The 72,089-nt window shown below is 37.6% G+C and overlaps 3 protein-coding genes across 6 annotated transcripts; all 3 read left to right on the top strand.

Annotated features, from left to right (window-relative positions):
• Positions 1–26,027: 26,027 nt before the first annotated feature.
• On the top strand, positions 26,028–37,322 carry LOC114263308 (phosphatidylinositol/phosphatidylcholine transfer protein SFH12). Of its 4 annotated transcripts, none has more exons than XM_082867149.1 (16): positions 26,034–26,318; positions 27,108–27,259; positions 27,646–27,725; positions 28,085–28,340; positions 28,844–28,943; positions 29,052–29,318; positions 29,491–29,568; positions 29,683–29,784; positions 29,869–29,918; positions 30,091–30,190; positions 30,273–30,368; positions 30,552–30,644; positions 31,244–31,361; positions 35,402–35,802; positions 36,928–36,999; positions 37,107–37,322. In XM_082867149.1, the coding sequence occupies exons 3-16, from the start codon at positions 27,713–27,715 to the stop codon at positions 37,116–37,118; spliced, it is 1,758 nt and encodes a 585-aa protein (XP_082723275.1). In that variant the 5' UTR covers positions 26,034–26,318; positions 27,108–27,259; positions 27,646–27,712; the 3' UTR covers positions 37,119–37,322. The 4 variants fall into 4 exon arrangements, with proteins under 4 accessions (XP_028059609.2, XP_028059608.2, XP_082723275.1 ...); XM_082867148.1 differs by having other exon boundaries at positions 37,095–37,322; XM_028203808.2 differs by lacking the exon at positions 27,646–27,725 and having other exon boundaries at positions 26,028–26,318.
• Positions 37,323–46,388: 9,066 nt separating this feature from the next.
• Positions 46,389–50,176, top strand: LOC114263307 (mitogen-activated protein kinase 7). Its single transcript, XM_028203804.2, has 3 exons — positions 46,389–46,870; positions 47,047–47,471; positions 49,181–50,176. The coding sequence occupies exons 2-3, from the start codon at positions 47,049–47,051 to the stop codon at positions 49,862–49,864; spliced, it is 1,107 nt and encodes a 368-aa protein (XP_028059605.1). The 5' UTR covers positions 46,389–46,870; positions 47,047–47,048; the 3' UTR covers positions 49,865–50,176.
• Positions 50,177–55,736: 5,560 nt separating this feature from the next.
• LOC114263306 (bZIP transcription factor 44) lies at positions 55,737–56,899 on the top strand. The gene has a single exon (XM_028203803.2). The coding sequence runs from the start codon at positions 56,188–56,190 to the stop codon at positions 56,665–56,667; it is 480 nt and encodes a 159-aa protein (XP_028059604.2). The 5' UTR covers positions 55,737–56,187; the 3' UTR covers positions 56,668–56,899.
• The last annotated feature ends 15,190 nt before the right edge of the window (positions 56,900–72,089 follow it).

Genomic DNA, 72,089 nt, shown 5'->3' with positions numbered 1-72,089 from the left:
AGTATAGCATAACATCTTCATCAAATTAGACTTAGACACTGACCACTGGATCTAATTGTCATAAAAATCTACTAAACATGAATTCTTGAGGTGTCACAAAACAGAGAGAAATATAGAACAATCTCAAATTCCATAAAAGTAAAACCAAATTATGATGATATTCACTAACCTTATGTAGCAAAGCTTCTCTCTGATATCCCTAACAGTCTCAAAGTCAGCAATCTTACTCACCATACCTTCACACAAGACTCTTGTTCTCCAACCAAAACAAAAGCAATTACTGTGAAGAACATTAATGGCAAAACCAAAAAAAAAATACAATATATTTGTATAAACAAAACAAAAATCTAGATAAAACACTATAAAGTGAACATAAATAAAAGCAAAGTGGAAGTCAAAATCTTTACCTATTTTGTCCCAAACTACAGGATCAATAAAGGGGCCGAACTCGATAGTTCAACCCATCCCCTCTTATCACTAGTCCAATATCCAGATCTGACAATGTGTGATCAATAAGAGTTTTTAAACTTGGAAATAAAAAAATAAAACTAATTTCTTTAGATCTAGATCAAGCTTAACAAAAGGAGGTACAACAGATTTCATTAACTAAGCTTTTGCTAAATCAAGTGCAGGAAGAAGTGTTAGCCCACATTTTATTTATCTTAACAATGAAATCTAGAGCACAAGACTAGCATGCACATAAGAACACAGTTTATTAATTGATGACATGTTCTTCAGAGTCAAGAATTAACACATGAACTTCACGTATGCCTCTGCACATTTCCATCATCCTACAAAACATAAAAATGCTTGGTATCTTCTAGAACAACAAGATTCCACAAAACCACAAAGCTTAAATATCTTAACAATCAAAGATGAACTGCCTTAGCTGTCACATTTTACATAGTAATTCAATAAAATCTTGTTTACATAATATGAACTCTAGAAAAGTGATTGTTATAAATGCTTCTTTTTATTATTATTATTTATATATGATCATGTAGAAATTAGATTAACAATACTATAATGGCATATGACACCTGGACCCCATATAACTGTTCCAACAATTTATTTCAGCCACTAACATGTGAGAAAATAATACTTACTTTTCTCTTATAAATAAGGAAGTCTCACTAATATGCTATTAGTTCTTTACTTCTTACTTTGTTGGCAAACATTTTTAGAAGACGTGCATTTGATTACAGTCTAAACTAGAAGCAAAAGTTGTGAAGCAAATTGATCATTATTTTATCAGTAATCAATAATGAGATTTCTAGATAGCTCAATTGCCTACACTACATCTATATCAGTCTTCATCACTACTGTCAACTGATTAAACCAAACTAGAATTCATAACCCAGCAGAGCTCCATAGAACAAAAAAAATATACAACACAAATCTGACTAATTGTAAGCTATATAGAGTTGACCAATTCAGATGAATTGAGACTAGCATTTTTTTATATTAAAAAAATATATAGAATGGCAATTACATAGAAGAGAGAATACACATAGGACATAAACTCTTCAACTGCCTTCTCTCTAAGGCTTCCCCCAATTCTCGATCCTTCTCTGCACAAACGAAAATCAACAACCAAATCAACATTGTACTTTAATAATGAAAATGCTGAAAATGAACCAGATTTTTAGAAGAAAATTTGTCTATCACTACAACTAGATTTATCAGGTTTTTTTTTTTTTCCTAAAAACTCCTTCAAAACACTGATTGTAAACCCAAACACAACACTAAAAATATAGAAAATAAATTATTATTTTTAAATATTCTGGGAATAATTACCAATAAATGTAAAAGCGATGATGATCGAGGCTTCAATCAATGCATCGCCAAAGCCCTAATACGGGAATCAGGTGGTGCTCACCTTAGTAGACGGTGGTGCTCGCTCCCCTCGCCAGTGCAGATGGTGGAGGTGGTGGAGCTTCGAAATCGAGAGAGAGAGAGAGAACTTCGAAATCAAAATCGAAATCGCCAATCGCTCAGAGATTGGATCTGAGATGAATCCCCAACCGCTCTGAGATTGGATTTGAGATAAATCACCAATCGCTCTGAGATTGGATCAAACGGGGCTGAAGAAGGTTGATTCGATCGGTTGAGAGAGATTAGGGTTTAGAGAGGGTTGTGAGAGTGAGAGTGAGAGTGAGACTGAGACTGAGATCGAGATCCAGATCGATCCAGAGAGTGAGTGAGAGAGTGAGCGAGTGTTTTGGTTTTGGGTCCTTGGACTCAAAATAAGACATTTGAAGAGAGAGAGCGCGTGGGAGAGTTGGACATTTATGCGTGGGAGAGTTGGACATTTACGCGTGGGAGAGTTGGACATTTAGAGGCGCTTTTAAATGCCCTCTCTTATGAAAACGTTTTATTTTTTAAAAAAAACGTAACGTTTATCAAACGTGGTTAAATATTGAAAAAAATGACATTTAAAAAAACGTCGTTAAATCTCATTTTTCTTGTAGTGTAAGTTTACAACGGTAAGTTAGAATACTTTAGTTATAATGGTACTCTCAGTAAAGGAGATGGCGTCACTTCCTATGAGTCCAATGACTTGACTTTAGAGTGCTCATGAAACATGATATAGACACAAGGTCAATTCACGTGTCGACTTTTTGAATTATCTAAGGAAAAGAAAATTTGTATGCGAGACATATCCAATTAATCATATAAGATCGCTAGTTCAAAGACAAGTTTACTATGTCATCTTGATTAATTTTGATGTGTTTTCACTAAATGAATTATTCAAATCAAAAGATATTTTCATTTATGCATAAATTTTTTTAATCTATCTAAATTGTTGTTTTCATATATTTTGAAAATGGTGAGAGGTAAAGGTAGCACAAGATAATACACAAAAATAAATTAAATGTGTGTTTTGTGGTCACAGTCACCTAAAGTACTGTCATGAGATCTATCTAAATTGTTATTTTCATATATTTGGAAAATGATGAGAGATAGAGGTAGCACAAGATAATACAGAAAAATAAAAATGTGTGTTTTGTGGTCACAGTCACCTAAAGTACTGTCGTTTGTCACGTTTTTTTGGAGGTATAGGACTGTGGGGATATATTTTCTAAGTATCAACACGTGGCTAAAGTGACACCGATATGTCAGCTGAGGTGCCACGTGTTCTGGACATGACGTCGAGGTTACCTCCGAAGATATCGGAAACCGAGATAAGCGGATAAAGCACAAGAGTCCTAGAAAAAGAGGAAGACTACAGTTGGGAAAGGATAAAACTCCTAGGGAGTTTATCCCAATCCTACTAGGAGTCCAAGATTGATGGTAATCCTAAGTCCATTAGAGCTAGGCTCCAGTTGGGACAAGGATTGAGTTAGCTATAAAAGAGAGGCACCCCTGTGGGTCTAAGGTACGCAATTTATATTCTGAACAGTGAGATTAGCACTATTGATTATCTTTGAGAGATATATTGACTTGATTGTCGGAGTGCCCCCGGGTGGACGAACCACCGCCAGAATCTTTTCTTTCTGTTACAGGTTAGCTAGGTGTCATCTATTCTGCCAGTGTTCTCCAGCTGAATACTGAGTTGGGCAGTGTGATTGGAAAATCACTCACACAATTTTGTTTTTATTATTTTTTTAATAATTATTTCTAAATAAAGAACAAATCATGAACACTGAAATAAACATTTTCCTAATTCTTCTTTTTAAAGGGTCCTCTACTATTATTTTAATGTTATAATCTTATTATGATTTGTATTAAGTTTGGAAAGAAAAAGCTCAAGATTTTTTAGTTAAAATAGTCATAAAAAAACAAAATAAATTAAACAGTCAATAAGATAAAATGTCACATCCAAATCATAATCATTATATCTTTTTTTTTCACAAAAGTCAAAAAAATTATAAAAAATCTATCCTAAATTGGTTCCACAAATTACCGAAGGGAAGTGTGAAGACTTGGGAAGGCTTGGCCGAGATGTTTTTGGCCAGGTTTGTGACAAACAAGTTTCAGCCATTAAGGGTGGATGCATTGATGGCTCTGAAAATCAGCAGGGATGAAGGCCCTAGGACCTATGCAAAAAGATACTATGAGGTGTTCAATCGAATACCCGAATGTAATCAAGAGGTGGCGGTCGTATCTTTCAAGAACGGCCTGAAAGACAACTGTCCACTACGAAAGTCTTTGGCAAAGACATTGCCAAAAAGTATGGAAGAGCTCATGGCAAGAATCGAGAAGTATACCAGAGTCGAAGAAGACACGTCGAGGGCTAAGGAGATAAAACAAGAGAAAGGAAACGGCCCGCCGAAGCGAGGCCGAGGTAACAATGGATCGAGCAAACAAGAAGCAGAACTGAGGGCCACACAGGCAGTAACAACTGTGTTCCGAATCCCAATTCACAAAGTCCTGGATCAAATTCGGAACCAGCCCTATTTCAGAACGCCAGAGAGTACTCCAGGAGAGTTCATGGGAAGAAACATTGGCAAACATTGTGCCTACCACAATGAAGATGGGCATACAACTCAGGGTTGTAGAGCCCTGAAAACACATTTGGAAGACCTAGTGAGACAAGGACACCTGAGAGACCTTGTCGATGAGACCAGGACAAGGGAAGAACGGGCAAGGTTGCCTCAAGCACCAGCAGCCCCACCTCCCCCAGCACAGCAGCTGCAGGCAGGAGGACATCGGGTAATCAACGTAATCCACTCGAAGGTCAACGAAAACGAAATCCGAGGAGAGACCCAGAAGGTAAAACACCTACAACATGTCTACCAAGTCGGGAAAAAAAGACATCGGGCAGAAGAGTGCCAGGGACCAATGATAACCTTTACTAAAGCCGACCTAGAGATGGTCCAACATCCGCATAATGATGCCTTGGTAGTATCCCTCCAGGTTGGGGAGTGCCAAGTGAAACGCATCCTGATTGACCAAGGCAACTCTTGTGACATCATGTACGTTCGATGTTATAAGGAGCTTGGCCTTCACCCAGATGATATGGAACAATCCAATGGCCCAATGGTTGGGTTCAATGGAACGCCAACATGGCCACTGGGAACAGTAAGCTTGGAGGTGCAGGCTGGCACCAGGAAGATTAAGATAGAATTCACCATCATCAACATACCCTCCCCTTACAACATCATCTTGGGAAGGCTATGGCTGCATACGATGGGGGCAGTTCCCTCAACATTGCACCAACTATTGCGATTCCCAACAGAGCATGGGATAGAAGAAGTCAAAGGCGATTAGCTGCAGGCGAAGAATTGCTCCATGACAGCAATGAAATCTACCTGCAGCATACGAGAGCCAGAAAAGGTAGAAATTAAAGATGAGGACGTAGAAGTCCTAGAAGACGTCGGCAAGGAGCTAGTCGAAAAAAGCGAAGAGGCACTGAAGAAAATCCTCGTCCAAGATGGGGATGAAGAACGCTTCTTTCTTCTCGGTTCAAGATTAGCCGAAGAAGAGGAAAAAGAGTTTGAAGCTTTTCTGAGAGCAAATATTGAGGTGTTTGCTTGGACACCTTACGAAATGCCTGACATTAACCCCGAGGTCACTTGCCACAAACTAAATGTTGACAGGTCGGCCAAACCTGTAATTCAGCGAGCCAGAAGATCGACGTTAATGCACGTCGAAGCAGTCAAAGAAGAAGTAGTCAAAGAAGAAGTAGACAGATTTCTGGAAGCCAGGGCCATTAGAGAAGTTCACTACCCGACATGCCTATCCAATACAGTGGTGGTAAAGAAAAAGAACGGTAAATGGAGGGTCTGCGTAGACTTTACTAGCCTCAACAAAGCTTGTCCCAAAGACAGTTTTCCTCTACCCAAGATTGACCAGCTAGTAGATGCCACTTCAGGGCATGGAAGAATGAGCTTCTTAGATGCCTACAGGGGGTACCACCAGATAGCCATGTACCCCCCAGACGAAGAGAAGACCGCGTTCATCACCCCAAAAGGCCTGTTCTGTTATAGAGTAATGCCTTTCGGGTTGAAAAATGCAGGAGCAACTTACCAAAGGTTGGTAACCAAAATGTTCAAACACCTGATTGGCCGAACAGTTAAAGTCTACATCGACGACATGGTCGTTAAGACCAAGGAGCCTGAGGGTCATCTCACCGATCTAAAGCAGTCTTTAAAATCCTTAAAACATATTGGCTCCGACTCAATGCATCGAAGTGTGCATTTAGAGTTGGATCTGGTAAGTTTTTAGGATATTTGGTGACCAAAAGGGGTATTGAGGCCAGCCCAGATCATATCAAGGCCATCCTAGAGTTGAAGAGCCCGACGTCGGCAAAACAGGTGTAGATGCTAACTGAAAGGTCCACAGCCCTGAACAAGTTTATAAGCAGAAGCTCAGACAAGTGCAAACCTTTCTTCAACTTAGTGAAGAAAACCACCAACTTTCTTTGGACAGAGGAGTGCGAAGAAGCATTAGCCGATCTGAAGAAGTACTTGACCACAGCTCCAGTTCTTTCAAATCCAGTACTCGGGAAGGAGTTGTTCCTATATTTAGCCGTTTTAGAACATGCGATAAGTGCAGTACTAATCCGAGAAGAAAAAGGGGAGCAAAGGGCTGTTTACTATGTAAGCAAAACCCTAGCCGACGCAGAAACGAGGTATCTACCTGTAGAGAAATTGGCACTGGCTTTAGTAATGGCTTCAAAGAAGTTGAACCATTACTTCCAGGCCCACAAAATTGTGGTATTGACAGAACATCCATTGAAGTCCCTATTGCAGCAGGGAGACTTAACAGGAAGAATAGCCAGATGGGCAGTCGCCCTAGGCCAGTATGATCTGGAGTACAGGCCTAGAACAGCAATCAAAGGCCAAGTTCTGCTCGACTTCGTGGCCGAGTTCACGCTAAATTCCATCGTACATCGGGCTCCGTTGAGCCAAGATGAACGATGTCCAAACAAGCAAGGAGAAGCCCAGGCAAAGGCGAAAGAACAAAAAAAAGAAGAAAAACTCAGACCCTACAGCATTTACATCGGCGACTCCTTTCGACTGTTCGTTGGTGGGAGTTCAAACCGACAGGGAGCGGGGGCAGGAGTAGTATTGATATCCCTAGATGGGCAGGTACTAGAATAATTAATTCGTTTGGGGTTCAAGGCCTCAAATAATTAAGCAGAGTATGAAGCACTCATTACAGGACTGAAACTGGCAGCAGCGGTGCAAGCAGATGAGGTAATAGTTTTTTGTGATTCACAACTGATAGTTAACCAGAAAACGGGCGAGTTTGCAGCCCGAGATGAACGAATGTCGGCCTACGCAAAGGGGGTCATCAGGCTGTCAGCCTTATTTCAGAACTGCTGACTACTTCAGGTAAGTCGAGATGATAACAGCTACGCCGATGCGTTGGCCAACCGAGCTAGAGCAGTACAACCTAAAAAAGCAAGAACAATAATGATTGACTACCTGTCGGGCCCGAGCATTGAACCAGTAACCACAGAGCGTGAAGCAATGTGTGTAGACTTGGTACCAAGCTGGATGGATGCAATTATTACATTCCTAAAAGAAGGAAAGCTGCCAGATGACCGCAAGGAGGCACACAAGGTTAGATTGAAATCAACAAGATTCAGTCTAACAGCAGAAGGACATCTCTAAAGAAGATCCTTCACTAGACCCCTTTTAAGGTGCGTACACCCTTTACAAGTTGAAGATTTTTTATATGAAATATATGAAGGAATCTGTGGAAGCCACGCTGGGGCAGATCACTCGCTCATAGGGCCATCACCCAAGGGTATTGGTGGCTTTACATGCAGAAAGATGCAGAAGCCTATGTAAAGAAGTGTGAACAATGCCAAAGGTTTGCACCTCTGATACACCAGTCAGTGGCAGACCTAAACCCTGTATCTAGTCCTTGGCCATTTGCCCAATAGGGCATGGATCTCGTCGGGCAACTGCCCCAAGCAACTGGACAAAGGAAGTACTTGCTGGTAGTAATAGATTACTTCACTAAATGGATAGAAGCTGAACCTCTTGCCAAGATCCGAGATGTGGACATAAAGAACTTCATTTGGAAGAACACTATCACCAGGTTTGGGATTCCAAGAGCAATTGTTGCAGACAATGGAACTCAATTTGACAGTAAGCTAATCAAGAACTTTTGTGCAAAGTTCAAGATCAAGAACTAGTTTTCAACCCCAAGCTTTCCACAAAGCAATGGACAAGCAGAAGCCTCCAACAAAGTAATTCTGGATGGGATAAAGAAGAGACTGCAGGCAACAAAAGGAAAGTGGGTAGACGAATTACCCAATGTACTCTGGGCATATCGGACTACATCGAGAAGATCAACAGGGGAATCTCCCTTTGCCATGGCTTATGGCACAGAAGCAGTCATTCCGCTGGAGGTCGGCATCCCTGGGATCAGAACCCAGGGGGTAGAAAACAGAACTAATGATGTACTCTTAGCCTGAGATCTAGATCTTCTAGAAGAACGAAGGGAGAAAGTTGCAATTCAGCTCGCAGCATACCAGCAACAGCTTGCCAGAGCTTATAACAAAAAGGTTAACCCAAGGGAATTTCAGATTGGTGACCTCGTCTAAAGAAAAGTCGTCGGCAACAAGAAGGATCCCAAAGAGGGCAAGCTTAGCCCAAATTGGGAAGGACCCTACAGAATCATCTCGGTGCTGGGCAATTGGGCATATCGGCTTGAAGATAATGAGGGCAAAGAGTTGCCAAGGCCTTGGAACACTTGCAATTTGAAATTTTTCTATCATGAGAATTTCATTGTTCCTTTGTCATTTTTCAAAGTAAATAAATAAAGATTCAGCTAGTTCTCTTTTCAAAGATACTTGACATTGTCTCTAGAATACATGCATAATGAGAACCCAAGTGGAACTCAGGTTCACATTAGCGGGCAGAGAGAAGAAGAATATGTTTAACACTTGTTGAAATTTATGGCTAATTTACAAGTTAAAGTTAAACCAAAATCATTGTTTAACACTTGTTAAAATTTGTGGACAATTTACAAGTTGAAGTTAAACCGAAAACATTGTTTAACACTTGTTGAAATTTGTGGACAATTTACAAGATGAAGTTAAACCGAAAACATTGTTTAACACTTGTTGAAATTTGTAGACAATTTACAAGTTGAGGTTAAATCGAAAACATTTTTTAACACTTGTTGAAATTTGTGGACAATTTACAAGTTGAAGTTAAGCCGAGGTCATTGTTTAACACTTGTTGAAATTTGTGGACAATTACAAGTTGAAGTTAAAACGAGATCATTGTTTAAACACTTGTTGAAAATTGTGGACAAATTAGAAGATTGAAGACTAAGATTAAACACTTGTTTAAAATTTTATATTTACAAGGTGAAACCAAGATTATGCCGAGAAAGGTAGTTAGGTACTTGCCGAGATAAATCATCAGTTTGTACAACCGAGGTGTATCACCTCAAGAAGGTTGCACAAGGATTGAAGTGTATATTGAAGACATGCAAAAATTTCTAAGTATAGAATCGTGCGAAAGCAGTAAAGAGCAGACAAAGATACAAGCACTCAGAGAAGGAAAGTTGTATTAATATTCAGAAAAGCCACGTCGGCCAAAAGCTTACAATTGTTCCTAAAAAAAAAAGCAAAAGTACAAAAGACAGAAGAAAAAGACATCAAAATTAAGATTCCTCAGCATCGGCAATAAGCTGGGTTGGGACCTCGGAAGACTGTTGAGAAGCCACTTCGGCCGCCTTCTCCGCCACAAGCTCAGCATCAATCTCTTGCAAGGTTTCATCAATGCTCTTGTCGGCGAGGGGGATGTCGGCTGAAACCCTCTCAGGAACAACATCTTTGAGGACCTCATCACCCTCCCCATCTTGAGTCAAGTCTAGGACTTGCTCATTCAGAAAAGGGGACTTGGCCCCATCAGCCTCCTTGGATTTCCAGACCAAGGTCTCCTCCTCTTCAGATTCAAAATCATCATCGGATTGAGCTGGTGGAGGAGGTGGGGGGAATGGAAGAGGAATAACGTCGGCACTTCTCAAAGGCGAATCCTCAGGGACATTAAACTTTTTTAGAAGGGACATCCAACCAAGGGTGAAACCTTTGTTGCATGCCTCCTTCACTTGCTTTTCGTAGGCCTCTGTGACATCAGCCATGCCTTGGGCATATGTCTTCTCATCGGCATCCTTGATTTCGGCTTCTTTCATGGCCAAGGCCTCTTGAAGCTCTTTTTGGGCCTGATCCATCTTTTCCTCGGCCTCTCTTTTTTGGGCCTCAGAAACCTTCCTGATGGCCTCGGCAGATTCAGCCTTTTCTTCGACATCGGTTTGGGCCTTGATGGTAGCTTCATCCTAGTCCTCCAACTTCTTCATTTTCGATTGAAGGCTTTTGTTGGCTTTTTGAAGAGAAGAGAACTCCCTCTTTATCTCGGCCAACTTCTCTCGAATTTCAAAAGATTGAACAAAGAAAGAATGGGCATGCTGGATGGCCTTGACGAACACAAGACAAAAGTTATTGCAAAATCTTCTAAAGTACAGAAAAAGAAAAAATTGCCAGGTAAGGACACTTACTTGGACAGAACGTTGAAGCATCAGAGCGTAATTTTCATACTCGCTCAACCCGGCGTTTCGATCAAGATCGCCGGGGGAGAAGCAGAGCAGTACTGAGGGCAACGCCGACGTTGATATCCTTAGCACTGTCGTTGGCCATAACAAGCTTATCTTCCAAAGTGATTTCAGGGGCCCAGGGGGCGTCAGGCTTTTTAGACCCCGAGGTTGTTGCAGAAGATGACCTCGGCCTTTTGGATTTGGTGGATTTGGATGGAAGGGTTTCAGCGGACCTCTTCGCGGGGGTAAAGGCAGTCTTCTCACTCGGAGCCAGTTTGGAAATTGGTGGGATATCCTCAAAATCGGTCTGAGTCACCTTTGCATTGGGCTGAGCCTTTTTGATTTGTTTTGGCTTTGGAGGAGGTAGAGTTCGTGTTGGCTGAGCGTCAACATCAGTTGGAATGTTAGCTAGGAGATCTTTTGCAACTGGTTTTGGGCGACCCATCTCGGCAGTTAAAACTATTTGGCGTCGACGGCGGCGTTAGGATATTGGAATCAAGTATGGAGCCGAGGTTGACAGTTGCTCAGCTGGATCAGAGGTTGACCCTTGGTCTGTCCGAGATGTGGATACGGTTTGTAGAGTTGTGGCAGATGGTGGAGAAAGGCTTTTCTTCTTCCTCCTAGGGACGTCTTGTAGAGCTGACTTGTATGTTGGAATAAAATTGAGAAGCAGAGGCGCCGTCCGTTTATGGATTGGCAAGTCCAAGAGTTTCTTCAAATCCTTGCTAAGAATGAAGGATTGGCGAAAGTTTTTTGGTGGTTTAGGAACAGCTGCAAGAAAAACAAACATTAAGAAATAGATAAAGTATGAAAGACTGTAAAAAACAAATAGGTATGAATGCAGGGCTCTTAGCATTGCCCTCTACAAAGACTGATCGAAGGAGAGGGAAAAGATGGAGGTCTTTATCTAGAGTGAACTCCCAGTTCCCCGAAGTAATGAAATAATCGTCCCCAGCTCCCTTGTTGGAGTTAGGGAGGTCGGCAACAATTTTGTATTCAGTGGATCTCGGCTTGAGGTAGTAAACATAGCCAGTGTCTTTTTAAGGCCACACATGGTGTAGCGCTATTGGATGTCAGCTAATGTGATCCTAGCGTTTTCTTATTTGGCTAAGGCTATGATACCATTGATGGTTCGATAGGAATTGATGGAAAGTTGCATTGGGTTCAACTTGTAATAATGAAGTATTTCACGGAAAAGGATGTTGAGTGGGAGCCGAAGTCCACACTCAATGAAGGCTACCACAGGGAAAGGCATGGAGTCATCAGTAGGCATGATGGAGTCATCATCCCCAGCCAACCTCAGATGGACGTCGGCTGGGATTTCAAACTCTTGTCTAAAGAATTCTAGTTTGGATGGGGTGTTTACCGTATGTTTCCACATACCCATGATGTCGGCTTAAATGGAGATATCGGATTTCAAGAAGAAGTATTTTTGGGAAGGTTTAAAGGACCTCGGCCAAAAACTTAAAAGTACACTTTGGTAAGGGTTTGTATGGATCCAAAGGGAGTTCGTTTCAGTTTTTTCCTAAATTGTAAGTTCTACAGACAAATCCCAAACCTAAGTCTATGGAAACAAAGTTGAAGGAACGAATCTGGAAAAGACACAAAAAACAAAAACAAGAACGAGTTTCAGAATCAAGAACAGAGATGGTCTATCAAGAGCATAAAGAATACAAGAAATATAGGGCCAAGAACAGTGGCAAAAGTACAGGGAAGTGGTGAAACAGTGCGTGTGTTCAAGATATGGGCAAGGGCAAAATTGTGGAAAAAACACATTCAGATGTATGATTCACAAATTAAAAGTTTGAACAAATGCAGTAATGGCAACAAGTAATTGAAAGCATCAAAGAATTGAAAATGAAAGGAACAGTAAACTCACTGAAGAAAAAAAGCCAGTGTAAGGATCGCCGAAGTCAAACAATGGTTACAGAAGTAACAGAACGGCGGAAGCTTCACCAGAAGGAGGAATGAAGGCAGTTGCAGAGCTTGAGGTCTGGAACAATGGCGTATTCAAGTGCTAAAGAGAGAAAAAGCAAAGGAATCGAATGCAAAAGTGAAGAAATGAAAGAAGAGGGAAAAGTTTTTGTTAAAACTTGAAAAGGCGGCGAAATCAATTAATGCACCTAGAGCAGCGAATGCGTCAGACTGAGCACGCAGACAAGACGGTTTTCTGGCGCATCACAAGCACGATCTAATAAGGATAAAATGCGTGAATGAAACGGTTGAAAAGAGATGTCTGACAGCTCATACGCATAAAGGAGTTTATTGGAATTCTTGATCTTTAAAAAGACATGTCGGCCTACGATGATGATCTTGGATTAAACAGATGTACTAGCATGAGGTACTGATATAGGTTCCATCACCTCATAATGCCGAGGTAATAGAGCCTAGGGGGCAGTTGTGGGGATATATTTTCTAAGTATCAACATGTGGCTAAGGTGACGCCGACATGTCAGCCGAGGTGCCACGTGTTATGGACATGACGCCGAGGTTATCTCGGTGAGGCCGAGGTTATCTCGGTGAGGCCGAGGTTACCTCTGAAGATATCGGAATCTGAGATAAGTGGATAAAGCACAAGAGTCCTAGAAAAGAGGAAGACTACAGTTGGGAAAGGATAAGACTCTTAAGGAGTTTATCCCAATCCTACTAGGAGTCCAAGATTGATAGTGATCCTAAGTCCATTAGAGCTAGGCTCCTGTTGGGACAAGGATTGAGTTAGCTATAAAAGAGAGGCACCCCCATGGGTCTAAGGTACGCAATTTATATTCTGAACAGTGAGATTAGCACTATTGATTATCTTTGAGAGATATACTGACTTGATCGTCGGAGCGCCTCCGGGAGGACGAATCACCGCCGGAATCTTCTCTTTCTGTTACAGGTTAGCCAGGTGTCATCTATTCTGCCAGTATTCTCCAGCTGAATACTGAGTTGGGCAGTGTGATCGGAAAATCACAGACACAATTTTGTTTTTATTATTTTTTTAATAATTATTTCTAAATAAAGAATAAATCATGAACATTGAAATAAGCATTTTCCTAATTCTTCTTTTTAAAGGGTCCTCTATTATTATTTAATGTTATAATCTTATTGTGATTTGTATTAAGTTTGGGAAGAAAAAGTTTAAGATTTTTTAGTTAAAATAGTCATAAAAAACAAAATAAATTAAACAGTCAATAAGATAAAATGTCACATCCAAATCATAATCATTACATTTTTTTCTCACAAAAGTCAAAAAAATTATAAAAAATCTATCCCAAATTGGTTCCACAAATTACCAAAGGGAAGTATGAAGACTTGGGAAGGCCTGGCCGAGATGTTTGTGGCCAGGTTCGTGACAAACAAGCTGGAGCCATTAAGGATGGACGCATTGATGGCTCTGAAGATCAGCAGGGATAAAGGGGATAAAGACCCTAGGGCCTATGCAAAAATATACTATGAGGTATTCAATCGAATACCCGAATGTAATCAAGAGGTGGCGGTCGTATCTTTCAAGAACGGCCCAAAAAACAACTGTCCACTACGAAAGTCTTTGGCAAAGACATTGCCAAAAAGTATGGAAGAGCTCATGGCAAGAATCGAGAAGTATACCAGAGCCGAAGAAGACACGTCGGGGGCTAAGGAGATAAAACAAGAGAAAGGAAACGGCCCGCCGAAGCGAGGCTGAGGTAACAATGGATCGAGCAAACAAGAAGCAGAACTGAGGGCCACACAGGCAGTAACAACTATGTTTCGAATCCCAATTCACAAAGTCCTAGATCAAATTCGGAACCAGCCCTATTTCAGAACGCCAGAGGGTACTCCAGGAGAGTTCATGGGAAGAAACATTGGCAGGCATTGTGCCTACTACAATGAAAATGGGCATACAACTCAGGGTTGTAGAGCCCTGAAAACACATTTGGAAGACCTGGTGAGACAAGGACATCTGAGAGACCTTGTCGATGAGACCAGGATAGGGGAAGAACGGGCAAGGTTGCCTCAGGCACTAGCAGCCCCACCTCCCCCAGCACAGCAGCCGCAGGTAGGAGGACCTCGGGTAATCAACGTAATCCACTTGAAGGTCAACGAAAACGAAATCCGAGGAGAGACCCAGAAGGTAAAACACCTACAACATGTCTACCAAGTCGGGGAGAAAAGACATCGGGCAGAAGAGTGCCAGGGACCAATGATAACCTTTACTGAAGCCGACCTAGAGATGGTCCAGCATCCGCATAATGATGCCTTAATAGTATCCCTCCAGGTTGGGGAGTGCCAAGTGAAACGCATCCTGATTGACCAAGGCAGCTCTTGTGACATCATGTATGTCCGATGTTACAAGGAGCTTCGCCTTCACCCAGATGATATGAACAATCCAATGGCCCAATGGTTGGGTTCAATGGAACTCCAACATGGCCACTGGGAACAGTAAGCTTGGAGGTGCAGGCTGGCACCAGGAAGATCAAGACAGAATTCACCATCGTCGACACACCCTCCCCTTACAACATCATCTTGGGAAGGCCATGGCTGCATACGATGGGGGAAATTCCCTCAACATTGCACCAATTATTGCGATTCCCAACAGAGCATGGGATAAAGGAAGTCAAAGGTGATCAGCTGCAGGTGAAGAATTGCACCATGGCAGCAATGAAATCTACCTGCAGCATACGAGAGCCAGAAAAGGTAGAAATTGAAGATGAGGACATAGAAGTCCTAGAAGACGTCGGCAAGGAGCCAACCAAAAAAAGCGAAGAGGCACTGAAGAAAATCCTTGTCCAGGATAGAGATGAAGAACGCTTCTTTCTTCTTGGCTCGGGCTTAGCCGAAGAAGAGGAAAAAAAGTTGAAAGCTTTTCTGAGAGCAAATATTGAGGTGTTTGCTTGGACACCTTACGAAATGCCTAACATTAACCCCGAGGTCACTTGCCACAAACTAAATGTTGACAGGTCGGCCAAACCTGTAATTCAGCGAGCCAGAAGACCGACGTTAATGCACGTCGAAGCAGTCGAGGAAGAAGTAGACAGACTTCTGGAAGCCAGGGCCATTAGAGAAGTTCACTACCCGACATGGCTATCCAATACAGTGGTGGTAAAGAAAATGAATGGTAAATGGAGGGTCTGCGTAGACTTTACCAGCCTCAACAAAGCCTGTCACAAAGATAGCTTTCCTCTATCCAAGATTGACCAGCTAGTAGATGCCACTTTAGGGCATGGAAGAATGAGCTTCTTAGATGCCTACAAGAGATACCACCAGATAGCCATGTACCCCCTAGACGAAGAAAAGACCGCGTTCATCACCCCAAAAGGCTTGTACTGTTACAGAGTAATGCCTTTCGGGTTGAAAAACGCAAGAGCAACTTACCAAAGGTTGGTAACCAAAATGTTCAAACACCTAATTGGCCGAACAGTTGAAGTCTACATTGACGACATGGTCATTAAGACCAAGGAGCTTGAGGGTTATCTTGCCGATCTAAAAGCAGTCTTTGAAATCCTTAAAACATATCGGCTCTGTCTCAATGCATCGAAGTGTGCATTTGGAGTTGAATTTGGTAAGTTTTTAGGATACCTGGTGACTAGAAGGGGCATTGAGGCCAGCCCAGATCAAATCAAGGCCATCCTAGAGTTGAAGAGCCCGACGTCGGCAAAACAGGTGCAGATGCTAACTGGAAGGGCCGCAGCCCTAAAAAGGTTTATAAGCAGAAGCTCAGACAAGTGCAACCCTTTCTTCAACTTAGTGAAGAAAGCCACGAACTTTCTTTGGATAGAGGAGTGTGAAGAACCATTAGCTGATCTGAAGAAGTACTTGACCACAGCTCCAGTTCTTTCAAATCCAGAACCCGGGGAGGAGCTGTTCCTGTACTTAGCTGTTTCAGAACATGCGATAAGTGCAGTACTAATTCGAGAAGAAAAAAGGGAGCAAAGGGCTGTTTACTATGTATGCAAAACCCTAGCTGACGCAGAAACAAGGTATCTGCCCTTAGAGAAATTGGCACTGGCTTTAGTAATGGGTTCAAAGAAGTTGAACCATTATTTCCAGGCCCATAAAATTATGGTATTGACAGAACATCCATTGAAGTCCCTATTGCAGCAGGAAGAATAGCCAGATAGGCAGTCGCCCTAGGCCAGTATGATCTGGAGTATAGGCCTAGAACAGCAATCGAAGGCCAAGTTCTGCCCGACTTCGTGGCCGAGTTCACACCAAATTCCATCGTACATAGGGCTCTGTTGAGCCAAGATGAACGATGTCCAGACAAGCAAGGAGAAACCCATGCAAAGGCGAAAGAACAAAAAAAAAAGAAAAACTCAGACCCTGCAGCATTTACATCGACAACTCCTTTCGACTGTTCGTTGATAGGAGTTTAAACTGATAAGGAGCGGGGACATGAGTAGTATTGATATCCCCAGATAGGCAGGTACTAGAATAATCAATTCGTTTGGGGTTCAAGGCCTCAAATAATGAAGCAGAGTATGAAGCACTCATTGTAGGACTGAAGCTGGCAGCAGCAGTGCAAGCAGATGAGGTAATAGTTTTTTGTGATTCACAACTGATAGTTAACCAGACAACGGGCGAGTTTGCAGCCCGAGATGAACGAATGTCGGCCTACGCAATGGAGGTCATCAGGCTGTCAACCTTGTTTCAGAACTGCCGACTACTTCAGGTAAGCCGAGATGATAACAGCCACGTCGATGCGTTGGCCAACCTAGCGAGTGCAGTACAACCTGGAAAAGCAAGAACAATAATGATTGACTACCTGTCGGGCCCGAGCATTGAACCAGTAACCACAGAGCGTGAAGTGATATGTGTAGACTTGGGACCAAGCTGGATGGATGCAATTATTACATTCCTAAAAGAAAGAAAGCTTCCAGATAACCGCAAGGAGGCACACAAGGTTAGATTGAAATTGGCAAGATTCAGTCTGACAGCAGAAGGACATCTCTACAGAAGATCCTTCACTGGACCCCTTTTAAGGTGCGTACACCCTTTACAAGTTGAAGATTTTTTATATGAAATACATGAAGGAATTTGTGGAAGCCACGCTGGGGCAGATCACTCGCTCATATGGCCATCACCCAAAGGTATTGGTGGCCTTACATGCAGAAAGATGCAGAAGCCTATGTAAAGAAGTGTGAACAATGCCAAAGGTTTGCACCTCTGATACACCAGCCAGCAGCAGACCTGAACCCTGTATCCAGTCCTTGGCCATTTGCCCAATAGGGCATGGATCTCGTCGAGCAACTGCCCCAAGCAACTGGACAAAGGAAGTACTTGCTGGTAGCAATAGATTACTTCACTAAATGGATAGAAGCTGAACCTCTTGCCAAGATCCGAGATGTGGACGTAAAGAACTTCATTTGGAATAACACTATCACCAGGTTTGGGATTCCAAGAGCAATTGTTGCAGACAATGGAACTCAATTTGACAGTAAGCTAATCAAGAACTTTTGTGCAAAGTTCAAGATCAAGAACTAGTTTTCAACCCCAAGCTTTCCACAAAGCAATGGACAAGCAGAAGCCTCCAACAAAGTAATTCTGGATGGGATAAAGAAGAGACTGCAAGCAACAAAAGGAAAGTGGGTAGACGAATTACCCAATGTACTCTGGGCATATCGGACTACATCGAGAAGATCAACAGGGGAATCCCCCTTTGCCATGGCTTATGGCACAGAAGCAGTCATTCCGCTGGAGGTCAGCATCCCTGGGATCAGAACCCAGGGGGTAGAAAACAGAACTAATGATGTACTCTTAGCCCGAGATCTAGATCTTCTAGAAGAACGAAGGGAGAAAGTTACAATTCAACTCGCAGCATACCAGCAACAGCTTGCCAGAGCTTATAACAAAAAGGTTAACCCAAGGGAATTTCAGATTGGTGACCTCGTCTAAAGAAAAGTCGTCGGCAACAAGAAAGATCCCAAAGAGGGCAAGCTTAGCCCAAATTGGGAAGGAGCCTACAGAATCATCTCGGTGCTGGGCAATTGGGCATATCGGCTTGAAGATAATGAGGGCAAAGAGTTGCCAAGGCCTTGGAACACTTGCAATTTGAAATTTTTCTATCATGAGAATTTCATTGTTCCTTTGTCATTTTTCAAAGTAAATAAATAAAGATTCAGCTAGTTCTCTTTTCAAAGATACTTGACATTGTCTCTAGAATACATGCATAATGAGAACCCAAGTGGAACTCAGGTTCACATTAGCGGGCAGAGAGAAGAAGAATATGTTTAAAACTTGTTGAAATTTGTAGACAATTTACAAGTTAAAGTTAAACCAAAATCATTGTTTAACACTTGTTGAAATTTGTGGACAATTTACAAGTTGAAATTAAACCGAAAACATTGTTTAACACTTGTTGAAATTTGTGGACAATTTACAAGATGAAGTTAAACCGAAATCATTGTTTCACACTTGTTGAAATTTGTAGACAATTTTACAAGTTGAGGTTAAACCAAAAACATTGTTTAACACTTGTTGAAATTTGTGGACAATTTACAAGTTGAAGTTAAGCCGAGGTCATTGTTTAACACTTGTTGAAATTTGTGGACAATTTACAAGTTGAAGTTAAACCGAGATCATTGTTTAAACACTTGTTGAAAATTGTGGACAAATTAGAAGATTGAAGACTAAGATTAAACACTTGTTGAAAATTTTATATTTACAAGGTGAAACCAAGATTATGCCGAGAAAGGTAGTTAGATACTTGCCGAGATAAATCATCAGTTTGTACAACCGAGGTGTATCACCCTGAGAAGGTTGCACAAGGATTGAAGTGTATATTGAAGACATGCAAAAATTTATAAGTATAGAATCGTACAAAAGCAGTAAACAGAAGACAAAGATACAAGCACTCAGAGAAGGAAAGTTGTATTAATATTCAGAAAAGGCACGTCGGCCAAAAGCTTACAATTGTTCCCAAAAAAAGAAAAGCAAAAGTACAAAAGACAAAAGAAAAAGACATCAAAATTAAGATTCCTCAGCATCGGCAATAAACTGGGTTGGGACCACGGAAGACTGTTGAGAAGCCACCTCGGCCGCCTTCTCCGCCACAAGCTTAGCATCAATCTCTTGCACGGTTTCATCAATGCTCTTGTCAGTGAGGGGGACGTCGGCTGAAACCCTCTCAGGAGCAGCATCTTTGAGGACCTCATTACCCTCCTCATCTTGAGTCAAGTCTAGGACTTGCTCATTCACAAAAGGGGACTTGGCCCCATCAGCCTCCTTGGATTTCCTGACCAAGGTCTCCTCCTCTTCAGATTCAAAATCATCATCAGATTGAGCTGGTGGAGGAGGTGGGGGGAATGGAAGATGAATGGCATCGGCGCTTCTCAAAGGCGAATCCTCAGGGACATTAAGCTTTTTTACAAGGGACATCCAACCAAAGGTGAAACCCTTGTTGCATGCCTCCTTCACTTGCTTTTCGTAGGCCTCTGTGACATCGGCCATGCCCTGGGCATATGCCTTCTCATCGGCATCCTTGATTTCGGCTTCTTTCGTGGCCAAGGCCTCTTGAAGCTCTTTTTGGGCCTGATCCATCTTTTCATCGGCCTCTCTTTTTTGGGCCTCAGAAACTTTCCTGATGGCCTCGGCAGATTCAGCCTTTTCTTCAGCATCGGTTTGGGCCTTGATGGCAGCTTCGGCCTGGTCCTCTAACTTCTTCATTTTCGATTGAAGGCTTTTGTTGGCTTTTTGAAGAGAAGAGAACTCCCTCTTTATCTCGACCAACTTTTCTCGATTTTTAAAAGATTGAACAGAGAAAGAATGGGCATGCTGGATGGCTTGGACGAACACAAGACAAAAGTTATTGCAAAATCTTCTAAAGTACAGGAAAGGGAAAAATTGCCAGGTAAGGACACTCACTTGAATAGAACGTTGAAGCATCAGAGCATAATTTTCATACTCGCTCAACCCGGCATTTCGGTCAAGATCGCTGGAAAGAAGTAGAGCAGTACTGAGGGCAATGCCGACGTTGATATCCTTAGCGCTATCGTTGGCCATAACAGGCTTATCTTCCAAAGTGATTTCAAAGGCCCAGGGGGCGTCAAGCTTTTTAGACCCCGAGGTTGTTGCAGAAGATGACCTCGGCCTTTTGGATTTGGTGGATTCGAATGGAAGGGTTTCAACGGACCTCTTTGCGGGGGTAGAGGCAGTCTTCTCACTCGGAGCCAGTTTGGAAATTGGCAGGATATCCTCAGAATCAGTCTGAGTCACCTTTGTCTTGGGCTGAGCCTTTATGATTTGTTTTGGCTTTGGAAGAGGCAGAGTTTGTGTTGGCTGAGCGTCAACATCAGTTGGAATGTTAGCCAGGAGATCTTTTGCAACTGGTTTTGGGCGACCCATGTTGGCAGTAGAAACTATTCGGCGTCGACGGCGGCATTGGGATATTGGAATCAAGTATGGAGCCGAGGTTGACGGTTGCTCAGCTGGATCATAGGTTGACTCTTGGTCTGTCCGAGATATGGATGCGGTTTGTGGAGTTGTGGCAGATGGTAGAGAAAGGCTTTTCTTCTTCCTCCTAGGGACGTTGGGCAGAGCTGACTTGTATGTTGGAATAAAATTGAGAAGCAGAGGCGCCGTTCGTTTATGGATTGGCAAGTCCAAGAGTTTCTTCAAATCCTTGCTAGGAATGAAGGATTGGCGAAAGTTTTTTGGTGGTTTAGGAACAGCTGCAAGAAAAACAAACATTAAGAAATAGATAAAGTATGAAAGACTTTAAAAAACAAATAGGTATGAATACAGGGCTCTTAGTATTGCCCTCTACAAAGACTAATCGAGGGAGAGGGAAAAGATGGAGGTCTTCATCTGGGGTGAACTCCCAGTTCCCCAAAGTAATGAAATAATCGTCCCCAGCTCTCTTGTTGGAGTCAGGGAGGTCGGCAACGATTTTGTATTCAGTGGACCTCGGCTTGAGGTAGTAAACATAGCCAGTGTCTTTTTAAGGCCACATATGGTGTAGCAATATTGGATGTCGGCTAATGTGATCCTAGCATTTTCTTGTTTGGCTAAGGCTATGATACCATTGATGGTTCGATAGGAATTGATGGAAAGTTGCATTGGGTTCAACTTGTAATAATGAAGTATTTCACGAAAAATGATGCTGAGTGGGAGCTGAAGTCCACACTCAATGAAGGCTACCACAGGGAAAGGCATGGAGTCATCAGTAGGCATGATGGAGTCATCATCCCCAGCCAAACTCAGATGGACATCGGTTGTGATTTCAAACTCTTGTCTAAAGAATTCTAGTTTGGATGGGGTGTTTACCATATGTTTCCACATACCCATGATGTCGGCTTAAATGGAGATATCGGATTTCAGGAAGAAGTATTTTTGGGAAGGTTTAAAGGACCTCAGCCAAAAACCTAAAAGTACACTTTGGTAAGGGTTTGTATGGATCTAGAGGGAGTTCGTTTCAGTTTTTTCCTAAATTGTAGGTTCTACAGACAAATCCCAAACCTAAGTCTATGGAAACAAAGTTGAAGGCACGAATCTGAAAAAGACACAAAAAACAGAAATAAGAACGAGTTTCAGAATCAAGAACAGAGATGGTCTATCAAGAGCATAAAGAATACAAGAAGTATAGGCCAAGAACAGTGGCAAAAGTACAGGGAAGTGGTGAAACAGTGCGTGTGTTCAAGATATGGGCAAGGGCAAAATCATGGAAAAAACACATTCAGATGTATGATTCACAAATTAAAAGTTTGAACAAATGCAGTAATGACAACAAGTAATTGAAAGCATCAAAGAATTGAAAACGAAAGGAACAGTAAACTCACCGAAGAAAAGAAGCCGGTGTAAGGATCGCCAAAGTCAGACAATGGCTACAGAAGTAACAGAACGGCGGAAACTTCACTAGAAGGAGGAATGAAGGCAGTTGCAGAGCTTGAGGTCTGGAACAATGGCGTATTCAAGTGTTAGAGAGAGAAAAAACAAAGGAATCGAATGCAAAAGTGAAGAAATGAAAGAAGAGGGAAAAGTTTTTGTTAAAACTTGAAAAGGCGGCGAAATCAAATTAATGCACCTAGAGCACGCAGACAAGACGATTTTCTAGCGCGTCACAAGCACGATCCAATAAGGATAAAACGCGTGAATGAAACAGTTGAAAAGAGATGTTTGACAGCTCATACGCATAAAGGAGTTCATTGGAATTCTTGATCTTTAAAAAGACATGTCGACCTACGATGATGATCTCGGATTAAACAGATGTACTAGCATGAGGTACTGATATAAGTTCTATCACCTCAGAATACCGAGGTAATAGAGCCTAGGGGACAGTTGTGGGGATATATTTTCTAAGTATCAACACGTGGCTAAGGTGACGCCGACATGTCAGCCGAGGTGCCACGCGTTATGGACATGACGCCAAGGTTATCTCGGCGAGGCCGAAGTTACCTCCGAAGATATCGGAATCCGAGATAAGCGGATAAAGCACAAGAGTCCTAGAAAATGATGAAGACTACAGTTGGGAAATGATAAGACTCTTAGGGAGTTTATCCCAATCCTACTAGGAGTCCAAGATTGATGGTAATCCTAAGTCCATTAGAGCTAGACTCCTGTTGGGACAAGGATTGAGTTAGCTATAAAAGAGAGGCACTCCCGTGGGTCTAAAGTACGCAATTTATATTCTGAATAGTGTGATTAGCACTATTGATTATCTTTGAGAGATATACTGACTTGATCGTCGGAGTGCCTCGGGTGGACGAACCACCGCCGGAATCTTCTCTTTCTGTTACAGGTTAGCCAGGTGTCATCTATTCTGCCAGTGTTCTCCAGCTGAATACTGAGTTCGGCAGTGTGATCGGAAAATCACACACACAATTTTATTTTTATTATTTTTTAATAATTATTTCTAAATAAAGAATAAGTCATGAACATTGAAATAAACATTTTCCTAATTCTTCTTTTTAAAGGGTCCTCTACTATTATTTTAATGTTATAATCTTATTGTGATTTGTATTAAGTTTGGGAAGAAAAAGTTCAAGATTTTTTAGTTAAAATAGTCATAGAAAAACAAAATATATTAAATAGTCAATAAGATAAAATGTCACATTCAAATCATAATTATTACATTTTTTTCTCTCACAAAAATCAAAAAAATTATAAAAAATCTATCACAAATGAACCTTTTTAGCCTTAAGCCAAAAAAGTTAAAAAGTCAAAAAACCAACTCACATCCCAAGTGAATCCTTAAGTTTAAAATTGAAGCAATAACGTGACAACAAATTTTTATAAAATTAGATTTTCTAAAAACATCATGGGCCTTTTAAACTATAAATTTGAACCGATAAACTTCTACAAAAATAAAAAAATAAAATCATAGCAGAGGATCATAATTCATCGGCCAAGTTCAATCGCCTCCATTATCTAGCCACACAGATAAAGATATGGCAATTTTATTATTATTCTTTTTTATAAGAATGAACGAGACTTAATATACGATAAGTTATCTAATAAAATATATTGGAGTACAAGATAGATTTCAAAAATGATATCCATCAAGAGGATACAAATCTCCACATAGGGAGAAAAATAAACTTCCACACAGAGATAAGAAAACTTCTATAAGATGAGAAAACCGTTGTACAGAGAAGTATTATTATAAAAAATTAAAAATCAAAATAATCACCACCAAACAAACGAACAAATACCAATCACCTTCATAATCCGTTCATTATCGCAATTGATAACTTTGATACCTCAACTTATTTAAGTTATATTTATATAATAAATTGCATATAAAAGTTATGCCAAATAATTCAATACATAATAAAATAAAAATATATATAAATAACTCAAATAAATTACAATAAATAATCTCACGTTGAGTTTGGTAGGCACATGAATTGAATGGACAAGACATTAACTCAATTCTTCTAGAAATTATAAATTAATGGCTTAAAATGCCAAACCAAAACAAAACGTTAAAACAAACTGATAACCAAATCGGGAGTTTGGTTCTCGTTTGACATTTAGTTCAGAAAATAATATTTTGTTTGGTTTTAAATTTTTTTAATTTTTCGTGTTGTGTTATTTTTAGTAATTTTTTAAATTATATTTTCGTGATTTTTTTTTAGATACACTTAATATAAATATAAATATATTTAAAATATAAAATATTTGTAAATTTAAAAAAAACAACAAATACCAAAAAATATTAAAATATATTATTTTTTGTATTTAGTGAATTTAAAGATTTTGTTCACAAATATTGTACTTTTTAAGCCTCTAGAAAGTAAAAGATTTTGATTAAAATATTTAAAAAATTCACTAAAATAAAAAAAAAATATGGGTTGAAAACTTGAAAATTACATTTTTGAAAAATCCAAAATCAAATAGAGTTTTGTCTTTAGTGATTTGTTTTTTCAAATTTGTATCAAATTTTTTTATTTTCTCAGTCTGTCTATTGTAGAATAATATATAATAAATAATAAAAAAAATTTATGTGCGGGTTTCAATAAATGGACTTATTATCTAATAAGTCCTGTGACAATTAGAGAAATTTTTCATCAAACACTGATAAAAAAAAGTCAAGAATTGTTAGTTTTCATCAATTGTTTGAAAATTCGTTACAAAAAACCTTACTAATTATAAGTTTTAGTGACAATTTAAAAAAATTCATACAAAATGTTATTAATTGTCAATTTTAGCGATATGTTCAAAAATCATCGCAAAATCTTTTTAATGACGATTTTCAGAGGACCAACTTTTAGCGATGAATTGATAAGTTTTAATCAGAATTAAGTCAAACTATTAGGAACTACTAGTAATTTACTCAAAAAAAAATCACTAAAATAAAATATATATATATATATATATAAGCCATTTATTTTTTATTTTTTATTTTTTATTTTTTTATTTTTAATTGAATTTTTTTTCAATTTTTTATTTATTTTTTTATCTTTTAATTTATCTAGTTGAGTTTGAAAAGTATAAAAGTTTTTGAAAAGTTTTAAAATTGACAAAAAAATTTACTGAAAATAGTTAAATTTCAAATCACTTTTAAAATTTTTGGGTAATCGCCAAAAACCAAACCATGGTCTGATTTGAGGTAGGTAACAAAATCCAGTTGTCCAAACCACATTAGATTAATGGATAATTACGTACAGGTCCTCTCATAAGGATTTGTCTCATTAGTTCTTTTAGTGATGCTTTTCTAACTAGGTGGTTAAAAAATAATAATTAATAGTGTTTTTCTGTAGTAAAATTTTCAACTATTGCTAAAAAAATTAATAATTAGTGATATTTTTTATGAAAGCACTGCTAAAAAAAATAAAAAATAAAACTTTGCAGTAACAATTAAAAGTAAACAAGACTTTTTAATGTACCAAAAATTCAAGAAAACTTATATTACACTTTTCATCTTGGTAGGACTTTTCAGTGGCTTCTCCAAAATGAAATTTAATCATTCATTGCAATAGTTTGAACGGGTTTGGATTTCCCGCCCAAGAGCTCATTGCCAGAATAAAATAGGCCCGTAAGGTTTTGGACTTGTAGCCCAAGAACTCCACGCTACGAAACGAGTGTACCCGAATAAAAAGCGCCGCTACGTACTAGATCATTTTGCCGCGAGATGAGAGAGAGAAAGGAAATTCGGTTGAACGTTAAGGATCTGTTTGGATTTGAATTGAATGGAGTGGGCTTGCATTTCGGCTCCCAACTCCTCTCTCTCTCTCTCTCTCTCTCTCTCTCTCTTTCTCTAGAAATGGCAATGGAGGAGAAGGAGAAGAGACTCCGTCTGTTTCTCTCTCTTCGCGGTCGTCTCCTCCGATTTCTCAGCTCTCCCCCATCTCCACACCCTTGTTTCTTCATTTATATTTCTCTCTCTCCCTGTCCTCCCAACATTTTGTCCAGAGGTACTCTCTCTCTCTCTCTCTCTCTCACACACACACACACACACAATTCGTAGATTTCATCGTAATTATATGATTATAATCCAATTGTTCATATCATGAATTCATTTCTTGAATCGAATCATTTTCATCTTCAAGTAACTAATTCAGAAACTGTGAATTCATAGATGCGTTTAAGAGGACATCATTTGAATGTCGCAATTTCAGGGAACCCCTATCATATGCACCTTCTTACGCATTTATCTTATATGCATTTTTGTGCCAATATTATGTAATTTTATGCTAGAATTACTACAATTTGTGCTTAAATGAAGATATACATTTTGCGTTAATATTACAGTTTTTGTGGTTAAAAAATGTTAGGGAAAAAAAAAAATGTGTAACATTATTGCAACCGCAAAAATATGTAACTTAATTTTTGAACCACAAGCACAAAATTGCATAACCTGAAAAATGCATAATAAGGTGCATATACTGAAGGGATTTCCTTTTTTGTTTCGAAGTAATAAACGTGTTTTATTTCAGATTTATAGATTTTGGAGTTGTGATATTTTTACAACTAAAAACATCTAATTATCTGATTTGTAAAAATCAAATTCTGAAGTGACCCAGTTTGCATTTTCTAGTATGACCAAACAAGGCCTCATTGAATGTGTTGTTAGGGTTTCTGGTTGCAATTTTGGACTGAGGTCTTGTTATGTAGAGGTTGGAGTGTTTAGTTTGGATGGTGAGATTATTGAAGACTATGTATTTTTGGCACTCACTTTCTTCTAATAATGGTGGGATGTGCAGGCATTTAATAGCTGCTTTGGAACTGAGCCGGCTGGCATCGTGATATCAGTGCTCGATTTTTCTGCTCTTCTGATCTGTTTTCTGATTCATTTTGCTTGTAAATAACTATCACCTAATCGACATCATGTCTGGACCTCTAGTTGCCAAATCAGGTACATATTTGAAATTTCATCTTGCAGTCTTCCTATTTGCTTGAGTTTTTAAGCTTATAAATACATATACATACATGTACTAGCTTCGGGTGCACACGCAATGCATGCGCAAATATATGTAGTTGAGGAATAAAGTAGATGAATAGTTGAGTTTTTAAGGATCTGAATCAATTTTTTCACATGGGGAAATATGAAATTCAGACTCATGTGACAGGCCAAGGCCCTGAAAAGGTCATTAACGAAATAAAGATAGAATGGATCCTATAATGAATTCAATTCCCGATTTCCATTCCGTCATTACAATTTTAAAACTACTGTGGCCATTTTTGGAAAAGCAAAATATGTGACATTTACAACAAGTCTGTGTTGGCTTTATATTAATACAGATATATATGGAGATTTTTTATTGGACATCTTGAGATTATGTCATATGAAGTACCTTGTATATGAAGAATGAATCACAAAGGTAAGGTCTGTAAAGTTTTAATTCCCTGTACTACTATAGCAATATTTCTGCTGGAACAGAATTCTAGTCATTGCTTATTATTTGTCAACCACTCTGTGTTCATCAGTCTGGAAAAGAAATATGTTGCCAAAGCACGTGGGATAATTTTTTGTGCTTGCCGGTTATTCTTGTTAATGTTGAATTAGTCATCTAGTTTGATGAAGCTCCTTGGTTTTCATTGTCTTATTACATGCATAGGCCACCAAATACAAGTAGCAATGGCAATTTTGGGGATTTTATATTATTTTATTTTTTAAAGGTTTTTGTTTGATAGCTTGTGTTGTGTTTGAGGCCTAGTTCTTTCAATCTTTTTCTAACAGCTCTTGAAATTGAGAACTCTGAGGACGAGAGGAAGACTAGAATTGGTTCTTTGAAGAAAGCAGCTATAAGTGCCTCCATGAAGTTCAGAGATTCCTTGACGAGAAAGGGCAGAAGAAGTAGTAGCAGAGTCATGTCTGTTGAAATCGAGGATGTGCATGATGCCGAGGAGATACAGGCTGTGGATGCGTTCCGTCAAGCACTTGTATTGGAGGAATTACTACCCTCAAGGCACGATGATTATCATATGATGCTCAGGTCGCTTTCGTTTCTTATTCCTATTTTCATTGTGAATGTATGGTTTTTAAATTTAATACTTAGCGTATTTTTACTGCAAATATGTAATGAGGCTCTTTTTGGCAACACTGCTTGAGAGAAAATGGAGAACCTAGAGTATTCATCTAATAGGTAGATACTTAAATGTGTGTATACACTTTTGTCACTTAAAAAAATAAACACACACTTTTGTCGACTAAGAAACTTCCTATTAATCTATACCGGTTGTTATCAGACTCAACAAGTTGTCAAAACTAATGGCTACTCTAGCTTTCTGTTAGGTTTGTCACTCATGAAACTATGTTTGGACATATTGATTTTGAATACCTCAGTTTCTCCTTTGGCAGTAAGTCAGTAGCATGTTGTTGTAGGATGGTTTGCATGCAGCTGGTTTTGTGATGGAGTATTTTAATCAAACTGCAAGCAAATTTTTTCATATATGGCATCTAATTACCTCCCTTGTTAACTTATTTTTGAGTACACAGATTCTTGAAGGCCAGGAAATTTGATATTGAGAAAGCAAAGCAAATGTGGGCCGATATGCTTCAGTGGAGGAAGGAATTTGGTGCTGACACAATCACAGAGGTATTCATTGGAGATATTGGTGGATGATGATTTAAAATTCTATTTTAGAATTTGCCAGCAGGATGACTCTATTGAATTTTATTTTTCTCTGTTCTATTTCCTGCAAAGGATTTTGATTTCAAGGAAATCAATGAAGTCATGGAACATTATCCCCAAGGACATCACGGAGTTGACAAGGATGGTCGACCCGTCTACATTGAGAGGCTGGGCAAAGTTGATGCTACCAAGCTGTTGCAAGCAACAACCATGGACCGCTATGTAAAATACCATGTGCAGGAGTTTGAGAGGACCTTTAATGTCAAGTTCGCAGCTTGCTCAATTGCAGGAAAGAAGCACATTGATCAAAGTACAACCATCCTGGATGTGCAAGGAGTGGTAATTGAGAATATTAACGAAAAATTGTTTCTTAAAGATCATACATTCTTATGAGTTACATACTGCAGACATTGTAAAGCTACTACAGAGTTTTTTTGAAAATATATAAATTCATCTGGGAAAGATAATTGACAATAATGTTTTATTACGATTACTTCAATTGTTGCTACAGGGACTTAAAAACTTTAACAAATCTGCAAGGGAGCTTATACAGCGCTTTCAAAAGATTGATGGTGACAATTATCCCGAGGTAATTATATCTTTGTCCTTATGTGTTAAGTAAATGCTAGCTTCATGATTTGTTCTCGGTAGTAGAGTTTAAACGTATTTTTTACGTACCTCCAAATTGTTGTTTACACTGTAGACTCTGAATCGCATGTTCATCATCAATGCGGGTTCTGGATTCAGATTGTTGTGGAACACTGTTAAGACTTTCCTTGACCCTAAGACCACAGAGAAGATCCATGTAAGTATTTGGCTTGCACAGTTAGACTGCTATTTTTTTTTATTAAGGACTTAAAATTAATATGTGAGTGGTGTTATTCACTAGGTTCTTGGTAACAAGTACCAGAGCAAGTTGCTTGAAATAATTGAGGCTAGGTAATTTCCTTGAAGGTTGATTTAAAATTGACCTCCTCTCTCTCTCTCTCTCTCTCTCTCTCTCTCTCTCGTCTTGGTTTCATATCTTACACTACAATTCTATGTATTTGTGAAATTCTCTGTTAAGTTGTATATGGAGCCTATCCATTCGCCTTTTTCCTTGGCTTTGCAGCGAATTGCCAGAATTTATGGGAGGTACCTGTACTTGTGCTGATCAAGGAGGATGTATGCGTTCTGATAAGGGACCATGGAAGGATGCTGAAATAATGAAGGTGCTCTGAGTTTGTATGTAGCTCATTTCGTCTAGCAGTCTTATGGTGAGTAAAGTCATTTAGTTCATCATTTGTCTTACAGAGGGTGCACAATGGTGAAGCTAAGTGCACAAAGAGATCCAATTGTCAAGGTACTAGTGAAAAGACAATTTCTGAGGATGAGATGGTATGCATAAAGGTACTGAAAAGTCTTTGAAGAAATATGTGTTGTAGTTTTTTATATGTCCTTCCGTTGGTTGAATTTTTATTGCTTTGTTCCCCCTTTCTTCTTTAGTATGCTTGTTACTGTTTTCTTGGTGGTAAGAGTGTTTCGTATCATTAGTGTAGTACTTACCCCAGTGTTTCTATGTAATTAAATCAGGGATGTGACTCTTCCAATGTGGAGGGAGCTCCAGTTGCAGATGGGGTGCCTTCTCTCTCTTCAAACCGTCCAGTTGCTCCTGTTCGTAAAGATGTAAGCATTTGAATTTCTTGTGCTATTCAGCAACAAAACTAGAAACAATTTATGTATGATCTAGTTAGCAACGAAAAGGTCACAACGTACAAGTTGGAAGCTTTCTGCTGCAATATACCTAGATGACTTAAACCAATTTCAAAAGTGATAAATTCATTACTGAGACCATGGTGAGTCAAAATTGATTGATGGATAACCAATTCCTGTAAAAAAAATTATAGGTAAAAATTTCAGCATCTGTTCACGAATTAAAAGATAGTTACAGTTTCATGTGTTCAGAATATGTCATTCAGCTAAGCATGTCCCTTACTAGTGAACATTATTGTTTTTATTGGTGCTTTAATGTTGTGGAACATATGGATTGAGATCAATTCTCTTTTGTCATTGTGTTTTATGTGCCACAGACTCACATAAGCATTCACACCATATATGGATTGCAAATTCATTAAGTGGTCAAGCTGCAGTACAAAGCTCAAGTTTCTTTGTATTTGCTATGGATAATCTTTGTCATTTTAGATTCTTCTTTTTGCTAATTGATCATCATAACTTATATTATAACACATCCTTTCTCCACATGTCATTTGGGGAAAAAATGGCAGGTTTATTCGACCAAAATTAACCAGAAGCCATTTGATTATCAAGGCTTTGCGCCAATGGTTGATAAGACAATGAATTGGCAAAAAGTGGTCGAACATGAGAGATTTGCCCTCGCAAAAGGTATGTTGGTGCTTATTCAATTACATGCATATGCATTTTTTCACTTTTAAACTTCCCTAGTGCGATTTTAAAAATTTCAGATAAAGTAACTGCATAAATTTATGGAAATAACCATTAGGTCTAGCTAATTTTTCCTTGTGTAATTTTCATTTGCAAGTCAAAAGTCGATAAATGGACTCAAATGTGCTAGATTGGACAGTGTAATGGTTTTTGAATTTTTGTTTTTTGTTTTTTCTTTTTAAAATGTAGTTGCTTATATGCATGGTTCTCTATCTAGAATAGTTATTTATAAAGTTGTGGACCCCGTTTTACATCTACTTAGGCAATACTCATGCAACAAGGTTGAATGGAATGATGGATAAACTAAACATGTCAAACACATTAGCCAGGAAATGAAAAATTAAGCATCAGTGGAAATGGCATGACATATTTTTAGTCCTGATTAAGAAATGATGTCATCACATGGACACTCAAGCATATACAACATTACAACCTCGTACATGTGTGCTGTTGAGGAAGAGATTTGACCTGCTTGTTGCCTTAAATGTTTGGACCGTGTGTACTATAAATCAAATACTCCCTCCTTCCCAAAACAATAGTCCCTTTTGGGAAATCTAACTTTTTTTGATAGTACAATTATTGTACTTTAAAAATATTAATTTTTCAAAATTACACTTTGATAGTAGCCGACAGCCAACATGTAAAAAAGCCGCTCGGATCCCTTATGACAATGAATCCTACTTTGAATCGTTTAAATGCTAGGTTGTTCCCCTCAAGTGACGTGTTGCGCCTGCCTCCAGGTCTTTTGAAAAGTAAGCAAGGGGCGCCGCATCGATGCCTAGGTGCAGTGAAAAATGGGCAAAGATTCTCACGTTTTTTTGGGCGAGCGCGGGTAAAGAAGCTAGTCTAAGACTATAGGTTTAGGGTAACCACTTGGAACATAGGAACCTTAACTGGTAAGATGATAGAATTGGCAGATGTTATGATTAGGAGGAGAGTTAATATAGCTTGCGTACAAGAAACTAAGTGGATGGGTGAGAAAGTTAGGGAAATTGAGAATACCGGTTTTAAACTGTATTATAGTGGTAAGGATAGACGCAGGAATGTGATAGGAATTATAATTGCCAAGGGTCTTGTGAAGAGTATAGTGGTGGTCACTAGGAAAGGAGATAAGATTATATTAGTTAAACTAGTTATTGGAGGGAATATAGTGAACGTTATTAACGCATACGCCCCTTAAGTAGGATTAGATGATCAGACTAAGAGGGATTTTTGGGAGCAAATGGATAAGATCTTACAGGAGATATTCGTAGGAAAGAACCTGGTTATGAGTGGAGATTTCAATGGCCATGTAGGCATAGATAAACTAGGCTATAAAAGGGTACATGATGGATACGATTCTGGTGACAGAAATGAGGCTGAAGAGAGTATCTTAAATTTTGCGTTGGCTTTTGACCTGGTGGTGGCCAATACTATCACCAATACTATGTATAAGAAGAGGGAGGAACGTTTGATAACCTTTAAAAGTGGATTAGTTAAGAGCCAAATAATTACTTCTTAGTGAGAAAAGTAGACCGCTTAAAATGCAATGATTGTAAAGTGATTCCTGGAGAGAGCCTGGCCTCTCAACATAGGATTTTGGTACTAGATTTATATTTTAGAGGACAATACCAAGTTAGGAAGGATAGTGGGCGTTGTAGGACGAGATGGTGGGTCCTAAAAAGGGATAAACTAGAAATATTTAAGAATCGAATGGATAAGGAAGGTATTTGAGACTTGGAAGATGATGCTAACATTATGTGGAACTCGATGGCCAATTGTATGAGGAGAATCTCAAGGGAAGTGCTTGGAGAGTAGAAAGGAATGGGACCCAGCTCTAGGGAAACTTGGTGGTGGAGGGAAGAAGTTCAAGCGGTAGTTAAAGCAAAAAAAGAATGCTTTAAAAAGTAGCAAAATGATAGAATTGAGGAAAATCTTAAGAGCTATAGATTGGCTAATAAGGAGGTTAAGAAAGTAGTGAGAGAGGCTATGTTGAAAGCTTATGATGACCTATACACTAGACTAGATAGTAAGGAGGGAGAGAAGAGAGTATACAAACTTACTAAGATACGGGAGAGGAAAACAATAGATTTTAATAAAGTTAAGTGCATCAAGAGTGAAGGGTCTAAGGTATTGGTGAATAATGAAGAGATTAAGGAAAGATGGAAAAATTATTTTGAGAAACTATTAAATGAGGAACATGTAGGTACGGCAATAAGGGAAGAAATAGCCAGTAATACGATAAACGAAAACTATAGGTTCTATCGCAGGATTAGGAAATTTGAAGTGGAGATTGCACTTAAGAAGATGAAATCAAATAAAGTTTTAGGACCCGATGATATTCCTATTGAAGCTTAGAAGTGTTTGGTTAAAAAAGGAGTTGCTTGGTTGACTAGGTTATTTAGCAAAATTTTGTTGACCAGGAACATGTCAGATGAGTGGAAGAAGAGTATTTTAGTGCCAATCTATAAGAATAAATGTGATGTCCAGAATTGCAACAACTATAAAGGAATCAAGCTAATGTGTCATATAATGAAAGTGTGGGTGAGGGTGATAGAACGCCGATTGCGAGATATAACAGAGGTGCTAGAGAATTAATTTGAGTTTATGCTTAGTAAGGCAACAATGGAAGCGATCTATCTTTTGAGGAGAGTAATAGAAAAGTATAAAGCAAATAAAAGAGACAGTCATATGGTGTTTATCGACCTTGAGAAAGCATATGATAGAGTATCCCGGGATATAATATGGTGGGTGTTAGAGAAGAAAGGAGTGACAAAAGGTTACATTGATGTGATTAGGGAGATGTATGAAGGGGCGGTGACCACTATTAGATCACCAGCTAGAGAGACAAATGAATTTCCTATCACTGTAAGGTTGCACCAAGGATTTACCTTAAATCTTTATATTTTTTCTTTAGTTATGAATGAGTTGACGAAAAATATTCAGGATGACGTGCCATGGTGTATACTTTTTGCAGACGATATTGTGCTAGTAGATGAGATTAGAGAAGGAGTTAACACAAAGTTGGAAATTTGAAGAAAAGCTCTTGAATCTAAAGGATTTCGGATAAGCAGAACTAAGACAGAGTACATGGAGTGTAAATTTAGTAACAATAACAATAACAATGAAAGCAAAGTAGAAGTGGACATTGAGAACCAAGAACTGCCTAAGAGTGAATATTTTCGTTATTTAGGGTCGATTATCACAACAGTGGGGGAGATTGATGCAGATGTGGCCCATAGAATTAAGGCGGGATGGTGTAAGTAGAGAAGTGCGTCTGGGGTGTTGTGCGATAAACGAATACCCATTATACTAAAAGTAAGTTATATAGAACGGCTATTAGACCAGCAATGTTGTATGGGATGGAGTGTTAGGCAACCAAGAAGCAACATGTAGATAAGATGAGCATGGTTGAGATGAGGATGCTAAGGTGAATGTGTGGTAAAACTAGACAAAACAGAATTAGGAATGAGTGTATTCGGGAATGGGTAGAAATAGCACCGATAAAAGATAAGTTGAGAGAGAATCGATTGAGATGATTTAGTCATATTCAACGAAAACCAACAGAGGCAGTAGTGAAGAGATGCGATTCTTTAACGGTAGATGGAAGTGTTTAGGGGACGGGATAGGTTTAGGTTAACATTGGCTAGCGTTGTAAATAGAGATATGAATCTACTTAATTTAACTAATGAAATGGCCTTTAATAGGGCCGCGTGGAGAAGAAGGATTCATGTAGCCGACTCCATTTGATGGGACTTAAGGCTTGGTTTGGTTTGGTTTGATTTGGTTTGGTTATCAATCGTATAATTGTACTTTTTGTGTTAATGAATTTAAAAGAAGGGTAAAATAGGAAATTTATATTATTTTAGTCCTTGATTTTTTAAAAGGGACTAATATTTTGGAATAATAAAAAATGGAATAAGGGACTAATATTTTGGGACGGAGGGAGTAGAAGACTTTCTAAATCAAATAATTGATATTGACTTTTCTTTACATAACAGGGGCAGATTGTTACACCATGCGTGATGCTTCCAAGAATCCCGACGGGTTCAGCAACCAGATCTTCACAGGTGTCATGGCCGTTGTCATGGGCGTTGTCACGATGATCAGAGTGACACGGAACATGCCGAAGAAGCTCACTGATGCCTCTCTCCTTTCCAACTCCTTGCGCTATGATGACAACACAATGATGAAAGGCCAAGAACATCCACGAAAGTTACCAGCACCTGCCATCTCCAGTGCAGAGTTCTTGTCTGTCATGAGACGCATGTCTGAATTGGAAGAGAAAGTGACAGTTCTTAGCATGACACCTGCAGCCATCCCTGCTGAGAAAGAGGAAATGCTGAATGCTGCCATAAGCAAGGTCGACACCTTGGAGCAGGAGCTTATGGCAACCAAGAAGGTACCCCCTAGTTTTCATTAATTTATTTCTTTATTTTATGATTGAAAGAGAGCACTGAGAACAGCCCACATATGATTCCCCTGGTGACTAATCTTTACACTGCTTACTTTTATCTGCGCTCTGCAGAAATACCTCCTAATATAGTTGTAACTTTTTTGCTTAGGCTTTAAAAGAGGTGCTGAAATGGATGTAATGACGTCCTTAATTTCAACCGTTGGGGTTCGCCCGTGTGTCTCACTAGGAGCTCATGGGTTCTACTTAATTCGGTTTGTTTGATTCCCATGGACAAAAACTATGCAACAGTAAACACAGTACATATATTGTTATTTGGTTTTACTCATTTTGCATTTTACCTCGATACCATTTCTAACACCATAAAAATTTACTGAAATAGTGTCAAACCACCCTATTTTAAGAGTTGGCATGGAAAAAAATATAGTTCAAGTCAAAGTCAAATTCCCAAGGAAAAATGACAATTTTTCGCTTTTCTTCATCTTTCCCATTTCAAATCCCCAACTCCCTCCACTGCCACCACTCCTGGCCACTTCCTGCCACCCTCACTGTTCTCCCCCTCCACCCTGCCGCCTCCTCTGACCTCTCCAACCCTAGTTGTTGCCTCTTCTGATTGGCACTAAGATCATCAACCATTCTGGTTTTCTCTCTACTTATCTGTGCACAGAAAAGAAGACTCGCAACTATTTTAGATTTTTTGGTTTCAAATCATTGAAAACACCAATTTCTTTTAGATTTGCTTGATTCTTATACAGTGGATGAAAGTGACAGATACACATATATGTGTGCAAAAATCTATTACGAATAGGTATATATGTATATATGGGTGATTGATTCTGGTGGTGTGGTGGGTTGAATATGGCGACACATTGGAGAGGGAGGAAGACAATGTTACCATTTTAAATTTTCCGTTAAGAGTGCTAACTGTGCACTTTAGTCCCAAACCATGTGAGTCTGAATTGTATAATTTTAAATGACAAGGGGTTAAAATGCTTTGTGGTCAAACTACAAGGGGATAAAGAAGATTCTGCCCAATTATTTATGCTTATCCTTGCACAGACGTTAGTGAACAGAGTTTTTTTATACTTTTACTGACGGGTATCGTTTATGTAGTCTCTGGAGGATGCCCTGGTTCGACAAGAAGAGCTCCTAGCTTACATCGAGAAGAAGAAGAAGAAGAAGTTGGTAAGCTTCTATGACCATATAAGATTTTTCGCTCTGTTTTTTGGTTCATTATTAGTACTTGCTTGTCTCTGATTCTCTTTTCTTTTGTGTAACGGATTGAATTGCAGTTTAGCTGGTAAAGACAGAAATGCCTGACGCCGATGGATGCTCTTGGAGCTGGTGGGTTGTAGATGTTTTGTTCTCCAAAGCCACTCAAATGCATTCTTATTACTTGATGTATAATTTACAAAATAATCAGCCCAAAGTTTTTGCTCCAATTCAAATTCTTCCACACTCGTATATTTATAACTTAAATAAAACTCGGCGGCTCTCATCAGTATACATGAAATGCTATCAATCAATCAACTTCCATTGCCCTGATATTGTTTTCACGCAACAGGAGACTCGAACCTGAGCCCATTTCTTATGGGGTGTAGCCTGAGATTGTGTTTGGTTCTTGAGAAAATATAAGGAAAGGGAATGTGAATGAAATTTATCTAATATTTACGTTCACATTTCTTTTTCTTTTCTTTATCCTCAACATTTTTTTCAAATTTAAGGTTCAAAGACAGGCTAGGGGTACCAAAAGTGGTTTATTTAAAAAGTTGATATGGTAAAAATCAAGAAGTTTTAGGAAATTTCAAGTTACGTTATATTAATGTTAATAGGAAAATTAAGTTAAATAAAAGTGTTTGTCGGTGCTCCATTAGTTCGAACCCTAAAGGTGTCGTCAAGTGATGTTGGTTGGAATGTTATTAATCGGATCAAATGTTGGGTGTGTATGTTCAATTTGTTCATTTGCAGCCTAGCAAAATTAACAAAAACAAAGTATATAGATTGATAAACAAAAATTTGTAAGCCCAGGTAGCAATGTGGCTGCACTTTAGTGGTAAGAACTCCGTGTTGTGGCCGCAAAGACGTGGGCTCGGTTCGCCGCAGCCACAGTTGAAGAAACATTTTAATTTGTTCCTTAATTGTGATGATTAAATTTGCAAAATAAGTAATATGTTTTTTAATTGTCAATTATTGTTATTATTTTTTTTTTTCTTTTGCTCTCCCTTAGATATGTAAATTTTAGTTAATTACAAATCATGGTGTTATAAAAGTCTTATTATTTCGTTTGAATTATTATTTTACCCCTAAACTATATTTAAAATATCAATTAGACTACTATATTTTATTTTATTTAAGGATTTAATTAAAATTTTGGGATAGTTTTAGAGGATAAAATAAAATTTTAAATGAAATTTAAGTTTTATATCAGTAACTTCTGTTTGATTAAAGATGGTAATTGACAATAAAAAAAAAAAATGAGATTTTTTAGGATTCCTAGTATTAAGATTTTATAACATAAAGAATATTCAATATTTTCATAATGTCTAAGGTCCCTCAAATCGATGCAGAAAAATTCGATCCAAATTGGCTTCCCAGAGAAATTCTCTCCAAACTAGAAATATTCTCTCCAAACCAGAGAAAATCGCCTCATTATGTGCAGAGAATTACTCTGAGTTCAAACCAGAGAAAATTGAAATTTCTCCGAATTCAAACCAGAGAAAATTGAAGATTACGTTTGGTAGAGTTTTAGAATTATGATTTGATAATAGAGTTATATTTTGAGTTTGTGAGTTTTGAAATTATGATTTGAGTATGAAAAATTTGTTTGGTTATGAGTTTTGAAAAAAGTTTTGAATTGAGTTTGGAATAATTGATGTGACATATGATATTTGATTAAAAAATTTATAACTCATTACCAAACACACAATCCAAAATTCTATTCAAAACTTATAAAAAAAATTAAAAAAAATTAGAAAATATTTTTTATTTAATATATAAAAAATAACATGTTCCAATTGCTCAAAAAATAATAATAATAATAATTTGCACTGTTCTGCTCAACCTGCCCGTCAACCGGCCGGACGTCCAAAAGGATGATCGGGCAAGCCAAATTTCAAAATTCAAATCCCACTTGAAACAAGTTTTCAAAAGTAGTGTGGAATTAATTTTTGAAAGTTGTAACCAAATACCATACTCAAATATGAGTGTGGAATCATGATTACAACTCCTTTCCAAACACGGCTAAAATTTCTCTGGCTTTGTTCTCTGGCTTTGTTCAAAGAAAATTGAAATTTCTCTGACTTTATTCACAGAGAATTTCTCTGGCTTTCTTTACAAATTTCTCTGTGAAAAAAGTATTTGTCTTAGCTTATCCAACAATTCTACTTCAACAATTTATACTTATCAAAACAATTCAACAATTCACATAATAAACAATAGATAGTGAAATTCTCACCAATATTGCAGAAAAGTATAAATCCAAACTCCAATTTCTTCTGATTTCAATTTGATTTGATTTTCTTTGATTTTAATGATTATGGAAGACAACAAGAGTTACGGTAGTAGAGCTGCGGATTCATCGTCGTTGTTGCTGAAGCAAAATCAACAGGACAAACAAAGACTCAGAGTCTTCAACGAAGTCCTCACTTGACTCTAACATTTGAATCACCAAGACGCCAATCTCCCTAGCGGAGGAGTTGGGCGAGAAGAAAGGAGTTGGGGGCGGAGGAAAAGAGAGAGTGGCCCTAAGAAGAGAAAAGAGAGAGGTCAAGGGGAAAGATGGATCAAAAACAAGATAGAGACGATGAAGAGGTCACGGACGTTGCCGTGCAGGGTGAGGTGGGTGCGGGTGGCGCGTTTGAGAAGGAGCCATTTTCGGCAGATGAGGGCAGCGGAGTTGCGGCTGCAGGTGTCAGAGACAGCGGCGATTATGTTTGAGAAGATTACGTCTAGGAGGTCAATCACGACGATAGAGACGGAGGCGACGGCTATGGAAAGGAGTAAAGCGAAGTTTGGATTTAAAAAGAGAGGGAGAGAAATGAAATTTGATTTGAGAGAGTCAAATTTCTCTCTAATATATAGGTGTGCGGTTGAGGGATCTTAAATATCATAAAATAATATTATGGATCTTCCATTGCTAAAAATGAAAGAGGGACCGTAGACTAATTTTTTCAAAGAAAATTGATACAAAATTATATAATTTATTTGTAAAATTAATATAATTAAAAAAATAAAAAATTAATTAATTTTTAAATAATAATTTAAAAGGCAAAATGATGTTTCCTTAATGAAATGCATCAATTAATGGCTGGGTTGGACCCACAAGCCGACACCAGCCAAACAAAGCAAACTAGCCGTCCTATTTATGAATTTTGGTTCCACGTGGTGCGCCGTTTGCTTCAGCCGCGGAAAACAGACTTAGGCTAGGCTCCACTTTAGTCACTATTTGTTAAAAAATTACCGACTGAAAATCTGACTCACTCCCTCACTAATAATCCGTCCCTCCACACATATAACAAATGAGAGAAACTAATAAATTTATTATTAAATATAAATCAAATATTGATTTGCAGTAGATCTAGCTTGCGAGAAAAAAGAAAAAAAAAAAAAAAAAGAAGAAGGGTGAGATCCAAAGAATCATGTTGTTTGGATTTGTTTGAAATTGATTCACCATTAAAACAATTAGATCGGTATACATTTAGAACATATGAAGTCACCAAAAAATGGTGGACAACAAGTAAGACAAATTAATTGGTGATGTGATAGTTATGTAGATCGGCAACGATTGAGCTGGTTAGTGAAATGTGGCAGTAGATTGGCAATAGTGGAGTATAAATCAATGATGGTAGAGGTGGTTGGTAAGTGGTAGCGGTAGATTGATGACAATAAATAGGAATGGCAATGGGGTCGGGTCGGGTCGGGTCGGGTCGGGTCGGGTCGAGGATCACACTCCTAGTCCCCGATCCCAATAGTGAAAATCTCTCCGTCCCCAGCCCCGATCCCCGACGAGGACCCTATCACCTTCTCTGCCCCCACCTCCACCCCCGCCCTCTAACGGGGATCGGGTTTTCCCGACCCCGTAAATTCCCCGACCAAAAAAAAAATCAATTTCATCTCGTCATCATCAACATCAACAACAACTACAAGATCTGTAGAAAATTGAATCTATTTTTAGTATTTCTCATCATCATCATCATAGATCTGTAGAAAATTTAAATCCAGAATAAAAAAATTATGTTTCAACAATAAAAATTCTGTTTCATCAACAATCATCCTCAACATCAGCATCAACAATAACCATTGTGTATATATATGTATGTATATTACGTTGGAGAGGAGGGCCGAGCAATAATTGCGACTTGAGAAGCCGCTTTCGCTACCCACGAAGAAACCATGGCTAAGAGTTCAGAGATGAGATTGAAAACAAACACGAATGCCAAACCAGAAGATGACGGTGGTGAGATTGAAAACAAACACGAATGCCAGACCAGAAGATGACGGTGGTGCGATCATCGCAGCAGCAACAAATTTGTTTCATCGTTGCTCAAATATAGGGTAGAGAGAGAGAGAGAGAGAGAGAGAGAGAGGGAGAGGTGGTGCTTCAATCGGCGATAGTGGAAATCGGAGATGGGTGGAGAGAGAGGGGCGGAATAGAGGATGGCGAGGAAAGAAGAGAGAGATGAGAGACCACGATTTGTATTGTGTATGAGGTAGGGTTTGGTTTATTGTGTGTATATATATATATAAGGGGTATAAAAGTAATTTTACTTTGGGAAAATTCGGGGATGGGGCCAGGGACAGGGCTGAGCCAGGGCTTGAACACCGATCACCGTCCCCGGCCCAAAACAGATCAGGGATTGATTTTCAAATACCATCTTCTCCCCGTTGGGGGCATTTTTCAGGAAAAAAACCGCTCAAATCGGGGTCGGGGCTAGGAATCCCCGTCGGATCGGTTTCAAATTTCCATCTCTAATAATAAAGTGTGGAACGGTAACAATGCAATGTAAATTGGTGACAATATAGATGATTGGTGAACGGTGGTCGAGAATTGACAATTGCGGAGTATAAATCGACAACATTAAAGGTAGTTGGTGAACAATGGTGGTATAAGGCTTTTGAAGAAATGTTGGAGAGAAAAGAGAATGAACTAATTATATAATTAAGGTAAAATATTTTGAGGGTTATTGCTGCATTCAAAAAATATATTAGACTATAAGTATTTCAGTCCATCAAATAGGACTAGCTAGCAATTTTCACAAAAAAAAAGAAAGTAAATGAGTTCATAATGTTTAGTTTATAGTACTTTTACATAAAAAAAAAAATTTTAAAAAAAATCAAACATTTAAATAACATTAACATATAAATTTTAGCCTACTTTAAAAAGTGCTAAACAAGTTTATTTTTTTACTTATTACGAAAAGATGTCAACAAATAGAGAGATGATGTGATCTAAATAAACTAAAAATCAATAAGCTAACTTATAAGCCATTTGCCAAAAGAAGCCACATAATAAAATTTTCATTTCTTTTATTTATGTCATCCAAGTATACTTCGTATATAGCTTTATGTATTATATATTTTATAAATATATTGTAACATCTAAAATGTTTTAAATGTGAACATTCACATTTCTCCAAATAAAAAATTACTGTCAAATAGTAGAATAGTTTCATGATTAATTAAAATACTACTTCCACATAATATTTTACAAGTTCATTAGACTAATAAATAATTGTTGAAAAATCATAAACAAGGAAGAAAAAAAATAGTAAAAACAGGTTTGTAGTGAGTTTCTTAAAAAACAAATTATATGTTTTAGAGTTTCCAAAATATATTTGCAATATTTGTTAAGAGTTTCACTTAAAAAATTTATTTCTATTCTGGAGACGAATTTATAGAAAAGTGAATTTTTCCTCCCAAACAAAATTTTTCCGACTTACTATGCTAGAGATAAGAATATAAGATATTTTTCAAAATATCAAAATACCTAAATCAGTGTGAAGAGTTCAAATTGAAAATAAAAATAATTATTCAATACGTCTCACCTATAAAACACATGATTTGTTATTCTAATAGTAAAATAATTTATAATCACTTTATTTTTAAAATAAAATGATCATGTATTTGCTATTAAAAATAAATATTTAATGTAACGACAATAATTTGTAGTGGTATTATCATTTTAGAGGAATGCCTCGTATCTCGACATTTTAAGGCTCGAATGGCCCGACTCTTTCTCTCTCTCCATCTTTTTCTTTCTTCTCTATCTGTTCTCTGCTTTGGTCTTCTTCTTTCTGAGCAGTGATGGTGGTGCTGGAAAGGTTTGTATCTTATACACACATATGTATAGGTTTGTGTATACACAAATTCTCATCCCTCTCCCTGATCCTCTCTTTCTCTCTCTCTCTCTGGCCGATTTCACCTCCCATCACTCTCACCTCTCTTTCTTCTTCCTCTTTCTAGACTGTTGACCGGTTGACGGTTTTCGACTGTGGCTGTGGGTTCGGTTTTGATTTTGGATTTGATTTTAATTTTGGGTTTTGATTTTTGTTTATTTGTGACTCTAATGACCATTTCCACATACGACCCCAAGTGGGTTTAATTCTGATGACCATTGTGATGGGTGATCTACTCCCAATTCCATGAATTTTGAGGTTGCTTCTTGAGTGTCTATTCCATATTTGATAGACACTAGATGTGGAATAGAGCGTCTGGGTTAGTTGGGTGTCTATGTTAGAGCTTCTTGTATAGTTTTTAAGCTTTTGGGTTAGTTGATAAATGTTGATAAATGTGGAATAGAGCTTCTTGTTGTATAGTTGATAAATGTGGAATAGTTGAGTGTCTCTGTTTCAAGTTTTTCTCTGGGTTCTCATGGATTAGATAGATAATTTCTTTAATAGTAATTTTAGTTTCTGGGTTAGAAGATGGTGAGATTGAAGATGAGGAAGGAAGAAGAGAAGGAAGGAAGGAAGGATTTTCAGAACGATTTTCAGAATTTGGTTTCGGTCTAACAGGAAGAAAGGAAGAAGAGAGAGAAGAGGAGAGAAAAAGAAAAAGAAAAAAAAAAAAAAGATACCAAAACGACGTCATTTTGGTACCTCGAGCCATTCGAGCCAGCTTATTTTCGAGCTACGTAGCGGAATCGATCATTTTATAACCAATCTCATTTTACGGAAAGAATATAATATTGTTGAGTTAGTAAAAAGTAAGACTTGGTATTTAATGACATCACATAAGATAATGTCACAGTTATACCCAATATGTTTTTTCCTAGTGTATCTTCAAATTTTTAAACTTGTATCAAATTTAAATTTGAGTAATATAGGGTTAAAAACTTCTCCATTCTTTGTGGGTGTTTGGTAAAACTAATTTGCAGCTTAAATCAATTATAGCTTAAAATAAGTCATATTGGAGTGTTTGGTAAAAATTATGAGGGATGGATTATAGCTTAACTTAAGTCATTTCACCCACAATTTGTTAAGTTGCCTGAGAGGTGCTTTTGAAAACTGATTATGCGCGTAGCCCATCCTTGAGGCGTGTAATGACTTAAATGCCCCTCAGATATTTCAACTATTACCAAAAACCCACTATATAAGCCTTGTGTTCTCAGCACTGTTCACTTGTGAGAGAGAGATAGAGGTGATTTCCGGCAAGGGCGATTTCCGGCGAGGGCAATTTCTGGCTCCTTAATACTGTTCTTAACTCTCTCTCTCTCTCACACACACACGATTTTCGGCAAGAGCTCTCCCTCTCTTTCTCTCTCCCTTTCTCTCCCTCTTTCTATCGTGATCTAAAACCAGAAATCAACACTGTTCGCTCTCTTTCAGGCAAGAGCTCCTCAACACTGTTTTCTCTCTCTCCACAGCCTTTCGCACCTGCATCAACAGCTCGCACATCAACGCTGTTTCAGACCGGCGGCTAAGGTTTTGCAAACGAGAGCTTTGCGATTGGAATGAAGAGGAGAAAGATAAGAAGGGTTTTACAGACCGGCAGCTAGGGTTTTGCAACACCAGCTGGTCACCGGTCTGAAATGGAGGAAAAGAAAGGAGGTTGGCGGCGTACGGGTAGAAGAGAAGAAGGAGGCCAACGGCGTACAGCTAGGGTTTTGTAATGAATTTTATCACTAAAAAAAATGATATAAATTGAAAAAAATAAAAGGATTTGTCAAATGAGAAAATGAATTACTAAAAATGAAAAAATGAAATATCACTAAAAAATATATTTCAATTAATATTGAAATAAATTGTGCAATTTATATCCATTAAATAATTACACAATTTATTTCACAATTATTGATATAAATAGCACAATTGCACAATTTAAATAAAGAAATAAATTGCACTATTTTATTTCAATTAAAAAAAATACAATTTACTTCCACTAATGAAAAGAAATACAATTGTTATATTATTAATTGTAATGAAAAAATAATAATAAATTAACAAAACAACAATTGTTATATTATTAATTTTAATGAAAAAATTTTAATAAAAATAGAATCACAAATTTTAAGCCATTAATTGACACTAATTAATTTATAATGAAGAAAATGAAAAAAAAAAGAAAAAAAAAGTATGATGCTAATTAAGCCATTAATTGATACCAATTAATTTATAATGAAAAAATGAAATAATTTTATACTAATTGATACTATTAATGAAAATAATAATTTTTGTAATACTAATTATATGAACTTTTATTAATGAAATAACTTTTTTAAAATTAAAACTGGAAAAAATGATAAAATAATTATTTTTATATCATATAAAAGCAAAAAGGATAATTACACAGCAAAAAATTATTTTACAACTTATCAACTAAATACTACTCTGCTACTTAAATCCATAATCTCACAGCTGCACCAAACAAGTTAACAGCTTATGTTCATAATTATAAGTTATAATCTGTTAAGGTATAATTCATAATCACTTTTCCACAGCTCTACCAAATAGGGTTGTGACTTGAATTTAGGAAAAGACTATAGTACAAATCTCTTAAAAGGCATGTATCATATGTACTTTATAACTAAAGAAGAAAATGATATAATTTTATACTTTTTTTTAGTTATAACTAAAAAAAAATAAAAAATAAAAAGTAACTAAAGACCTTATAAGTTATAACTAAAATATTTGTCATAATTACAGAAGAAAATTAATTATAATAAAATAATAAAATAACATAACTAACAATACATATGGTATCCCCGTTCAAGTGGTGTGTATAGTAGAATTTCCCTTTTAACTTACTTTACCTAAATCAAAGGAGACTCAAATATTTATCCAAAATTCTCAAAAATATTTTGTAATTTTCAAATTTACAACCTTTCCATTACTGAAACTTCTGTCCAACAACATAAGGAGTCAGTTTAATGCAATTTATTATAAATTAAAAACTTATAATTAAAGAAATAAAAGTTAAAGTACTTATATCTTCCTTTCAATAATGAATTTATTTAAATTATTTTTTAAAAATAAATTATAAATAAAAATTATATAAAAAAATCTGACACAGAATTTTAAAATAATTAAAAATTATAAATAACTCAAATAAATTGCACCATACTACTCCATACTATTGAACATAACTTTTACTCAAATTTCCAAATTCGTGCTTAAATTAAAAAATTTTAAGGTTGGGAGATAACTACCAAATAACTAGTCAGAATGAGGAAAAAATGAAGTGGGGTTTGTGATAGCCGAACTAATATGAGCCGACGATGAGCTGCGCATGGTAGTATTTGGTGGTTGGGTCGTGCGCATGAATGAATGAATGAATGGAGTTGTCGTGATTGTGGAGCAATGGCCATTCGCCACTCCCAAAATTCTCCCTCATTCTCTCTCTCTCTCTCTCTCTCTCTCTACTCAATCGCTCTCAGGCCTCATCGTTTGAGAAGAACCACAACAATCTATTCTAATTCATCTAGGTTTGAAATGATTCTACCCTTTTTGATTTGGGGAATTTTTGGCAATTTGAATGATTTGGTGAAGAGTAACTAGAATAACAATACTTGGAAGATTGAAGCAAAGGATTCGGAAAGATTGGATTAGTACCGAAGCAAGTAAGTATTGATTCTTTTCTTTTTTCTTCTCCCTTTTTTGATTTGCTTTTTTAAGTAGTTGATATTTGTTTTAGTCCCAATCTTCAAATTTGTTACTTTAAGTGAACTCTAGCTTCAAATTTGATACTAAATAGTGCTAGTAGAGAGCTAAAGATTGATTTTTTGGGTGATTGTAGAAATGGCAACACTTGTAGAGCCTCCAAATGGTGTGAAGCCTCTAGGGAAGCATTATTACTCAATGTGGCAAATATTGTTTGAGATTGATACTAAATATGTTCCAATCAAACCCATAGGCAGAGGAGCCTATGGTGTTGTGTGTTCTTCCATTAATAGGGAAACTAATGAGAAAGTTGCGATAAAAAAGATCAATAATGTGTTTGGGAACCGTATTGATGCGTTGAGAACTCTTAGAGAACTTAGGCTTTTGCGGCACATTCGACATGAGAATGTGATTGCTCTGAAGGATGTTATGATGCCTAGTCAGAGGATGAGTTTCGAGGACGTGTATTTGGTTTATGAACTAATGGATACGGATCTTCACCATATCATAAAGTCATCTCAACCGCTTTCCAATGATCATTGCAAATACTTCATCTTCCAGGTATTGTAATGTTCAAATTTAGTTTATCACATCTATCATGTGGATCTTAGCTCTCTTGCTATGTACATTACTGAATTACCTTATTTGATGAATACTGTTGAATTGATACATATGTATATTACTGTTTCGTTGCATCGTGAAAATTTACTGCATTCTATTGATTATAGCACTTAATTTATTGTTAAAATAGTATTAAATCTTTTTAACTCGAGCTTATTGAACAAAGGTCGTAATCAATATGAAGCATGCCTTTTATCATTAATAGTTGTCATGGTAACAAGCAACTAGGGAAAGATGCTGTTGATATTATTGTTTGTTATGGTAATTTTGGCCTTGCTAACATACGCTGATTATTAGCAGTAAATTGCCATGTTTAGATAGTGGCTAACCTTGGAAGACTGTATGATTTGGATGTAGAACTAGCATGCATGAATCCTTAATATAGCTTGAAGAATTTTCAAATCCACTTTCAAAGTATAATGTCTAATCAGGAATTGTAAAAGTAGTTACTGACTTATTACTCTGTCTTAGGGTTTCTTTGTATAACAAAAATGTAATAATGGTGTGAATAATTACTCCTATTAGTTTATCTAGTCACAGAGGTGGATCAACCATTAAACCATTTAGTCCATCGCCTAAGGCCTCCTAATTTTTTTTTTTTAAAATTTATTATTATTAAAGGCCCCCAATTTTTGAAAGACCTAATCAACACTGTTGTGTGACTCCTCAGATGATGAACCCAAATAATTTTTTAATGATGAATGGACATAATTGGAATGCTTGTAGCAAAAGGGGATGTGATGCTTTTCATTATGACCATAGAGATAATCAACCCCTTTGTTATTTCAGATTCATGCATTATCTCAGTGACGGATTTTTCCTTTCAGCTACTACCACCATTCAATGATTTTTAGTCTGTTTGGATTTGCAGTGAGGAATCAAGATGTTTAAGAAATGCCTTTTGTTTGAAGTAAAATATGGAATTGATATTTCTGCAGTTTTTCTCAGTTTGTTATGATGAAGCAATGGCAGTTAGGGCACAGAGAGAATTGAAAAAACTTTTGTAGTCTCATCTTTGACAAAAAGATTGATGACAATTTCCTTTTATGCCTAGCTGAAAATTTTGCACTCAAGTTCTCTACCATGGCCTATAATGGCACTTTTCTTTGCTGAATTGGTTGTGAGTTTGCATGTTAAACCTTCTGAAATTCACTGCTTGGAAATTATTTCCATGGGTAAATAAACACAAAGGTTTAAGATTAGTGTGTGTATTAGGGGTGGGAATGAACAGAGCACTACTGCCACTTTATTACAAGCAAAGAAAGTACTAATTGGATACAAAATGGAATCATTATGATCATTGAGACCTTACTAGAGCTAATGACAAATTAATAATCCCTTTGCTAAGGATCATATAAGGAGGCTGCAATTAGTTGAAAATTTTGCTACATTAGAACTCATGATAAATATTGATTATTCAACTGGTAATTTAGCCGAATGTTAATGAGTAATTCATTCATCCTGTAAACTCTAAACTGATTTGTCATTTGCAAGCTGCCAAATATTTGAATCTGAGACTTGGTAGTCTATGCATTAGTAATCATCGTATCATGACATAATTTACTAACACAGTGATGAAAGCTCACTGCTTTTATGTTTCTGATATCATGGTATTACCGTAATTTACTGATGTGCATTGCATAATCCAGTTGCTCCGTGGATTGAGGTATCTCCACTCAGCCAATATCCTTCATCGGGACTTGAAGCCCGGAAACCTCCTTGTCAATGCCAATTGTGAACTAAAGATATGCGACTTCGGGCTAGCACGAACTAGCAGAGACAACGGACAGTTCATGACTGAATATGTTGTCACTCGCTGGTACCGTGCACCAGAGCTCCTCCTTTGCTGTGACAATTACGGAACCTCCATTGATGTCTGGTCTATAGGATGCATCTTTGCTGAAATTCTTGGACGGAAACCAATCTTCCCTGGATCCGAGTGCCTCAACCAGCTAAAGCTAATTATCAACGTCCTTGGTAGCCAATGTGAAGCTGATCTTGAATTTATTGATGGTCAAAAGGCTAGGAGGTTTATCAAATCACTTCCGTATGCTAGAGGAGTCCAATTATCTTCTCTGTACCCTCATGCTGACCCTTTAGCTGTAGACTTGTTGCAGAGGATGCTCGTGTTTGATCCGTCTAAGAGAATCACAGTCACGGAGGCTCTTCATCACCCGTACATGTCTAGCCTGTACGATCCAAGCCGAAACCCTCCTGCGCAAGTTGAAATCAATCTTGACATTGATGAGAATATGGGAGAAGGTATGATTAGACAGCTGATGTTGAGAGAAATGCTTCATTATCATCCTGAAGCTGCTTGTGCCAATACATAACTCACGTCTAGAAAAAGTTTCATTTTTGTTCTGTTTGGCAGAAACAAAAACAAAAACCAAAAAGAAGAAACAAAGAAAGAAAGAAAAGTTGTTTTTGATTTTGATTTTGATTTTGATTTGTGAACTGGTCTGGTTTTTGTCTAGAACCATGTATTAGATAAATATTGTTGTTGTTGTTACTCGTATTGTCTGGAAATTTTGTTCGAAACTTTTATTGATTTATTAGTCTAAGCTTTTCTGGAGATGGTTTGTTGTAACTCGTGACTTGTAAACTTTTACGCATTCTATGGAAATTCTGATATTGCTTATTTATTATTGTTTCTTTGTCTGTTCCCTGTTTTATTTTCTAGAAAATAAAAAAACTTGTTTAGCAAATTGTTTTCCAAATACTTTGCAACACACACCAAGAAATTATTATCAAATTTTAAAAAATTGCTTTAGCACAAAAATGAAAAGATAAGTGCTTTTTGATAGCAGAAAACGAAAGTCAAAAAAAAAATAAATAAATAAATAAATAAAATTTCCTTATCAACGGCAAACAAGTTTACATGGGCAAAAAAATATTTTTCTTCTAAAATATGAAAAAATATTCTTAAATGAGATTTTTATTGATAAATCTCATTTAGAAGTGTTTTAACCTAAGAAGTCCATGAAGGAATTTTTTAACTCATTTAGTCCCATGTATGTATAGTTTTATTCCATAAAGTCATTTTTTTTTTTATTTACACTATTTTCTTGGACACTTATGCCCTTATATTTAATTTTGATACCCTTATAAATATTTTTTTGAACAGTTAGCAATTTTATGATGTGAACATTCATATTTTAAAATTCACATTGGTAGAAATGTAAAATTGGCTCGTGGGCGGCCCGAAATCCACCCGCTAGCCGGGGCGGGCCCGGCCCATTGACAATGTGAATATTCACATTGACATGTTAACATTCACATTAATAGGAATGTAAAATTGGCCCGCGTCCCGTGACGGCGCGGAACCCGCCAGCGGCCTATGGGCGGCCCGGTCCGGCCCGTTGACAATGTGAATATTCACATTGACATGTTAACATTCACATTGATAAGAGTATAAAATTAGCCCGCGGCCCATGGGCGGCCAAAAGCCCTCCCCCGCGGCCCGAGGCGGGCCCGGCCCGGCCTGTTGACAATGTGAATATTCACATTGACATGTTAACATTCACATTGATAGGAGTGTAAAATTAGCCCGCGCCCCGTGACTGCCCGAAACCTGCCCACGGCCCAGCTTGTTAACAATGTGAATATTCACATTAACATGTTAACATTCACATTGATAAGAGTATAAAATTAGCCAGAGGCCCAGGGCGGGCCCGACCCGACCCGTTGACAATGTGAATATTCACATTGGCATGTTAACATTCACATTGATAAGAGTGTAAAATTGGCCCACAGCCCGTAGGTGGCCCGAAGCCCGACCGCAACCCGACCCGTGACATTGTGAATATTCACATTGACATGTTAACATTAATATTGATAGGAGTGTAAAATTTGCCCGCTGCCCGAAGCTTGCCCGCGGCCCGGGGTAGGCCCGGCCCAGCCCGTCCCGTTGACAATGTGAATATTCACATTGACATGTTAACATGCACATTGATAAAAATGTAGAATTGGCCCGCGGCCTGTGGGCTGCCCGAAGCCTGCCTACGGCCCGGGGCAGGCTCGTTTGGGTCCGAGCCCGAGTCGATGGGTCGGGCCGATGGGCCTAGGCCTAGCCTCAGGCTTGGGCGGGCTTGGCCATTTTTTTTAATTCTTTTTAATTTTTTTTACCAAAATTTTATTATTTTCCACAAAAAAAGACACTAGGCCTTGACACGGGCCGAGTCTCCGACCGAGCCTTGAATGGACCTTAACCGGGCTGATGGGCCGGGCCGGGCTTTAAAGTAATGGCCCAGGCCCTAGCCTAAGGTCTTGGACTAGGCTCGAGCCCGGGCCCAAACGAGTCTTTCCCGAGCCGTGGGCCGGCTTCGGGCAGCCTACGTTCTTTTTGACTATTCTATTAAGTCCTATTTGAGGTAAGAAGATCAAAATGTCATTTTCATCTACTTATATTCTATTTCCACATTATTTTCTTATGTTTCAATAAGTCCTATAAGAGACATAATTATCAAAATACCCATAATGTGAATGTTCACATCGTCAATGTGAATGTTTATATCATCAATGTGTAGAGGCCCAGGCCGGCCCATATCGAGCCTCGTGGGTGTTCGAAAAAATCTGGGCCGCCCTGGCCCGGCCAACGGGCCAAAAAATTAGGCCTAGACCCTAGCCCTGGCACAAGGGTATTCGGGCTTTGGACTGGCCAATGGATCGAGTCTCGGGTCGAGTCGGTGGGCCGGGGCTTAGCCTCGAGCTTAGGTCGGGCTTGGGCAGGCCTGACCATTTTTTTTAATTCTTTTTAATTTTTTCTACCAAAATTTTATTATATTCCACAAAAAAAGACATTGTGCCTCGGGCGGGCTGGGCCTCGGACCGAGCCTTGAATAGGCCTTAAGCGGACTGATGGGCCGAGCCAGGCTTTAAAGTGATGGCCTACGCCCTAGCCTAGGGTCTCGGACATGCTCGGGCCCAGATCCAAACAAGCCTACCCCGGGCCGTGGGCGGGCTTCGGGCAGCCCACGAGCCGCGGACCAATTCTACATTCCTATCAATGTGCATATTAACATGTCAATGTGAATATTCACATTGTCAACGGACTAGGCCGGGCCTACCCCGGGTTGCGGGCAAGCTTCGGGCAACGGACAAATTTTACACTCCTATCAATGTTAATGTTAACATGTCAATGTGAATATTCACATTGTCACGAGTCGGGCCAAGCCCGCCTCGGGCTGTGGTCGGGCTTCGGGCCGCCCACGAGCTGCGGGCTAATTTTACACTCTTATCAATGTGAATGTTAACATGTCAATGTGAATATTCACATTGTCAACGGGCCGAGTCGGGCCCGCCCTGAGCCGCTGCCCAATTTTATACTCTTATCAATGTGAATGTTAACATGTCAATATGAAGATTCACATTGTTAATAGGTCGGGTCGGGCTCGCCCCGGGCCGCCCACGAGCCGTAGGCGGGTTTCGAGCAACCACAAGGTGCAGACTGATTTTACACTCCTATCAATGTGAATGTTAACATGTCAATGTGAATATTCACATTGTCAATGTGCCGGGCCGGGCCGAGCCCGCCCTGGGCCGCAGGCGGGCTTTTTGCCGCCCATGGCCCGCGGGCCAATTTTGTACTCTTATCAATGTGAATGTTAACATGTCAATGTGAATATTCACATTGTCAACGGGCCGGACCGGGCTCGCCCCGGGCCACCCATGGGCTGCGCGACAGGTTTCGCGCTGCCACGGGACGCGGGCCAATTTTACACTCCTATTAATGTGAATGTTAACATGTCAATGTGAATATTCACATTGTCAACGGGTCGGGCCCGCCCCGGTTCGACTCAAATTTTTTCGGGCACCACGAGGATCGACATGGGCCAGGCCCCTGCACATTGACGATATGAACATTCACATTGACGGTGAAAACATTCACATTAGGGATATTTTGGTAATTATGTCACCCATAGGACTTATTAAAACATAAGAAAATAATGTGAACTAAATGGAACATAAGTAGATGAAAAGGGTATTTTGGTCTTCTTATCTCAAATAGGACCTAATAGAATAGTAAAAAAGAATATGAGTTGGATGGAATAAACCTCTTAAAAAGTGGATTTATCAAAAAAACTCCCTTTTTAAAGTAAAGTCTAACCAACATAACCACATTATTAGTACCACCATCACCTACACTATTGCCACCACCATCACATCACTACGGCCGCCACCATCACCCTCCCACGAACCCACCACCACCACCACCACCACCACCACCACCACCACTATTATCACCCCACCACCTTCACCTCCACCATGCCGCCACAGCCACCACTACTAATACAATCATTAGTATATTTTTTTTTATTTTATAAAAAACATGTTTTAAAACCAAAATTCGTAAAAAATTACTCAGTCAAATGTTTTGGAATGGTAAATCCCTGACTAAAAGCATGGTTGGCATATGCATCCATGCAAATGACAAAAGAATAACTGCACTATAAACTTTATTAATTAATTAATAACTAAAAAAATAAAAAAGGAAAGATGTTAGCACTTGGAAAAGAAATAGGTGTCTTTAAACAGAGAGAACTATCATAATCTTAGCATAAAGCATCTAAAAAGAAGAATATGCTATGAAATTAGTGGAGTCTCACCATGGACGCCAAAAAGAAAAAGAAAGGAGAAGAAAAGAAAAGAATTGATACAACTTATATGGAAATGCCTTTGGGGTTAAGTTTTTCATATATGGTGTGGTCACCAGTCAACTGGTTTTTTCTGGATAAATATTTTGAAAGAGGAGCCAATTGGGCCTCACGAGACTCGACTCAAGAATTAAACAGTTCTCTTATAAAAAATTTCGAGCAAATTATTCAAGAAAAAATCGTATTGATCAAGAAATCATAGTCACATCATCATTTCATTTTTATGCTTAAAGTAATTGATGGTCTTTTGTCAAAATAATATTTGTCATTTACTTTTTAATAACAAATGCAATTCGATCACATAATTATGATCAATTTAATTTTTTATTCAAATAATTTTTTAAAAAATTTACAAAATAAATAATTGAGGTGTCGTTTGGAATGTCAATTTTTTTGGCTTTTTGGCTAAATTAGGCCTTGTTTGTCAACTATATATTTTAGTAAAAAAAAATCAAAAAGTCACTATAAATTATTACATCAATCTTTTTATTTTTTTACACATCTTTTCATAAAAAGTCAAAAAGTTATTAAAATAGCATGTTCCTAAATGAAGCCTTAGTCACAAAAAGACAAAATAGGTTAAAAAGTGAATAAGACAAAATGACACATCCAAACAATAATTATTTCACTTTTTCTTTTACAAAAAAAAAAAAAAAACAACCCAAACGAACTTTTTAACCAAAGCTAAAATAATCAAAAAGTTAAAAAGTCAACCAAACTTTCCAAACGAAGACTAAAATTATTAAGGGAAGCTTATTTTCAATCCATACTGTGGATTGAAGCTTGCCATTGGGCCCATGGGACCCATCACTGATCTCATTTCGATAATCTGAATCGTTTATGTGTAAAGTTCGTGGAGTACTTCATGCTTGTAAAAAATCACGTAGATTGGATATCGATAACCCTTTGATCAAAACACATTTTTGTCGATAGTAAATATGATTTTAAAAATATGTTGTTAACAAAAATATTTTCTGATCAAAGGACTACTGATTTTCGATAAATGTGATTTTTTGCAAATATACAATACTCAATAAATTTTACATATTAAATCATTTGAATTATTAAAATAAAACCCGTAATAAATTACATAAACTTAACAACACGTATACGTGTGAATTAGAGAGAAAACTGTCTTAATTATTAAAATAAAATCCGTAACGGACCGCAAACAAACCCAAGCGCACAGTCAGTTGGCCATCATCTTCCAAAGATTTTCTAATGGACACCACACCACCAAACTCTTCCCTTTCTAATCTTTATAACCAGCACTCTTTTTTTTTACAAAAATGTTTTAGAGCTCTAATATAGGAGCTCTAATAGCTCTAATGGGAAGATGGGTTCCACCCTGATGTGATGTTTGTGTCTTGTTTTGTTTTGTTTTGTTTTTTTTTTTTTTTTTTCTTTGACACATCATTAGAGCTTAAATTAGAACTCTATATTTAGAGCTCTCTATCATTTCCCTTTTTTTTATTCTTCTTTTTTTCTATTATTATTTACTCGAATGGCATCAATCCCTCCAATCACCCTCAAACAACTTTTGCAAGTGACCCAAACATCTCACTTTTTTTTTCTCTCCACTATTTTTAAATAATTACTTTAGTCAATTTTAATAAGCATTATTTTTCTATAAATGCCTCAACCAACACCTCTCCAAAACCCCCTTCCTCTCTGTTCTTCCCTCCCTCTAGAATTTTGCTCTCTCTCTCTCTCTCAATTACATATATAAAATTCATGCTTAGAATTTGGATTATTGATGTTTGATCAGAGTATTCATGTCTCCTGTACTAAGTGAAATCCTCCTTTCTGGGTTCACCATAAACTCCACCCTTCGCCGCCGATCTCATTTAGTCCAATCCTTCTCTGTCTGCTTCCTCTACTGGTTCTACGTCTTCTCATGATCCAACCCAACCCAACCCACATATATATATATATATCTGAATAGTAGTATCTCATTAATATCCTTAATTTTTATTTAAATATATTATTATCTGTATATCATGGCCTCTCCTAGTGCAATTTCTTCAGTGTCAACTCAGTTTCAGACCTCGGGTTCTGAGCAAGATCAACAAATCATGGACCAGAGGAAGCGAAAACGAATGGTTTCGAACCGCGAATCGGCGAGGCGATCGAGGATGAGGAAACAGAAGCACGTGAACGATCTCATGGCTGAACTGGGTCGACTCAGGGAAGAGAATAGTTGTGTTTTTACGAGGGTGACTGGGATGACTCAGCTGTGCATGAATTTTGAAGCTGAGAACTCGGTTCTAAGAGCTCAGGTGGCTGAGTTGACTCACAGGTTGGACTCTCTCAATGAGATCATGGAATGCTTGAGCACCAACAACAACAATGGAGTGTTTGAAGGGTCTTATGATCGGATGATCAACGATGGTGATGATTTCTTGAACCCGTGGAATTTGCTTTACGTGAATCAACCCATCATGGCTTCTGCAGATAACATGCTCATGTACTCATTCTGATTCTGATTATGATTCATAATCTGGATATGTTATCTTGTCTTAGTTTTTGGATTAATGGTTTTTTTTTTTTTTAGTGGAATTAAATTAATAAGAGGTGTGTTCTTAATGGATGTAGTTATTAGCAGAGAGAGAATTGGTGATGGTTCTTGATCTCTAAATGTATATATTGTCATGATTATTTATGTATGTGTTTATTTAAGCTTATTATATAAAATCAATATTTTAGTTGATACATGGTTGTCACACTTTCTAGTTTTTCTAAAATGTTAATTACGTGTTCTAGTTTGAGCTGAATTTTACTTTAATTTGTCTAGTTTTAAAATAAATAATTTTAATTTAATTTGTGTAGTTTTAAATTGAATAATTTAGTCCTTACACTTTAAGTATAGTTTCACTTTGATCCTTTTATCAAAATTAAAAATTAACGATTAACAATTTTCGGTTATCAATTTTAAGGTATATACATGTAGATAAAACTAACAGAAATTTAACCGTAAGAACTAAATTGAAATTGGAATTAAAATATAGGGATCAAATTATTTAAATTGAAACAATAGGAACTAAAATAAAATAAAAAAATCAAATTATAAAAGTGAGAAGTATAATTAATCTTTTTCTAAAATATCTCTGATAGTTGCTCAGATCAAAATTTGTAATTTCTTGTCTCATATACTAATCACATCAAATTTTATAATTTCTTGGAGTTTTAATGGCATATATGTATATATATTCTATTATATAAAGTGTGTGAAACTGTCGTGTACTTTCAAAAAATACTCTCCACATTAAATAATTGTCAAATCTAATAAACAATTTTTTCATTAGTCAAACCAACCAAAAAATTTTACTTAAATTTTAAATTTAGACTGATGAGTGATATATTTTGCCAACATGTTTTATAGTAGTAAAAATCATAGCAAGATCATGACAAAAATACCAAAACTTTTGCTTGACATACTCACATGATATGATCTCAAATGATTAAGTCAATACTATCAACGACACTGAATTATTATAAACTTGTCCCACTCAATCTCTATAAAGTTGCTCAAACTTTAATCCATATAATTTAAAGTCCAAGTCCATGCATATCTAAAATAATTTTTCATATGTAATTGATCTCTTTATTTATTTGTTAATGACTAGAACTCCATTATTAAAGCAGCCTCTCTCTTTTTCTAAATTATCTTTTGATGAAGAAAAATGGTTGTATATGCAAGATGAGTTCATTTTATTCCAAGTTCATACTATGATCAGTATTGCTGTTGTGGGCGAAGAATTCATACACGTATATTACCACCAAAGTGGACCTCCTAAACTATTATTTATTTATTTTGATTAAGTAAAGTATGATTGTTGAATGGGTGTTTGCTACTGTCATCTTTTTTTTTTCAAAGATTATGAGAAGAAGATTCTTTCGGACATTGGGAGAAAAAAATACTTTTGACAGTAAATTTGCATTATTGGCTTGAATAGAACAAAATATAATACCTAAAATTTGTAAAAGAAACTATAACACTTTATCTTTTTTGGGGCATCATATTTTAGTCAATAAAATTTCACAACTATATGAGTGTATGAACCATATATCAACTTGTATCTAAGAGTTTTCAGACTTGTTTCGAATATAAAAATAAAATCAAATAATTTATATCTACTAAGTAAAATATTGCGGTGAAAATTCGTACTTCACTAATTCAGTTAGGTTGGATTGTTCCCGGTTTACTTTCGAATTTGTCACATTGAGTTTGGATTTGTGGGCCCACTAAAGTTCCAATTTGATGATTTTTTTGGTTCATTGTTTTGGTTTTCATAAAAAGGTTAAATTGTATCTGTATTAATGGATGATTATCTATATTAAATTAATTACGATTGTTGGATTAATATAATTTTTTTAAATAATTAATTTACACAAAAGAGCTTAGGATTGGGATCCCCTTAATTCTGGGTTTGTCTTACAATGTCTAAGCTTACATACTAGCTAAACAAGTTGACTCTCACAATTGTTAATAATTTGTTTTTTCTTTTTATAATCGGGTGTCTGAGTCAATTTACAAGCACCTTAACTAATCTCAAGACTCACTCAAAGCGCCCACTCCACACAGATCGAGCAAGGAGTTGATAGTTGAACCTCAAACCTGGAAGGAGCACACCCCCAACTCCAAATTGCACCTACTAAGCCAACCCCGTTGGGGTATAATTTGTTCTTCTTAGTACATTGATTATTGTTAAACCAAAATTAACAAATGCAAAACTGTATTTGTCTTGATCATGTTTAGTGCAACTTATTACAAACTAAAAACTGATAATCAGAAAGTAAAAACTAAAAATACACTCATTCCATAGTTTTTAGATAATCATTTTTTTTTAAAACTTATTTAAGTTATTTTTGCCTAATAAATTGACACATCTTTAGAATTAAGTAAGTAATTTTCGATCTCAAAATAAACAATTAGTAAGCATAAAGTAAACAAATTGTGGGGATATATTTTCTAAGTACCAACACGTGGCTAAGGTGACGCCGACGTGTCAGCCGAGGTGCCACGTGTTCTGGACATGACACCGAGGTTAACTTGGCGAGGCCAAGGTTACCTCCGAAGATATCGGAATCCGAGATAAGCGGATAAGGCACAAGAGTCCTAGAAAAGGGGAAGACTACAGTTGGAAAATGATAAGACTCTTAGGGAGTTTATCCCAATCCTACTAGGAGTCCAAGATTGATGGTAATCCTAAGTCCATTAGAGCTAGGCTTCTGTTGGGACAAGAATTGAGTTACCTATAAAAGAGAGGCACCCCCGTGGGTCTAAGGTACGCAATTTATATTCTGAACAGTGAGTTTAGCACTATTGATTATCTTTGAGAGATATACTGACTTGATCGTCGGAGTGCCCCCGAGTGGACGAACCACCGTCGGAATCTACTCTTTCTGTTACAGGTTAGCCAAGTGTCATCTATTCTGCCAGTGTTCTCCAACTGAATACTGAGTTGGACAGTGTGATCGGAAAATCACTCACACAATTTGGCGCCATCTGTGGGAATAAAAGGAGAATAGATGGCCAGTAACGGACAGAAAGAAAAGATTGGGGACGACACTCCTGCTGGGAGTGGGAGACCTATTGACCTTGACATCATAGGAGACGAATGCAACGCAGAAACTCGTGACTAGAATCACGGAGTGAAAGACGTCGGACAGACTGGTGACGCACCAAAGAAACCAGATCGAAGTGGATACTACAACGAGGACGACCTCCAGGTTTGGAAAGATAGGTGCCTATGGAGGGACGAAGAGGTAAAAGAGATGGCAAACAAATTGGTAGACCTGCAGTCGGTCGTCAATTTCATGATGCAAAATAACGTAATGCAGCCACCGTTCCCATTGCAGGACACGCCGGTTCCAGCGGCCAATGCCCAGAAAGAAGGGCAGAAAACAATCCCCGCAGCCCCTCAGCACAACGGGAGCGAAAGGTACTCGCACCGACCTTCTAGGGAGGTTGGACGAAGAGAATCAAGAAGAGAAAAATCACGGAGGACGCATCGCACAAAGGAGGCAGACCCCAAAGGACATCGGCATGTTCAGGGGCAGGCGTTGTGCTTCGACACAACTCATGGAGAAGGGTCGAAAAGGGCTCACCACGAGGCCGAGAGTAGTATACTGAAAAGACTGAAGTCGAAAGATAGCCAAGCTCTTCGGCGGAGCAAAGAAGACTTAAGAGATTACCTAAAGAGGAAGCAACACAATGCCGATGCCGAGGTAACCACCCCAGATAAGCCGATGACACAATTCTCGGTGAAATTAGACAGGTTTGAGGCGCCGAAGAGATTCAGCATGCCAAGGTTTCAAATATGCGATGGTAAGTCAGACCCCAACTTCCACGTTGGACTATATTTGAACTCAATGGCATTGTATAGTGGGAACGAGTCGTTGCTCTGCAAAGTGTTCCCCTCATCCTTCAAGAAGATTGCATCAGATTGGTTCCACAAACTACCGATGGGAAGCGTGAAGACTTGGAAAGGCCTGGCCGAGATGTTCGTGGCCAGGTTCGTGACAAACAAGCTGCAACCATTAAGGGTGGACGCATTGATGGCTCTGAAGATCAGCAAGGATGAAGGCCTTAGGGCCTATGCAAAAAGATACTATGAGGTGTTCAATCGAATACCCGAATGTAATCAAGAGGTGGCAGTCGTATATTTCAAGAACGGCCTGAAAAACAACTGTCCACTACGAAAGTCTTTGGCAAAGACATTGCCAAAAAGTATGGAAGAGCTCATGGCAAGAATCGAAAAGTATGCCAGAGCCGAAGAAGACACGTTGGGGGCTAAAGAGATAAAACAAGAGAAAAGAAACGACTTGCCGAAGCGAGGCCGAGGTAACAATGGATCGAGCAAACAAGAAGTAGAACTGAGGGCCACACAGGCAGTAACAATTGTGTTCTGAATCCCAATTTATAAAGTCCTGGATCAAATTCGGAACCAGCCCTATTTCAGAACGCCAGAGAGGACTCCAAGAGAGTTCATGGGAAGAAACATTGGCAGGCATTGTGCCTACCACAATGAAGATGGGCATACAACCCAGGGTTGTAGAGCCCTGAAAACACATTTGGAAGACCTGGTGAGACAAGGACATCTGAGAGACCTTATCGATGAGACCAGGACAAGGGAAACGGGCAAGGTTACCTCAGGCACTAGCAACCCTACATTCCCCAGCACAGCAACCGCAGGTAGGAGGACCTCGAGTAATCAACGTAATCCACTCGAAGGTCAACGAAAACGAAATCCGATGAGAGACCCAGAAGGTAAAACACCTACAACATGTCTACCAGGTCGGGGAGAAAAGACATCGGGCAGAAGAGTGCCAGGGACCAATGATAACCTTTACTGAAGCCGACCTAGAGATGGTCCAACATCCGCATAATGATGCCTTGGTAGTATCCCTCCAGGTTGGGGAGTGCCAAGTGAAATGTATCCTGATTGACCAAGGCAGCTCTTGTGACATCATGCACGTCCGATGTTACAAGGAGTTCGGCCTTCACCCAGATGATATGGAACAATCCAATGGCCCAATGGTTGGGTTCAATGGAACGCCGACATGGCCACTGGAAACAGTAAGCTTAGAGGTGCAGGCTGGCACCAGGAAGATCAAGACAGAATTCACCCAGGAATTGATGGAAAGTTGCATTGGGTTCAACTTGTAATAATGAAGTATTTCACGAAAAAGGGTGTTGAGTGGGAGCCGAAGTCCACATTCAATGAAGGCTACCACAGGGAAAGGCATGGAGTTATCAGTAGGCATGATGGAGTCACCATCCCAAGCCAACCTCAGATGGACGTCGGCTGGGATTTCAAACTCTTGTCTAAAGAATTCTAGTTTGGATGGGGTGTTTACCCTATGTTTCCACATACCCATGATGTCGGCTTAAATAGAGATATCGGATTTCAAAAAGAAGTATTTTTGGAAGGTTTGAAGGACCTCGGCCAAAAACCTAAAAGTACACTTTAGTAGGAGTATGAATGGATCTAGAGGGAGGTTCGTTTCAGTTTTTCCTAAATTGTAGGTTCTACAGACAAATCCCAAACCTAAGTCTATGGAAACGAAGTTGAAGGCACGAATCTGGAAAAGACACAAAAAAACAGAAACAAGAACGAGTTTCAGAATCAAGAACAGAGATGATCTATCAAGAGCATAAAGAATACAGGAAGTATAGGGCCAAGAACAGTGGCAAAAGTACAGCGAAGTGGTGAAACAGTGCGAGTGTTCAAGATATAGGCAAGGGTAAAATCGTGGAAAACACACATTCAGATGTGTGGTTCACAAATTAAAAGTTTGAACAAATACAGTAATGGCAGCAAGTAATAGAAAGCATCAAAGAATTGAAAACGAAAGGAACAGTAAACTCACCGGAAAAAAAAAGCCGGTGTAAGGATCGCCGAAGTTAGACAATGGTTACAGAAGTAACAGAACGGCGGAAGCTTCACCAGAAGGAGGAATGAAGGCAGTTGCAGAGCTTGAGGTCTGGAACAATGGCGTATTCAAGTGCTAGAGAGAGAAAAAACAAAGGAATCGAATGAAAAGTGAAGAATTGAAAGAAGAGGGAAAAGTCTTTGTTAAAACTTGAAAAGGCGGCGAAATCAAATTAATGCACCTAGAGTAGCGAATGCGTCAGACTGCGCACGCAGACAAGACGGTTTACTGGCTCGTCACAAGCACGACCCAATAAGGATAAAACGCGTAAATGAAACGGTTGAAAAGTAATGTTTGACAGCTCATACGCATAAAGGAGTTCATTGGAATTCTCGATCTTTAAGAAGACATGTCGGCCTACGATAATGATCTCGGATTAAACCGATATACTAGCATAAGGTACTGATATAGGTTCCATCACCTCAGAATACCGAGATAATAGAACCTAGGGAGCAGTTGTGGGGATATATTTTCTAAGTACCAACACGTGGCCAAGGTGGCGCCGACGTGTCAGCCGAGGTGCCACGTGTTCTGGACATGACACTGAGGTTATCTCGGCGAGGCCGAGGTTACCTCCGAAGATATCGGAATCCGAGATAAGCGGATAAGGCACAAGAGTCCTAGAAAATGGGAAGACTACAGTTGGGAAAGGATAAGACTCTTAGGGAGTTTATCCCAATCCTACTAGGAGTCCAAGATTGATGGTAATCCTAAGTCCATTAGAGTTAGGCTCCTGTTGGGACAAGGATTGAGTTAGCTATAAAAGAGAGGCACCTCCGTGGGTCTAAGGTATGCAATTTATATTCTAAACAGTGAGTTTAACACTATTGATTATCTTTGAGAGATATACTGACTTGATCGTCGGAGTGCCTCCCGGTGAACGAACCACTGCCGGAATCTACTCTTTCTGTTACAGGTTAGCCAAGTGTCATCTATTCTGCCAGTGTTCTCCAGGTGAATACTGAGTTGGACAGTGTGATCGGAAAATCACTCACACACAAATTAATAAAATGAAACCTCATTACTTAACATGCAAGAAGAAGGGGACATATATAATAGCATATTAGCATTTGTGGTCTTTACTTTTGAGTTAATTATATAAAAAATAATAAGAGATTCTTTTAGAAACCTAATAATAAGCCATCAGTTAAATTATTATGTTCATTAAAGTAGTATTATTGATAGGTGACAAACAACCATCTCTAATTTTAGTTTCTTAATCAAGCACTAATCGACATTATTACTTTCATTAATAATCTTTTTGAAGAACCAATGACTTGCAAGTGCAAAGGTGTCCTTGGAAAACTTGTCTCAAAGTCAAAAAAGAGATGCCCCATTGCATGTTGTCCCGTTGATTAATACATGGTGTTTGGAAGCAGAGTTAAGCCCACATTTTCTAGATTTGTGGTGTAATTATTATTTAACACTCAACCACAAATATGATGATGCGAAAGTGATCGATGTGGCAGTTTTTTATTAGAGTTGATTCATTCAGCCTCACCAACTTCCAATGAAGAGTTGCCACATTTGTTATAATTCATAAATTAATTATTTTAATTTTATGTTATAATCTAGTGTATAGGCATTGAACTTTTTATTTAGGAAGAATTGTTAATTAGTGGGGCAGATAAAACAAAAGTTGTATTAATTACACAAAAAAATAAATAAATAAGTTTAACATACAAAAGCTATTTACATTGCTTTGTGTCAAAAAGTGAAAAAGTGACAATAAAAAAATTAATTATACTTTCTATTTTTTTGTACATTCTTTTATAAAAATTAATTAAAATAACCAATTCCTAAAACAAGACATCTTGCACCTCACAAAAATAAGATTTTCTTTCATTATCTAACTTATTTGAGATTTCCTCTTTTATATAAGGGGATGAGCCATGACAATTGCTGCCCACTACAGCATATATACAAGGGAAATAAAGTTGGCTGAATTACTTTTGCGTAATTACGTTTCCTCAACTATAATCGAATATTATTTTAATTTTTTATTTATAAATTTGTATACTTTGATCCTTTTAACTTTGAAAATATATTACATTTTACATTTGTACAATTTTCATAATTAAAAAAAATTAAAATAAAATAATATTCATTAATAATTGAGAAATGTAATTAACCCGTTACTTTTTACTAGTTCTTTAATTGCCACATCTTTATTCTTTAAAAGGGAAGCAAGGAAGATGTGGTCACCAAACATGACTTTCAATCTTCAAGATTTTATTGCATGTTAGAAAAGTTCAAGAAGATTCTTTCCTTTTCATAGATGAGAGATGATGACGATGAAAGCATGTGGCCAACCATTTATGAAAATGAACCCATTGAGTTGAGAAAAAAAGGTAATGTCCAATTTCTTAATCTCAAATATTGTTTAGTGGATGGCTTAGTAGGTTTCTAATTGGGGGTTGTGCGCAAAGAATGGTTAAGAAAATGACATTGGCAATTAAAAGAGAGTGGTTTAAGGCTTTGATGTCACTTTGACTTTTTAATAATATCTAAATAAGAGATAAAGTTAATTAAGCTCAATTTCTTATCATATTTTTTTATTACTAAAGGGTCGTTTAGCAATAGATTAAAAAAAATCAAAAAAATTATTTAAAAACTTAAAAAAAATCATAAAAAAAGGTCAAAAATTTTATCGTATTCTCTCTATTTTGCACGTTTTCCCATAAAATGTCGTAAAATAATTTCCAAATATTTCAAATTTTTTATCTCACATTTTAGCCAAAAATTCAAAAACTACTTAAAAACACTTCCCATAGGAATCCTAAATACAAATGACAACGTATATTTATTAATATGAGCTCATTACTTTTTTTACTAAAAAAAAAATTAGAAATCCATTTATATATAGCATTACTCATATTAATATAGTTGAAATTTATACAATTTTGTATGAGAGCAAAACATGAGGAAAGAAAGAAAAAAAAAAAAAAAAATTCACTTAAGCAATGAAAAATTGTTAACTAAAATATGTGAATTTATGACATTTTTCTTATCTTACAAACTATATAGCATAGTAAAAAAATGACTAAAATATGAAGAAGAAAAAATTCTCTGAAAAAAAGTAAATAAATAAAACTCAAAAATAAAATTTGAGTTTTACAACCAAAAGCTATTGGGTAGGCCCAAACGAATTGAATTTACAATTGCGAGTAACAGATGGATTGGGCTCCTGATTTTCAAAATAAAAAATTAAATTAATTATGGGCCTAAACATCTATAAAAAGAAGGACCCATGATCAAAATACTTTTTAAAAAATTCTACTTTTTTATTTTTTGTGATTTTTTGTTTTTATTGAATTTTTTTAATATTTTGAACAATTTTTTTAATTTTTAAACATACCTAACATACATATACCTAAAAAATAAAAAAAAATTGAAAAAAACCTTTTAAAAATTCACTAAATATAAAAAATACAAAAAAATACAAGAATTCAGTACATTTTTTATATTTTTATGTATTTATTAATTTTTAAAAATATTTTTTCACAAATTTTTTACTTTTTAGATACATCTAGGTAAGGTGCATCTGAAAAAGTAAAAAAAATGTTTAAAATTTTAAAAATATTAACTAAAAACCAAAAAATACGAAAATCAAAAAATTCAGTTTTCAAAAAACTTAATTCAAAAAACTCAAACCAAACACAATGGGATTCAAATTTAAACAATTTATCTTCTGCGGAAGGGGTGCAATTCTACTGCAGAACTTTCTGGGGTAGGAAAATCATGCTCTTGTTTATGCCCATTATTCATTAATTGTGAATATTTGAGTCATAGAACAGACTCTAAGCTCTCTAATTCAGTAATAATAATTTGTAGGGAGGTGGATATGGAATACTCCTTCTGTCCAAACGAGCCTTTGAAAAATCTTCCCAGCAACTACCTGAAATAAGAATAAAATTTTAGACGGTGATGTCGGAATTAATACTTTAAGGGTCTAGTTAGTTTCAGTAGAAGAGGTTGGTCTTTTTTTAATTTCTTATGATTTAAGGTTCTTAGCATATATTTCTTCGACAATGCTACGTAGCTCAAATTTTGTGACTCAAAAGTGGCTCAAATGGCCAAAACGACGTCGTTTTGAGTACAGAACAACATAAAAATGGCCAAAACGACGTCGTTTTGGCCATTTGAGCCACTTTTGAGCCACAAAATTTGAGCTACGAGACATTTTCCATATTTCTTTTCAACCTCTCTCCTCCTTTTATAGAGTCACTTTCCTCGATTTCCACTCCATGCAACTTAACTTTTCATCATCATCATCCTGTCAGTACCCATCTCCCTGCTGTACTTCCTTGAAAGTGACATTCTGATCCCACTCGATGGGTCCATGCTAACTCACCCGACATATTCGGCTCTTCTATTCGGCACAGGTAGCGATGCCTCATGACATTCTCATCAAGCTCAATCGGATATTTATTCGGCAAAGATGCAATGCGGTTGGCTTAGCCTATTCAACCCATTTTAAACGGGCTTCCACCTTATTTGGCTCACAATTACTCGGCTCCCACATAATTAATAGAATTTTTAAGAATTAAGTTTCTCCTTGAATTTTAATAAAAAGGAAAAACCTATTTTATGGTCATGCAAGTTTGAGCATTAAAATAGCAAAAATATTTCAAGCATAATAAAATTTTGATATTGATGTTGCCAGTAATTCTTACCTATTATGTGCATTCTTAAAACATCAAAAGAATATTCTTAAAAGCTTATTATTGAATAATAGAAATATTAATTACTCACCATGGAATGAAGTTGGTTCTTCAAAAAATTATTAGTTATTAGAGATAGATATCAAGTAAATGAGTACTAATGAATAGAAGTTCAACTCTACAACCATGCAATTTATAAGCATTTAAGCGTAACTTCTTGTAATCAAGTTATTATGTGTCTGATGGCCAAGACGGGAGAAGAAAAAGTTGGGGAATGCAACATTACTTTCATGTCGAACTAAATTTGAATCAGAAGTATTACGTAGAAAATAATTTAAATATGTTTCTTAAAAAAGGGTTTTTCATAAACTTTCCCAAAAACTGTTTTGCAGACAGGTTTTTTGTTGGAAAATAATGGTTTTCGACAACTTTAATTCGAAATTAAAGTGGAATCCAACCGCTGATTAAGATAGGTTTGAGTAGTTTTGTATTCTCTCAAGTAAGAAAATTACAATATGAAAATGATGGGCCGAAACTATTGAATTGTGAATGAGAATTGTCTTATAAAGTGGGCATCAATAGAAGTTGGGCTTGGGCCTAGGCTTGGACTTAGACTTAGTTTTAGTTTTGGTCTGGACTGGCCTAGGCTTGTGTATGTGCGTGTATTGGACTTAGTCTTGTGCATGGATTATGTGCTATGTTGGACTGAGCTTGTCTTGCGCATATGTTTTAAATTGGATGTGGATCAGGCTATGACCCAATATTTGTATCTATTTTGCATTTAGTTGGATTATTTAAATAGCATTATATATATATACATATATATATTTATTTATTTATTCAACCTTTGTAACTCTCATCTTTTAATAATAGAGTTGATGATCATTATATACATGGGAGTTTTGCACCTTTGTTACTTTAGTCCTAAAGGCTATAATTGATGGCCATTGATGTTAGATTTTATGGTAGCCTTCATGGCTAAGACCTCTTCCCTACAAGTATAAAAAAAAGCCTTTCCCCTCCAACTTAGAAGAAGAGTTTAAGAGAAATTTTTGATGAAAAATGGAGATGTTTTGAGATAAAAAAAAAGTTGGAGATGTTTTTTATACCAAAGAAAAATTTTCTATCTTCTTTTGCTAGTCCCTTCTTTAGTTCTTGTTAGAGAGAGTGCAACCATTATCAAGTTTGCCGAAACTATTTAGAATGTGCTTCTGCATTAGTTAGTTTTGACCATCGTATCCTGGGAGACAAATGCCGGCGTACCTTCAACATCCATCGGGAGGCGGTGAATCTGTTTTAGGGAAACTGTGGTATCACACAAGTTTCGATTTGCTTCCTTTTATTAGTTTTATTTTAATATGAATTTCTGTAAATTCCAGCTTGTTCTTATTCTAAAATTCAAAGTAGTTGTTTAATATGAATCTATTTATTTTTGTTTGATTTACACAATTTATACAACAATCTTAAAACATATTATTTTTATGTTTCTCATGAAATTAGATAATTAGATTCATATGTTATGTGTAATAATTTTTCCTAGAAGGATACACTATTTTGCTTTGTTCATTAGCAAAATAATAGGCCTCCTGAACATACTCTAGCATGCTTAATGTCTTGGTAGCAATATTTAATAAATCAGTACCGTCATATTGCTCACTGTTTCGTTCATTAGGCCACCATTTGAGTATATAGAGTACATAATTAGGAAGTAAGCCCACTGTTGGGTTTATAAAATTCATGATTAAGAATTCACTATATTAATAAATAGTAGCCTACTGTTTCCAACTTCTTGGTACGGATTCAATTTAATTGTCCTATGTTGTTTGGTTTCTTATATTGCTTTCTAGTATAACCTAATGGTATGAGCATGATTTTAATTTTCTACCATGTTTGTGCATGCTTTTATTTTATAATTTTATAATGTAATTTGCATACTTAAAGTTTTAGTTTAAATGGACATGTTAATTAGTTGCTACTTTTCTAATACATGTTCATGATTTTCTAGATCCTAATTTAATTAACATGTTTATTATTTTCTAGAATTTAAAGGTAATTTGCATGTTCTTTATTTTCTAGATTTTGGTGTAGGTTACATGTGTTTTTTTCTAGGATTATTTGCTTGATTTTAATTGCTAGAGTTATTTGCATGTTTATTGTTAAATAAATTCATATGTAATTCTTGCCTATTAATTTAATTTATTTATTTGGAGTTATAAGTTTACATATTTATTGTGATTTAAATTCATTTATAACTCATGGAAATTAATCTTAATTTAATTTTGAAGTTATAAAATTTTTGTAACTTGGCTATTGTAGAGACATATTTTGTAAATGACAACACGTAGCCAAAGGTGATGCCGAAGTGTCAGCCGAGATACCACGTGGCCAAGTCATGATGCCGAGGTAATCTCGACTAGGCCGAGGTTATCTGCGGAGATGCCAGAATTCGAGATGAGCGAATAAAGAACAAGAGTCCTAGAACAGGGGATGATCTCAGTCTGGATGAAGATAAAACTCTTAGGGAGTTTATCCCTATCTAGCTGAGAGTTTAGGATGAGCATTGAGCCTGAGTCCATTGAAGTTAGGCTTCTATAAGGATTAAGTCAGGGCTACCTACAAAAGCAGACAGCCCCATGAGTCTCAAGTATGTGTGATATGCTGTGAGCAGTAAGTTCTTTCTTGTGAATTAAGCACAATTTGCTATCTTTGAGAGATATTAGATTATTGACTTGATCGTCGGAGTGCCCCTGGGTGGACGAACCACTGCTGGATTCTTATCTTTTTGTAACAGGTTGTTCGGGCTTAATCTATTTTGCCGGTGCTCTCCAGCTGAGTTCCTCGTTTGGTAGTGTGGTCAAAAATTAACACCCACAATTTGGCGTCGTCTGTGGGAAGGTAAAAAGAATATATGGCCAACGACGGGCAGAAAGAAAAGATCGAGGACGACGTCCCACGTGGGAGTGGTAAACATGTCGATCTTAACACCGAGGAAGAAAAATAATGAACGAGCACGAGATCAGAATCCCGAGTATAAGGACGTCGGCAAAGATGGAGACACCCTGAAGAAATCAGGCCGAAATTAGTATTATAACGAAAACGACCTCCAGGTATGGAAAGATAGATGCTTGAGGAGGGACGGCGAGATAAAGGGAATGGCCAACAAGTTGGCAGATCTATAGTTGGTTGTCAACTTCATGATGCAGAACAATGTCATACAACCACCGTTTCCATTGCAGGACACGCCGATGCCAGGGGCCAAGACTAATGCCTAGAAAGGGAGGCAGAAAACAATTCCAGCGATCCCGTAGCATGGGAAGAAAAAGGAGCCCTAACATTAGCCTTTACGAGATGTTGAGCGAGGAGAGTCAGTTAGAGGTGACTCGCAGAGGAAACCTCGTACCAGGGGAACATATGTCAAAGAACCTCGAAATATCCAGGAGAAGGGCCTGTGTTTTGATACGGTGAATGAAGAGAAGTCTAAGAGGACACATAACGACACAAGGAGTAGTGCACCAAAAAGACTTAAATCTGTTGACAGTCAAGCTCCTGATCAGATAAGGAGGATTTGAGGGACTACCTCTAGAGGAAGCGGCAGAATGCAGAGGTCATATCCCCCGTCAAGTTGAAAATGCCGTTCTCAGTGGAATTGGATAGGTTTGAGGCCCAAAAAAGGTTCTATATACCAAGGTTCCAAATTTATGACGGTAAGTCTGATCCGAACTTTCACGTCAGTTTATATTTGAATTCAATGGCTTTGTACACTGGGAACGAATCGTTGTTGTGCAAGATGTTCCCCTCATCCTTTAAAGAAATTGCATCGGATTGGTTTCACAAATTACCGAAAGGAACTGTGAAGAGTTGGGAAGGCCTGGTCGAGATGTTTGTGGCTAGGTTCGTTACAAACAAGTTGTAGCCACTAAGGGTTGACTCCCTGATGGCTCTGAAAATTTGCGAGGGTGAAGGCCTCAGGGCTTATGCCAAAAGGTATTATGAGGTATTCAACTGAATACCGAGATGCAACCAAAAGTTAGCGGTAGTGTCTTTTAAAAACGGTCTGGAAGATGAATGCCTACTTCTGAAGTCATTGGCAAAGACTCTACCAAAGAGTATGGAGGAGCTCATGGCAAGAATCGAGAAATATGCCAGAGCGAAAAAGGATACATCGGGAACAAAAGTACCGAAGCAAGAGAAGAGAAACGGCTCACCGAAACGAGGTCGAGGTAACATTGGATTTTTTTGATCGGCAAAGAAAAAATCCATTAAAAAAATGAAATTTGAAGGTACAAGGAGATAAAATGCATTGAGAGAGATTCGAAGAGTAAAAACTCACTCTCTTACTATTGCTACTCGCAATCTTACAACCAACCTCTTAGCCTCACAATTTTAATGGATTTAACAGGCAATAAACAGGGCTGAGGGCTGCACAGGCAGTCACCACAGTGTTCCGGATCCCAGTTTATAAAGTTCTAGAAAGGATCAGGAACTAGCCGTATTATAGAGCGCCGGAGAAAATTCCTGGTGAGTTTATGGGGAGAAGCCTTGGGAAGCACTGTACTTACCACAATGAGGATGGACACCTGACTCAGGCGTGTAGAGCCCTGAAGACGCACGTGGAAGACCTGGTCAGACAAGGTCACTTGAGGGACCTAATAGATGAGGCCAGAATGAGGGAGAGCATGCAAGGCTTCCCCCAGCATCAGCAACACCACCACTGCCACAACCACAACAAGCAGAACCTCGGGTGATCAATGTGATTCACTCGAAGGTTAATGAGAATGATATGCGAGGAGAGATACAAA

Source organism: Camellia sinensis, chromosome 4 (assembly GCF_055761805.1).
Source record: "Camellia sinensis isolate YWXY chromosome 4, ASM5576180v1, whole genome shotgun sequence".
Lineage (NCBI taxonomy): Eukaryota > Viridiplantae > Streptophyta > Magnoliopsida > Ericales > Theaceae > Camellia > Camellia sinensis.
The sequence above is the reverse complement of the archived record's forward strand: the minus strand, read 5'-3'. Positions and strand labels throughout refer to the sequence as shown.

Excerpts from the sequence above, each read along its gene's own strand:
- LOC114263308 (XM_028203807.2), top strand. The coding sequence starts at position 27,232 with ATGTCTGGACCTCTAGTTGCCAAATCAG. Across the intron at positions 27,260-28,084 it reads ACCTCTAGTTGCCAAATCAG|CTCTTGAAATTGAGAACTCT; the intron begins GTACATATTTGA and ends TTTTTCTAACAG. Across the intron at positions 35,803-36,927 it reads AGCTTATGGCAACCAAGAAG|TCTCTGGAGGATGCCCTGGT; the intron begins GTACCCCCTAGT and ends TCGTTTATGTAG.
- LOC114263307 (XM_028203804.2), top strand. The coding sequence starts at position 47,049 with ATGGCAACACTTGTAGAGCCTCCAAATGGTGTGAAGCCTCTAGGGAAG. Across the intron at positions 47,472-49,180 it reads GCAAATACTTCATCTTCCAG|TTGCTCCGTGGATTGAGGTA; the intron begins GTATTGTAATGT and ends TGCATAATCCAG.
- LOC114263306 (XM_028203803.2), top strand. The coding sequence starts at position 56,188 with ATGGCCTCTCCTAGTGCAATTTCTTCAGTGTCAACTCAGTTTCAGACC.